The 71,038-nt window shown below is 50.8% G+C and overlaps 1 protein-coding gene across 2 annotated transcripts; it reads left to right on the top strand.

The window, feature by feature from the left end:
• The first annotated feature begins 29,294 nt into the window (after nucleotides 1-29,294).
• On the top strand, nucleotides 29,295-69,516 carry CMKLR1 (chemerin chemokine-like receptor 1). Of its 2 annotated transcripts, none has more exons than XM_027124452.1 (3): nucleotides 29,295-29,505; nucleotides 65,073-65,148; nucleotides 65,856-69,516. In XM_027124452.1, exon 3 carries the CDS (start codon nucleotides 65,859-65,861, stop codon nucleotides 66,954-66,956), a length of 1,098 nt encoding a protein of 365 aa, XP_026980253.1. In that variant the 5' UTR covers nucleotides 29,295-29,505; nucleotides 65,073-65,148; nucleotides 65,856-65,858; the 3' UTR covers nucleotides 66,957-69,516. The 2 variants fall into 2 exon arrangements, with proteins under 2 accessions (XP_026980253.1, XP_026980252.1); XM_027124451.1 differs by having other exon boundaries at nucleotides 29,295-29,556.
• Nucleotides 69,517-71,038: the final 1,522 nt, after the last annotated feature.

Raw genomic sequence — 71,038 nt, 5'->3', positions numbered from 1 at the left:
GCAGACGGGGCGCTAAGCAAAAGGATTCCTTCCGTCCGCAGCGGGAAGGCAGTCCTTTGAACCAGTGCCAGGGATGTCGGATGCCACTGCTGGCAAGGCCCACCCTGGCAGATGGAGTCTACAGACCTCGGTGCCCTGCAAGGGAAGTTAGACCGAGGAGGAAAAAAATCCAGACTGGAGCCTGCACGCTCCTCCAGCCCATCCACCAACGGGTCAAGTGACCTTGAGCAAAGCATCTCAACTCCCCCGGTCTCTGCTTTGCCGTCTTGTAGTACAGGATCATGATACTCTAGTACATTTCTCATGGCATGTTGAGTGGATTCATGTCCAAACAAAGTACCTGTCAACAGGATGAAGGGAAAGAAGCTTGTTTCTGCCCCTACACATTCTCCTGCTCAGAAAAGGGGCCACTGAGGATGTACACCGGCAAGTCCAGTTTGTCTTTAGCACAGAAACGTGATGGGAAAACCACTAACGTGGCCCCCAGTGATCAACGATCAATTAAGTAGGTGCTTAATAAATGCTTGCTAAATGCATGAATACATCAACGCCAGCCCCTTACCCCTCATTCAATCTGATCTAAATTAATATCTGGTAGTCAAAGCTCCTAGGTCTTGCCCCAGCCCCTCCCATTAACCTCCTTTCCCGCTGCCCCCCTATGCAGCTTGCGTCCTACTGATGCCTGTCTTGTCATCCTCCTGCTGGCTTGTGACTTGGCTACATCCCTCTCCAGAAGGCCACGGCTTCTGTTACACAGTCCTCTGAGCTCTATACCGCTTCCCCCATGCCTCCTACTTTTTCTGCCCTTTCCCAGGCCACCTCGGGCCTCTGGACCCCTCTAGCCCATCCTGGCGCCTGACAACTGGGGAGGATTTGGGAACACAGCATAAGCAAGGGCCCAGGGGTGGGAATGAGTAGGGCCTAAACAGAGCAGGGAGGCGATGGACCTGATTACAGGGGTAAGTTACCGAGCACATGCTCTGTGCCAGGCACGGTGCCAAGCTCATTACACACATTCTCAGTTAAGCTGCTTATGACCCCTGCTTAGGTAGCTAAATCCCAGCTCTGGAGTCAGACAGCCTGGGCTCAGAGCACAGCTCCCCGACGCCCTGGTAGAATTGAACTTGTCAGAATGTAACCTTGCTGCCCCTCAGCTTCTCCAGAGGGAGCATTGGGGATCTAGCACCTACTCATGGGGTTCTTATGAGAATTAGGAGTTAATACATGGGAAGTGCTTAGAACAGGGCCTGCCACACGGTCACTGCTCGGTAGATGTTAGTTATCATCAGGGTCTCCAGACTCGTGCTGTCCAATACGGCAGCCACCAGCCACCACATGCAGCTAATTTAAGTGAATTAAAATCCAATAAAATTCAGAACTTAAAAAAAAAAAAAAAAAAAAAAAATTCAGAACTTAGTTCCTCATCCCATTAACCCCAGTTCAAGCGCTCAATAGCCCATGGCTCGGAGAACACAGGTGTGGGACATCTCCATCACTGGGAAGTTCTTGGACGGAGCTGCTTCAGAGGATGCATAAGAAGCTCGTATTAGTGGTTGCATCTGGTGTGGGGAGAACGTGGAGATGGTGGAGACAGGGGTGGAAGAAAGACTTTCCTCTTTTGTACATTTGGAGCTTTTGTTTCATCATGAGCACTTATTACTTAGCAAAACGAAAAAACACCTTATTAAGCAACCCTCTTTGCAGAGGAGAATATGAAGCTCAGAGAATGTCTAAGGCCACAGTGCTGGAAAGTGGAGGGTCCGAGGGTGGAACCTCCTGTCTGACCTAGACCTTGAGCCCTTGACCACCAGGCAGCCGGGCTGCAGATTTGAAGGGAAGTGGGGAAGCCCCAAAGGCAGGCGATGTTTCAAAGGGTCCAGCCCTGGAGACTCCCAGGACCTACTCCCCTCATTTAGTCTTGAACAGGGACCACCTTGTAACACCCCTTAGAAGGATGAGTCAGATTCGTGGAGCCCATATTACAGGGACTGTGCTAAGAGCTCTGGCTCTGGAGTCAGGAGGTTCTGGTTCAAGTCCAACCTCCGCCACTAAATTGCTGTGATCTTGTGCCTTGGTTTTCTCATCTGCAAAATGGGCACTGTAACTGTTCCAAGCTCACAGGGCTGTTGCCAAGATGAAGTGCTTGGCTCACAGCGAGCCCACAATACAGGTGAGTTAATTATTATTTTATTAAACTTTTCAAGCTGGCCTCTGAAGAAGGAATACGTGAAGGGGGAGCCATTTGTGGGCCCCCTGAAGCAGCTTCTCTTCCCACATCCCTGGGAAGGGCAAATGGAAAAGGGAGGAGGGAGCCTGAAATTCTCTTAATTACCAATGGGGCCTATTCCCTGGCATGTTCCCCTCAGCCTTGCAAAGCGTGGACAGAAAAGCACGACCTTCTGATAACAAAGGGTGTGGCAACAGGCAGGAGTGGCCTTGAGGAATATGTATGAGGCTGTCGCACAGGTGTTCTCCAGATTTGCGACAGTTCCAAGGTGAAGCAGCAATTTCGTATCTACCATTAATCTTGCAAATAAATGCATGAAGTGGCCGCAGCTGGGAGTTTTCCTATTAATTGATGGCAGCTTCAGAACCGAGTTCAGAGCTCATTGGGCAGGGCTTTTGCAGGTGGTAGTCGCTACGTGGCATGTGCAGCCCGCCGTGGCCCTGGCTTAGGGGTAGGTGATGCTCGGGGCTCCCCACAGCACCAGGACTGGTATCCAGGAGCCCAAGGGGAGGAAGAAGGGGCTGCGAGGTTGGAGAACAGTGTGGTTTCACGGAGTGATCTTGGGGTTGTGAGAGAGTATGAGGTTTGGGAGACAGGGGTCGAGTCTGGGCGCCCCACTCTCCACTAGTCAGGACTCGGTCACTGCCCGCTCTGAGGCTCAGATTCCATCTTTGAAATGGAGATGATACCAATGCTTCGTACAGAAATTTACTGAGGGTTACGTGAGTGCTACCATTATTGTCGTGAGCAGCATTTACTCTGACCTAGGATGTGACTACTGGGTTCTAGAAGAATCTTTCCTTTAAACCCCAGTCCCATCTGCTATGTTTCAGGACAGCTGAAATACTCCCCTTCATGCTCCATCTCTCAAAGGTATATATTCAAACACACTGAGCTGTGATCCATCACTGACAGCCCAGGGTGAATAAAGGATTGAAGAGCAGGTTGTTCGGGGGAAGGGATGGCGGAAACCAGGAGGCGCTGGGAGCCCGGGGAGGGGGTGGGGGTGGGAGAGGACCCCTGACGCACGTAATGGGCTTTACAGCTTTTATGGAATGTGCATTCGTTGGCTCATCTGCTCACCTCCCAAGCCAAAAAGGCAAACAGGCATCTGTTGATGTCTCTTTGTTACTTTTCCAGCCTTCACTCCGAGTACATATCACTCCCCCCTCCGTGTCGCAGGCCATCTGCTTGGTGCCTCTGCCCTCAAATGTCCACTTCACGTCTCAGAGCCTTCTCCAAAGCACTCCCACGTGAAACCCTCATTTGTTTAACCAGTGAACCAACCAACCATCTAATCAATCAGCTTATCAATGAACTGGCCATCTAACTAGCTAACTAACCACTCAACCCAAATAATGGAACCAACCATCAACCAACTGACTAACCAATCAAGTAATCAACAAACTAGCCAACTGATCAGCGAACGAGCCAACTAGCCAACCAACTACTCAACCATTCAATGAGCAACTAATAAATCATCCAATCCCACAAACCAACCAACCAACCAACCAACCAAGTAACTACTAACCAACAAGTCAACCAAAAGTTACTAGATTCAGGCAAATACAACAAGACTCTGGCCCAGGGCAAGGGCTGTCTGCCTCCCGTCTGGGCTTTCAGCAGCCCTCCTGGTGAAGGGGCCTCACCTGTGCACTAACCTTCCTGGGTAACCCTGGGCCAGGCATTATCCCTGAGCCTGACCAGAACTCTGCCAACTGGGTTCCTTGGGGCCCGGGGTTCTGTGGAAGGGCCCTGGGACTCCCTTGGGAGGCAAGAGGCAGCCATGTAGGCGGGGACCCGGATTGTCATCTCTTTTTTCTCCTTTTATCCATTTTGTGTTGGGATTTTGAGTAAGACTTCATTTGAAGAAAGTCTTAGATGTCTTAAAAACCATTGCGTTGGATCACGTTTTCAACTCTAAGGGGGTAACGAGTGTTTCCTTGTGGTTGTAGGGGGAGGCGCGAAGGAGACCCTGGGCTCCAGACCTGGCGTTTCCAGTGGGAAGAATGTAGCGAAAGCACAGAGGCGGCCGCGTGGGTCTCCCTAGGACGTGGGACTGCCGAGTTCCGGGACAGAGCCATTGGGAACCCGATGTACTTAGAAGCATTCAGAGACCGCATCAGTGAAGGGCCGAGTATAAACAACGGCTAACTGCATTTCCTCACCTGTTTCCAAGCGGAGCTGCTTCCCATGATCCAGGGTCCGCTGCAATTTCCAGACAGCCCGTGGCAGGGCGTGGGATGTCCTTGGACGCACCACCCACCAGGAACCGACTCCAAAGGATCTGGATCCACGGCTGCCCATCTGCCTGTTTCTCGGAGTTGCCACAGTGGGAGGGACGCAGAGCCGGGGGCGTGTAAGAAGATGATGTGCATCACAGCAGCCCACGGCAACCGGCCCCCAGAGGCCCCAGGGTGGGCTGTGCAGCTGGGACTTCCCAGGGGCTTCAGCCCCCAAAAGTGAAAAAACAGCCAAAGAGTTCCCAGGCCTCCCATGGTGGGAGACAGTGCATGGCGTCGGGGGCTCGGGCATTTGCCGGAATCCCGATTTGCTGTGAGACTTCATCTTTCTGAGCCTCTATTTCCTCCTCTGTGTAAAATGGCGCCCGTCAGTGGTTACCACTGAGACGTGCAAGGTCAAGAGTAGTACACGTCTTTGTTTCCTGGGACCCCCAGTTTCTAGATGAACAAACTGGCCAAGCAGGGGATTTTGAGAGGAGCTGGGATTGTAATTGAGGTTTCTAAGTTGATGTCTCTTTCCACAATCCCATGTTGGGCTGCACCCCGTGGGCCCGCGAGCCTTGGCCCAGTCTCGAAACCGAAGAAAGAGCCTGGAGACAGTGACAGAGACGTCAGTGGTTTGTTGGACGGGGGTCTTACACGTCTGAAGCAAGGTCTTGGAGCGACACCCCACCGTGCGCAGCAAACAGCAAGCAAAACATGGCGGCACTCTTTTCACCACGGCGTGGGGGGAGGGAGGCTGCCACTTATATGGGGAACCGCCATCACGTGGGCTCATCAGTTACCCGGGAAACCAGCAGCTTGGACACGCCCCTCCCGGCCCTCAGGTTAATGAGCATCAGGAGGCCAGGTGTTTCCCTTTAATAAACTAGCAGATGGAGCCGCTCTGGGCTAAGGATTAGGACAATCACTTGCTGGGGGGGGGGGGGGGGGGGGGCAGGTACGGTCACGTGAGCAGGTGCAGGTGAAGCAGGGGCTGGTCCAGCAGGGGACGTACAGAGAGCAAGAGAATAGCCCCCTTGAGTGGCCCGACCATACACCCTGGGACATTTTTTCCCTCTCTCTGCGGGATGTTTTTCTTTCAGGCAAGGTAGAGCCAGCCGTGACTGAGAGAGCTTGGGTCTGGTTCCGTCCAAATACCCAGGGATGACTCCAGGGGCCTCTCGATCTGCTCACCACACTCCCTGAGCGCGGGTTGAGCCTCCCAAGGTATGTTAGCCTCCCACCCCAGCAGAGTGCGGGTTGAGCTCTCTCCCAAGGTACGTTGAACAGCCCCCGCTCGCCTGCCCACTGATCAGAGGGGCTATCATTTATTCAAAAGCATCACCGGGAGTTTCTGATTTATTGGTGATGGGTCAGCTATGGTCTTCAGGCAGCTTTTGGTTGTGCCATTAAATTTTCAGAGAATAAGAGCATGACGGGGAAGATAAATTTAGTGATTCTGGGGATCCTGGGAGAGCAGCTCCTAGGAGGCGCCCCACGGCCCTTCATGCTCACTTCATGAGTCCCTTTCTGCCGCCGTCATGATGAAAGGCATCCCATAAGGAGGAGATTTGCTCCCAGAACAGGAGAAGGTCCTTTCCTGGAGTCACAGGCTAATCTCATGCTAGAATCACGAATATTTGAATCGGAGAATCACAGATGGTTAAAGAAAGACAAGCTCTTAAAAATCACACAGTCCAGCCCTCTCATTTTACTGATGAAGTAACTGAGGGCCAGGGTGGGGAAGTGACCTAAGCAGGAGCATTGAGCCGGAAGGCTGCGTCCCGACTCTTTTTCCAGTGCTCCTTTTGTGGCACGAGGATACCCTTCTCCTAGAGGTAGGGATTAGCTGCACAGTGGAGGAAAAGGACTTTTGAGGGGAACTTACATCTTCATCAGCACCCCGACCTTACAGAAAAAGAAGCTGATGTTTAGAGAAGACATCTGACCTCCTGTAAATTTCACCAAGACCCGTCGGTTTTGCACAGCTTCCTTAGCAACCACCTCAGTGCTTAGAATACAGCACGTGCCATAAATATTTGTTGAATGAATGAATGAGTGAGTGAATAAGTGAATGAACGTTTATCAGCAGATCTGGAACTAGAACTATGTGATTTAAAAGCCTGCATTTGCTGCTGGAGAGGGTGTGGCGAAAAGGGAACCCTCCTACACTGTTGGTGGGAATGTAAGTTGGTGCAGCCACTGTGGAAAAACTTAAGCCTCAGAAAACTAAAAACAGAATTACCATATGATCCAGCAATCTCATTCCTTGGCATATATCCAGACAAAACTCTAATTCACAAAGATACATGCGCCCCTGTGTACATAGCAGCACTGTTCACAATAGCCAAGACATGGAAACAACGTAAGCGTCCATCAATAGGTGAATGGATAAAGAAGATGTGGTACATATATGCAATGGAATACCACTCAGCCATAAAAAAGAATGACATTTGCAGCAACAAGGATGCAACTAGAGATCATCATACTAAGTGAAGTAAGTCAGAAAGAGAAAGACAAATACCAAATGATATCACTTATATGTGGAATCTAAAATACGACACAGGGAATTTCCTGGTGGTCCAGTGATTAGGCCTTGGTGCTTTCACTGCCAGGGGCCTGGCTTCGATCCCTCGCTGGGGAACTAAGATCCCGCAAGCTGCACAGTGCAGTCAAAAAAATGAAATAAAATAAAAGATACGGGGCTTCCCTGGTGGCGCAGTGGTTGAGAGTCCGCCTGCCGATGCAGGGGACACGGGTTTGTGCCCCGGTCCGGGAGGATCCCACATGCCGCGGAGCGGCTGGGCCCGTGAGCCATGGCCGCTGAGGCTGCGCGTCCGGAGCCTGTGCTCCGCAACGGGAGAGGCCACAATAGTGAGAGGCCTGCCCACGTACTGCTAAATAAATAAATAAATAAATAAATAAATAAATAAATAAATAAAAGATATGACACAAATGAACCTATCTGTGAAACAGAATCACAGACATAGAGAACAGACTGGTGGTTACCAAGGGGGTGGGAGTTGGGGGAGGGCTGGAGTGGGAGGTTGGGATTAGCAAATGTTAAGCTTTTATATATAGGATGGGTAAACACCAAGGTCCTACCATATAGCACAGGAAACTATATTCCATATCCTATGGTAAATCATAACGGAAAAGAATATATATATATATACACACACACACATATGTATAACTGAATCACTTTGCTGTACAGCAGTAATTAACACAACATTGTAAATCAACTACACTTCAATTAAAAAGGAAAGCCTGCATTTGGGCTCAGTGGCCAATTTCTTCAACAGCAGCTGCATTGCTGTGCAGCCTGTCCTATTTTGTGCGTTTCCCGTACGGTGATGAGCAGCAGGTGGGGAACTGGAATTCCCACGGGTGGACACTTTGCCTTCCAGACAGTGAAAATTTCCATCTGAGGGTTTTAAATGTCCCAAAGGGAACTTTTAAAAGGCTTCAACAGCCCCCACAATGCTTAGCCTTGTGCCGATGACCCCCTCCTCCTCTTTTAGATAAATGCCACGGCCAGAAAAGTGACTCGGAAGGCTCCAGTGCTAAGACGGACTTCTAGGGTTACGTCTGAAATCGATCTGGAAGTTGAAGTCGTAGCCCAGGAGGGAGGCAGAGCCTGAGAGCTGGAGTAGGGTGGCCAGGCTGGAGACAGACTAGAAGCAAGAGGCTGCAGAGTCAGGGGTGGACAGTTGGAGGGGAGGACGGGTATTCCTTGTCTTTACAGACCGTGCCTGGGTGATTTCATACCATCACCTGGGCAAGGACCCCGTCCCAGCAGAATCCACAAACCGGTTCTTGAAATAGGAACACAAAATCGGTCGAAATAATAGCATTGGATTCTAGTACGTCTAATTCCCAGAGGCTCTGTTCAATGCAACAGACATTTTCTGAGCACTTACTGTGTGCTGCGCTCTGCCCAAGGCTCTTTGGGACTCAGGATAGGCAGGGCTGCCTATAGTTAAGAGAATGGATTCTAGAACCAGACTGCCCGGGTCTGAATCCCGGCTCTACCACTTGCTAGCTGTGTGACTTGGGTAAGTCACTTAACGGAACCTCAGTTTCCTTATCTGTAAAGTGGGGCTAATAGTCATACCCACCTCACAGGGAGGTTGTGAGGATTAAATGAGTAAATACACGTAAAGCACTTGGCATGGTGTCAGCACACAGTATGTGCTCAGTAAGTACTGTTGCTAAGACGTACATGGAGCAATGCAAACGGGGTTGCAGGGACCATAACTCTCAAAGTACAAGGGCATTCGGTCCCTACTCGCAGGACCTCACTCTCCCCTCATTGTCTCTCCCAGTGATTTCCGGAGGCCTTCCAGGCACTTCCCTTGTGTTTTGGAAGTCGTCCACCCACGTTCTCCTGCTCTGAGCCCCATGAGGACGTCCACACCCACAGGCCATTTAATTTCCCACGTCATTCCTACAGTCCACTCTCTCAGAGGTTACACATTGGCAGTCTGCACTCCGTACGTGGCTCCAAGACATATTTGGATGGGTGGCAGGATGTTTCAAAACAATTTGAGCCAACTTCTATAAGCCAGGAGATCTCACCTTTAAAGAAAACATATTTTCAAAAACAAAAAGGAAGCCCTAGCACATCTTCCAGAAATGCAGAAATGGGTCTACATTTCTGCTTGGCAGTGGAACTGAGTAGCTGCCACCCTACTGGGTGGTACAGTGTCCACTTGGCCCTAGTCCCCAGGGCGGTCTCTACTAACCCCCCACGCCCCCACCCCTCCAGCCCACTGAGTCCTATGACCAGCCTGGCCTCTGCAAGCATTCCTGTCCCCTGATCCATTCCTTTCTGGCCCTGCTGAATGGGTCAGGGCTGACCCCACTGTCCCCTCCCCACGAATTCACTACCAATGACCTCTGCTCCAGCTCCCACCCCACCTCTCGCCCTTGGAGTACTGCTTGTGAAACAGGCACAATTGATTTGCCAAGGACGGGTGATTAACTAGAAACGAGGGCTCGCAGCAGGAGAGGCTCCAAGGCTGGTTTTTTTTAAAAAAATAAATTTATTTATCTATTTATGGCTGCGTTGGGTCTTCGTTGCTGCACGTGGGCTTTCTCTAGTCGCGGCGAGCGGGGGCTACTCTTCGTTGCAGTGTGCAGGCTTCTCAATGCGGTGGCTTCTCTTGTTGCTGAGCACGGGCTCTAGGCACGCGGGCTTCAGTAGTTGTGTCTCACGGGCTCAGTAGTTGTGGCATGCGTGCTCAGTAGTTGAGGTTCACAGGCTCTAGAGCGCAGGCTCAGTAGTTATGGCGCACGGGCTTAGTTGCTCTGCGTCATGTGAGATCTTCCCGGACCAGGGCTCGAACCCGTGTCCCCTGCATTGGCAGGCGGATTCTTAACTATTGCGCCACCAGGGAAGTCCCTCTGAGGCTGTTTTGCTCTCTGAAGCCTCCTGAATTTCTCTGCCTTTGTTCTGGCCCCAGATGGGGGACTCCACAGGCAGTGGGGGACGGCTGCCGTGCAGATGGTTTACCCTTTATGACAGCCATCGACCCCGTCTCCACCCCCTCCCCTTCTCTTTCTTCCTGAGATCTGCCCCCACGCTCTGGGGACGTGTGTGGGTGACAGCTGGAGGTGGTCACCGGACCTTTGGAGTCTGAGGGACACGTGTCCACACCTGGCAGGTGGCGAGGGTGCATTTTGTTGTTTCCCTACAGTTTGTGATCGCCTCCAGGCAATGCTCAGGGCCATCAGAGTGGTGGAGAAACGGTGGGGAGAAGCTGAGATCTGAGAGGTTCCCTCAGAGACTCGCCACACTCCTGCAGTGAAACGAGAGCTCTTTAGAAATGCAGACTCTTGGGCCCCAACCCAGACGTGCTGAATCAGAATCTGCAGTTTAACGAGATCCGCCAGGCAATTCGTGTGACCAGAGCACTTTTCATCTTTACCTAGGCTCCGTGCTTCCGTAGTGATTCTTTTTTTAAAATTTATTTATTGGGCTTCCCTGGTGGCGCAGTGGTTCAGAGCCCGCCTGCCGATGCAGCGGACACCGGTTCGTGCCCTGGTCTGGGAAGATACCACATGCCGCGGAGCGGCTGGTCCCGTGAGCCATGGCCGCTGAGCCTGCGCGTCCGGAGCCTGTGCTCCGCAACGGGGAAAGGCCATAACAGTGAGAGGCCCGCGTACAGCAAAAAAAAAAAAAAAAAAAAAAAATTATTTATTGGCTGCACTGGGTCTTCGTTGCTGCACGTGGGCTTTCTCTAGTTGCAGCGAGCAGGGGCTACTCTTCATAGCGGTGAATGGACTTCTCATTGCGGTGGCTTCCCTTGCTGCGAAGCATGGGCTCTAGGTGCGTGGGCTTCAGTAGTTGTGGCACGCAGGCTCAGTAGTTGTGGTGTACGGGCTTAGTTGCTCTGCAGCATGTGGGATCTTCCCAGACCAGGGCTTGAAACCGTGTCCCCTGCATTGGCAGGCGGATTCTTAACCACTGTGCCACCAGGGAAGTCCCCGTAGTGATTCTTAAATGACAGGGGATTTGATTCTCACCATCCACCACCCTCCACCCTGCCCCCTGCCCAGCGCCTGGTGTGTGGTAGGTGCTCAGTAAGTTTTTCTAGATTTGAATCCTCCATAAGGCTAGGTTCCCTATGTGGTTCTGAGCCTGGGCCACAAGTTGGACTCCTCTGGGGAGTTTTACACTTTACTGGTCACCAGACCCCACCCCCAGGGAGTCTAACTTAATAGCCTGGGCATGGCTTGCTTGTGCCTGAGCGTGGCCTGGGCTTGCAGACTTGAAAACTTCCCAGAGTTCCTGGCTGAGATCCACCATGTTGTTGCCTACGATAACAGTTCTGAGTGGTCAGAATCACTCTTTCAAATCCCACAGGGAGGCTGGTGTTGGAGACCCACGCACCATCTCTCAGTTTTTCCCCAGTGTTGGGATTGGATAGCCGTTTCCCCACTGAAGAACAGATACACTTGCTGGCTTGCATTTAGGCTCAAGACATGAAATACGTATCTTTGAATCCAAGGATCACGCTTGGGTGATGGCACCAGGGTGAGATACTCACTTTGGGAGGGGCACGTGGGACCTGAAAGGTCATCCACGTACATGGACACACCTGCCCTTTTATCCCTCTCTTCTCCCACCTCCCGTAGTCAACGCCTATTCCTTCTTTAGGTTGCAACTTGATGGTCACTACCTCCAGGAAGCCTTCCCTGACTACCCACAGGGTAGGCAAGTTCCTTTGTTATTTGTTTTCAAACAATGATGCTCTTTTCAGAGCCCACTTGGCAGTCAGGCGCTTAGGTATGTGAAGCTGGGCTTCATGTCTGGCGCCCTCTTCTGGACTGGAGGCTCACTGCAGTCCTTCCTTGTATTTCCAGTGCACATCACAGGGGCTAGGTAAACACTGCAAAGAATGGTTGAATGACTGAATGAGTGAGTGAATGAATAAATGTAATTCCACATACGCAGGTGGTTGAGGGCGCCACAGTTGAGGGGGAGGGTTCTTCCTTTCCACATGGCTTCTATGTAGATGGGGTTTATCCAATTACCATGAGGTATTCGGTCAAACCTGTGGTGTGCGGTGAGGCATAGCTGTGTTTCTTAGGTCTATAATTTTCCAATAATTAGACTTTCAGGCACATAGGTCTAGTGGTTTGAATATAATTCAGTTATATCTCTGTTGCTACAGAAACTGCATACGTAAGCCCTCAAAAATCTGCTTTAATCGTGATGGGCTACTGTGAATTTGTGCTATTTAGGTAACTTGCAATGTACTTTCAGGACAATAAAATTACATGGCTGGGTTATTTTTAATTTCATGGGGCAGAGTTTCTTAAGCCTCAATTGTTCCAGTGCCACCTTTTTTATTTTTGCCCTGCTTGTATACCACCTCTCTGGTGTCATGAATTTAATATTTTTCTTTAAATCTACTCATTAAAAAATGTGAGTAAAGTTATTCATTAAAAAATCAGTAAATGTAGCTCAAAAGGAAAATTTATATGACCACAGCAAATAGAAAACCAGTTAGCACTTTCCTCGAATAGGAGGCAACCATAAAATATCGCCGCCCCCCATAAACAATAAAACAGTATCATTAAATGTTAGCTCTGGATACTGTTGCCTGTGGGCTCTGAGCCTGAAGCCTGCTCTTTCTTTGTTATAGAGGGAAATTGGCAAGTGTTGGAGAAGATGTTGAAGACCTGTTAGCACCAAATGGAGACTTTTTCCTAGGTGTCATTAGAAGGGTTGAAAGAGAATTGGAAAGAATAACTTCCTCATGTTGTGATTCCATATGTATTTTGTGCCTTTTTCATATTATCGGGTACTTTTTTATCATGTAAATTCATTTGTATGAGCTCGTAGCTTGCTCTTATGAAGTCAACAGCAAGTCCGATGCTTCAGCGTCAAGTTTATTGTAACTGATTTTGTTTTTCTCCAGGTCTTTCTTACGACATTACCAAGGTCGAGATCAGGCGGGTCTTAGGGTCTTTTGCTCTGCCTAAACAGTCAAGTTAAGAACCACCGACAGATATAGGACTTGTGGCTGCTAAATTTGGAGAGGCGTTGGAGGAGGGATGGATTGAGAGTTTGGGATTAGCAGATGCAAACTATTATATATAGGATGGATAAACAACAAAGTCCTACTGTATAGCACAGGGAACTACTTTCAATATCCTATGACAAACCGTAATGGAAAAGAATATGAAAAAGAATATATATAACTGAATCACTTGCTGTACAGCAGAAATTAACACACTGTAAATCAACTATACTTCAATTAGAAGAAAAAAAAGAAAAACCACTGATAAATCACAGGTACCTTGGAAGTATAACTGACCAGGGCTGGAACCTTGGTTTTACCATTTGTTTGACCTGTGACCTTGGGCAGAGCACTTCACTTCTCTGGCCTCAATTTTCCTACCTGTACAATGTGAATAATGGGATTATTCCTCCAAGTGTTGATGTGCAAGCTTATAGAAAAAGTATTGGACATGAATCTCCCTATGGAGCAGGAGACAGGGTCTGTAATTGGTAGTTAGGGTTGATCCTATATGCTCCAAGCAAACAGCACAGTGTGTGTCTTACTCACTGGCACAGAACCAGTGCTGGTTGATGCTCAAGAAATATCCTCACGCTTAACCAGGTTCAGGGGTGCAGAGGGTGGGGATGCCATTTGCTCACACTGCCTTCTTTGGAAAGTCTTCTTCAATTAGGTGGATTGAAAAGTGTCACTCAATTTAGAGACTGCCTTTGGGGGCAGAATGGCCCTTGAGATTCCTGGGGCAGGGGCTGTACTGGGCTGTCAGTAAGAAGAGCTTCCAGTTGTTTGTTACATGGATGGTAGAAAGAAAGATGGCAGATGTGAGACCATAGAATCACAAACCATCAGAAGTAGGACCCAGTGGCCTCATTTTAAAGGGGGGGAAACTGAGGCCTGGAGAGAGATGGTGACTTGCTTGACTAAGGTCATCCAGCCTGTTGGAAGCCAAGCAAGAGCTCGAACTCACATCTGTCTCCTGGTGTCCACCCAGTTCAGAGCTCTGTCCCTGACATCTGGTCCAGTCCTTATTTACCTCCTCCAGCTGTTGTCACATAACGATGATCTTGCTTGTCTTTATTCCCAGAACTCTGCAAAGCTTCTGGTCTCATCTCTCCTCTGGAAAGAAGTCCACATTCTCCGCCAGCATCTGCAGATGCTGGGAGCCTCCATGAGGGCACGTGTTATTCCACTCGGCCCAGCTCTGATCCCAGGGGTGTGAGTGTGCTCCCACCAGAGGGAGGGCCAGGCCAAGCAACCCCAGAAAAACATTGCCTGATGTCTTCCCTCCCGGGTGTCATCTGTTGGAATAAAAAAAAATGTCTATTCTTTAATATTATGCAACATCCATTGTGAATATGGAAAAGGAAAAAAGGTGTCAGGAAGGTTTAAAAGATTGCAATTCCACAACCTGGAGATAACCACTGCTAATACGTTGGCATATTTCCTTCTAGTCTTTTTTCTCTCCAGACCTATGCATTTCCGTTTCCCCCACCCCCTCGTGTACTCCCATCCTGTACACAGAGCTTTATATCTGCTTTTATCATGGATTTGGAGAAAATAATTTTTTATATTAAAATTAACATGGCCATATTTTGAAGTGGAAGGCAAAATGTGCTGGAATTTTGTAACTAAAATATGAAGCTTCCGAGAAAACTGTTCCAGTGGCTTAAGCTCTACCCCAGACCCTCAGAGCTGTGCATTCATTCTTCTTTACCATTTGATGGATTGGTCTGAGAAGTTATCAGTCTGCTATTTCAAGACAGTGTTTTTATATAATATTCACCAAGCATCATTTACTTAATATATATTTACACATTACATATATATACTTAACCTATACTTATATATATTTATATTATCAATATACATTTATATGTCATACACTTAATAAGTGATATTCATTGTGTAATAATACAAATAAAATAGGCTTTGTTGAGATATAATTCACACACAATTAGCCCAAAGTGCTTATTTCACTGGTTTTTAGTATGTTCACAAAACATACTATTTTGGTGCAACTATCACCAGAGGCAATTCTAGAACATGTTCATTACCTCAAAAAGAAACATTGTATGCATTTGCTGTCATTCTCGGTTCTCCTCCAACCCCCGACAACCACTCATCTACTTTCTGTCCCTAGATTTGCCTTTTCTTGATATTGCGTATCGATGGAATCCTACACTGTGCGGCTCTTTGTGTCTGGCTTCTTTCACTCAGCCTAATACCTTCAACGTTCATCCTCATTGTAGCAGTTATCAGTACTTCATTTCCTTTTTACGGTTAAACAATAGTCCATTGTATGGAGAGACCATATTTTGTTTGTTCTACTTTTCGGCTATTATGAATAGTGCTGCTATGAACATCTGTGTCTACGTTTTTGTGTGGACATACATTTTCATTTCTCTTGGGTGTATCGCTAGGAGTGGAATTGCTGGGTTCTATGGTTAACTCTGTTTCTCCTTTTTAGGAACTGCTAGACTATTTTCCCAAAGTAGTTGCATCATTTTATGTTCCCATCAGCAGTGTGTGAAGGTTCCTTTTTCTCCACATCCTCTGCAACACTTGTTATTACAGTCATCCTAGTGGGTGTGAAATGGTATCTCACTGTGGTTTTGATTTGCGTTTCCCTAATGACTAACGATATTGAGCATCTTTTCACGTGCTTCTTAGCCATTTGTATATCTTCTTTGGAGACGTGTCTATTTAAATCACTTGCCCATCTTTAATCTGGGTTATTGGGTTATTTGTCTTTTTATATTGAGTTATAAAATCTCTTTTAATATTCTAGATACAAGTCCCTTATCAGGTATGACTTGCAAATATTTTCTTCCATTCTGTGGGTTGTCTTCACTTTCTCGATGATATCCTTTGAAGAACAAAACTTTTTAAATTTTTATGAAGTTTCAAGAGTATTTTCAAGACATGACTTTACTTGATTTAATGTTTCATATTAATATGCTACAATTTGTTTAACACCTGCTGCTGAAGACTTGCGTTGTTTTCAGTTCCTTTGCTGTTCTTAATCATGTTAAGCTGTATGTCTCTGTGAAGAAATCTTTGTCACAATTCTGATGCTCTTCTTAGGACAAAGTCCTGGAAGGGCAACTACTCTGCCTAAGATTGTGAATGCTTTGACGCCTCTTACAAGATTGCTTTCCAAAAAAGTAATGGTCCCGTGTACCTTCCTCTGCCCACCACCCATCCCTATAATGCATACGAGTGCCTAGTCAATGCAGCCTCTGGTACTATTATTTACAAAGGAAGACTTCTTTACTGAATTCACTGAATTTTAAGATGTGTATTTTCTAGCTGGTGTGGGGGAAAAATTTGGGGGTTGATCAGAGGCAAGTCTAGGTAGAAGAGATGGCTAATTAGATCCCGGACCGTCTTCTAAGAGATGAAGTTTCATTACTTTTGCATGCAGACAACCGTCTGGGATGAGAAAGCATCTTCTTTGCAAAGTTCCTTGGGGAACTGCTTCAGTGCTTGGAGCAGGAAATGGCAGCTCTGAGAACACTTTGCTGGCCGGCAGTGGGCACCCTTTAATGTCACTCGATGCTCATTCTTCTTTGCATCATTAATGTACCTCTCCCTTCCTGGGACAGAAAAAGAATCCATTCAAGTGATTCCCAAATTCCAGATTGGAAAATTGGAAAAATCTGATTATCAGACAGTTTGGCAACCCATGGTTTGAAACGGTCATTCAGTGAATGATTCATTCAGCAAACACGTCTCGAGCACCTGTCATGCACTGGCTACAGTACGAGACAGTAGGGACGGAGCTACGCATCAGATTTACGATCTCATATTGACAACCATTTCAGGTTCCAAATATGTTTATTTACATATTTGGAACTCTTTTGAAAATCTGATGAAAATGCTGGACAAGCACACCCCCCCAGAAAAATTTGTGCCCCCACACACGTGATTTTATGTGTTTATGTCCACCTGAGAGACCACCAGTGGATTTCCTAGGGGGGCCATGGATCCCAAGTTCAGAGTCATTGTTATATTCCAGTAAGTGAGAAAAACAAGATGCCGTGTCATGTCTGTGTTATTATAATTATGTAACACCCTGAAGCCTGGCTCCGGATCAAGGATTTCCTTCCTCACACTGCCGGATTTGTAGACTTTGCCATCTGAACGTCGGTTCCTATGTTCTCTGCTGGGGTCGTTCGAGATGCTCCAGCTTTAGCAGAAAGTTGGACAGACACGGTCCCAGCCCTCATGCAGCCTGCAGTCTGTGGGAGGAACTCCTGTCCTTACTTGACCTGGGCTACCCTGGGGACATTTGCCAGCAGGCTGTTTGTCCTCTGGCTCTCACTGACAGCGTGTCAGGAAGAAACAAGGGTGACAGAGCTGAAGAGGGGACATGCAGGTGGCGGTGGTGTCAGGGTGCACCAGGTATGATGACCTCCAGTCAAGGCAGGGGCTGCGGGTTGCTGAGTCCAGCCTGGTGTCTTAGATGGACATCAGAGCCCAGTTAGGGTTTTGGGAACCAACACGCCTCAAATAGTGGAAACCAAATCCAATGCGTTACATCTGTGGGCATGAAACAAAGCCAAGGAGCGTGGCCACCAAGATCCTCCAGATCTGGGAGGTCCACAAATTACTTTGTGTGCGGTTTTCCACACCACGTCACCAAAATCCCGTGAAACCAATGAGGAATGGCAGGTTCTCCCGTCTGCCTCCAAAGGAGCGCATCCAGTCAGACACAGGAAGACATCTTTCTCGGGGGAATAATTCACAGGCTTTCTCTGTCAAATTCCAAATGAGCTCCTGGGCCGCCCTTTCTTTCACCCCAACATCACACAAAAGGAACACGAAGGGTTCTGAACCGGGGGCAGCCAGTTGCTTCAGAACAGGCAATAAAGCAGCCCAGAGAGAAACCTTAGTAATGAAGCCTCGACATCTTGGTGCCCTGGAGCAGGACCGAGAACAGGCAACCCCGGGAAAATAAAGGAGGGTGTTGATTTCGACCCGGGCCAGCTCCTCCAGTGCTCACGATCCTGTGATTGTGTCCTCATGGGTCACAGGCTTTGAGTAGCCAATGAAAGCTAGGGGACCCTCTCTCCATACGTGACTACTGCGAATAACTTGATGAGGTTTTTGGACCACTGGAACCCAACCGTGGGTTGCTATGGGATCCCTGGAAAGCAAATCTTAACATGTATCGTCCCCTGAGGGAGACAAAGTGTATATGTACTGTAATTATTGCTGTTAAAGAAGGTATGAACGATACAAATCAGGCAAACTTTCTGTCAAAGGGCAAGACGGTAAATACTGCAGCTTTGTGAGCCATTCGGTCTCGCTGCAACTGCTCAGCCCTGTGGTTATAGCATCAAAGCAGCCAGAGATGATCCATAAGTGAATGGGTGTGGCTGTGTTCCAATGAATGTTTATTTACAAAAACAGTGTTTTTGTAAATAAACAAAAACAAAAGATGTTTATTTACATAGTTGGCTTATGGGTAATAGTTTTCTGACCCCTGATAATAATAACAGCCAGTGTTTAGGAACACTCATCGTAAGCCAAGATATGAGGATGTCTTATTATATTATAATAATATAATATATCGTGGGCTATTATTATCCCTATCTTACAGATGAGAAATTAGTGTTGCAAGTTGTCCAAGGTCACTCGGCTGGTAATTGATGGAGCTAGATTCTGATTTTATTGCTTTGTTCCTAAGAGATGGTCACAAAAGGATATGAAGGATGGGAGGTAGGAGATGATGATGATGTTGATGATAATAATAGTAAACATTTATTCAGAGTCTGCTCTGTGCCAGGTGCTATGCTAAGTACCTTATTTGGGTTAACATAAGTCATCCCCACCACAACTCACTGTCACTATCATTACCCGTGAGAGGGAACTGAGGCACAGAGAGGTTAAGCCACTTGCCTTAGGTCACACAGCTCATCAGTGGTAGGGCAGGATTCAAACTCACACTGTGCTCTCAACCTCCTTCAGGTGCTGTCTCAAAGTCCTTAGGCTACGGGGTTATCTGCTCTCTCATCTGAGAGGACGTGGGCTCTGACCAATTAGAAGGCAGCCCTGAGTCAAGATTCTGAGCCCGCCGCTTGCCTGTTGTTACCCCTTTAGTTCTTGGATCAGAGGGTGGTCCTAGGAGAGGGTCCTGTGTAGCTGGGGTTTCCCAACTGGCCAGGAAGTATTTTGATATTTACAGAACCAGCTCAAGTCATCCAGCTGTGCTCCTACAAGGTGGGCTGTTCTGAAGACGCATTCCTAGGTGGGAGTTTGTGGATGAACACAGGGAGGGAAGCCCGGGTGCTGGCCAGGAATGTCAGGGGCATCTGGGCGCCTGGAGGACATGCCAGTTGAAGGGAACCTGAGGCTGGGGCTCCTGAGGGTCAGCAGGACCCCCAGCCCTCCCTCAGAGGCAGCAGACTGAGTTCTGGGCTCGCCTCTGACTCAGAGGCCCCAGGAGGAAAATAAACTTTCTGTACTAAGAGGAGGAGGGAACAGCTCACTTTTTAAAAATAGGAGAGGCAGCCCCGTTGCTATGACGAATTTCTCGTGTTGCTCCATGTTTTTAAATTAACAAAAATTTTTTTTATGACCCACATAAAAAGGTACACACAGCCTCTTTGTAAAAATACATGGAAAAATCTTCATCTTATGCCCAATTTGAGTGAGACTCAGGGACTATGGACCAAGAGAGCTTGTTTTAAGGTCTCTGAAGGTTCCGGGACCTCTGACGTTACAGGGACCGCACCCCATACCACGGCAAACCTCAAAATGTCGCTACGGATCCCATTACACATATGCATTTTTGCTAAAGGTACCTGAAAAGGTGTTAAAGTAATTCACATATACGGGGTTTATGAAGAATAAATTATTTTTCGTGTCCTTGTGATTTGTGCTTTTCTATTTCTAAACACAAGTGCCGTTGGATAGCAGGTGACTCACTAACATGTTGTAGACATTTCATCAGACATGTATTAATTTTGAGTCTGCAGTTGCCTTTTGGTGTTCTGGGGTCGATGTGCTAGTGAGTTCAGGTTTCAAATATCTCTGTAGGCCCTTGACAGGTTTGTAGATCTCAAGGTTCTGGGCCTCTAATGTGGGACCATGGAGGTAGGGGCCAGAAGCAACTCCTTGGGTCTCAGTTTTCCCATAAGCAAAATGGGAGTGGTTCACGAAAAGATGTGCACAGAGAGAGAGAGAGGGAGGGAGAGGGAGGGAGAGAAAGGTAAAGCAAATGGGGAAAAATATAAATAATTGGAGAATCTGGGTGGAGGTATAAGGGAGTTCCTTGCACTACTGTTGCTACTTTTCTGCAAGTTTAAAAGGATATCAGAATGATGGTACATATCTGGAAAAGACACAAACCCTAGTCTGAAAAGACACATGCGCCCCAATTGTTCACTGCAGCACTATTTACAGTAGCCAAGACATGGAAGCAACCTAAATGTCCATTGACAGATGAATGCATAAAGAAGATGTCGTATACACAATGGAATATTACTCAGCCATAAAAAGGAATGAAATAATGCCATTTGCAGCAACATGGATGGACCTAGAGATTATCATACTAAGTGAACTAAGTCAACAGAGAAAGATAAATATCATACCATATCACTTATACATGGCATCTAAAAAAATGATACAAATGAACTTATTTATAAAACAGAAATAGATTCATAGACATAGAAAACAAATGTATGGTTACCAAAGGGGAAAGGGCAGGTGGGGATAAATTAGGAGTTTGGGATTAACAGGAACAAACAACTATATATAGAATAGATAAATAACAAGGACCTATTGTATAGCACAGGGAACTATATTCAATATCTTGTAATAACCTATAATGGAAAAAAATCTGAAAAAGAATATATATATATGTATAACTGAATCACTTTGCTATATACCTGAAACTAACACATTCTAAATCAACTATACTTCAATTTGAAAAATGAAACATTATATCAAGATGAAAAATGAAGAAGTCCCCCCACCCAAGGTGGGAGGGGGCAGGGTCAATGGATGAAATGGAAGTTTGGGGCTGTGCTCAGATGGAGCCTGGGGACAACCAGGGAACTGAGGGGGGTGGCTCCCTGTCCCCTGACCCCTCTAGCCAAGCACGTCCATTTTCATGTGCCTTATATTTTGGGGATCCAGATTCTTCTGGAAGAAGAGGGTTCTCTAAAGAAAAAGCCAGATATCAGTGGCCGTGGAAGTGCTTGAGGACGGAGGCAGGTCTAAGGACATGAAGGATCTTGTCCAGCCATCTCGGAGGCCTTGGGTTTTCCTAACAGTGAAGGGAAAAGAGGCCAAGTCATTGGCTGTAGATTGTGGGTGAGGCAGGAGGAGGAGGTGGGCAATGGGAGGAGAAACACGTGGAAGTGGCAGAAGACGATGGTGAGCTTGAGTCTTTACCAGCCAGTGCCCAGTAGGTGCCAGGTGCTAATCTAGGTCCTTTACAAGCACTAACTCCTTTGAATCTCAGGATATCCTGCCAGGCAGGCACTGTTACCAACCCTATGTAACAGAGGAGGAACCTGAGGCTCAGAGAGGTGAAGTCACTTCCTCAAGATCACACAGCCAGGCAGTGGCAGACCCAGTGTGGCTTTACTTCTTTCCTGTTAAGAACACAGCAAGAGGGACTTCCCTGGTGGCGCAGTGGTTAAGAATCCGCCTGCCAATGCAGGGGACACAGGTTCGAGCCCTGGTCTGGGAAGATCCCACATGCCGCGAAGCAACTAAGCCCGTGAGCCATGGCCACTGAGCCTGCGCTCTAGAGCCCGTGAGCCACAACTACTGAGCCCACGTGCCACAACTACTGAAGCCCACACACGTAGAGCCCGTTCTCCGCAACGAGAAGCCACCACAATGAGAAGCCCACACACTGCAATGAAGAGTAGCCCCTGCTCGCCGCAACTAGAGAAAGCCTGGGCAGCAACAAAGACCCAACGCAGCAGAAAAAATAAATAAATGTTCCTTTAAAAAAAAAAAAAAAAAAAAGAACAGGGTCTTTGGTGAATGATGCAAGGCCAGAGCAAGGAGGGAGGATGGGGGGAAATGGGCTTCCAGAAATAACTCACAGAGTTATGGCAACACTATGTATTAATAAGCACTTGCTCTGAGCCCCATGCCATATATACGACATGTATCACCTCGGAGAATTCTCCCAACCAGCCCTATGAGGTGGAGATTATGTTCTCCATTTTACAGAAAGGACACAGGAAGCCCAGAGAGGGCAAGTGCCTTACCCAAGGTCACAGAGCAAGGAAGTAGCAGAGATGGGATTCAAACCCAGATCTTTCTGACCTCAAAAGGCTGTGTTCCTACAACATTGTACATCAACTATACTTCAATTAAAAAAAAATAAATAAAAGGCTGTGTTCCTGAACTGCCCTAATATGCCGTGGCTTTGGTGTATCTGATCCGTTTCTAGTAGCTCACGTAACAGCTGGCCTTGGGGAGGGATGGGCAGGCATGGGGGCTACCTCAATCCATCAAACATTTCCAGTAAGGGTCAGGTCTAGTGTCAGGAACTGGAGCAACAGAAGTCCAGAGGCTGAGACAGGTGCGCACATGGCAGAATGAAAAAGCAGTGTGATTTGAGAAAGGATGGATGTGTTGGCCAAGTACAGACCCACCTGGCAGAAGGAGTAATCAACTTTCCCAGGTAGGTGGGAAGAGAAGGGACAATCCTGGAAGGCTGACTGAAGGAAGGGACAATTGAGCTAGGTTTTGAAAGATGACCAGGTTACCAGGTGGCTGGGCACAGGGCGGTGAGAGAGAGCATTACTGGCAGAAGGGGCAGCTCAGGCAAAGGTGCCAGGATTTGAAACTGCACGATGGGGTCAGAGTTGAAGGAGGGGAAGAAGTGGGCCATGTGGCTGGGGAGATGGGCAGGGGCAAGGTAATAGAAAACCTGTGTGTATGTGTGTGTGTGCGCACGCCATGTGTAGCAGAGGTGAGAGGGTTCTCTGGGAACTGGGAAGCTTGCCTGCTCAGGACTTGCTGTGTGGCTCTGAGCAGCTGCTAACCCTCTCTGGGCCTCTGTTCTACCCCCTGGAAAATGGAAGCTTTCCCAGAATCAAGCGACATGCTGTCAGGCACCACCTGAGAGCTGGGGAACCGCAGGCAAGGGGGCTCCAGGCTTCTCCCATCCCCATCCTGGAGAAATGGGCCGGAACAACCTTGCCGGCTCTCCCAGCCCCCCCAGGCATCCGGGGTGGTACCCCCCCCACCCTCCACTGCCAGAGGCAAACTGTCTCTTCCAGCAGGAGGAGCTGGGCGGGTGGGGTCTCCATGGCTCACGGGGGAGCGGTGGGCCTTATCGACCCCTCACCAGGACAGTCCCCTCCCCTGGTCTCAGAGTTGAGGCTTCCTCATTCCTTATCCTACCCAGGCTCCACTTAGCGCTGTTAACCCTTCCCAGCTTGGATGAAAGCCCAGGGCCTGGATGCTTGCTGAGTGCACAGAAACCTGGGCTGCTAGCATCCTCCCATCTCTTCCTCCTTTTCAACCCCCCTCCAATTCAACATCTCACCTCAGACAATCTCCGACAGCTTGAGGGACCCGCCTTCACCCAAGAAGAATTAACTCTTGCTGTTACTTGAACCCAAATCAAGTTTGCAATACAAATTTTAGCTGAGGGTTTGACAAGTGTCCAGTGATACTTGGCCCAGGGCTCAACTCTCCTGTCTCGATAACTCTGCAGCCCTCTCAGTGGTTAAGAACCAGGACTTGGCTGTCAGGAAAAACTCTGCGTCCTCAGCCCAGCTGGCCTGGGCGGTTGTTGACTGGTCATCCATCTCTTCATTCATTTAACAAATCCTTATCGAGAAGGGACTACATGCCTAGCACCAGTCTCTGCCCCCATGGAGTTTACCTGTAGAGGGGGAGATGGGTGGTATATTCCCAGCACAAATGATCATCACATTATGACTGAGGTTGGTACTGCTGTGGAGGTCAGGATGCTACAAGAATGGACAACAGGGGTGCTGACCTGTCTCAGGGGGTCTGGAGAAAGTGACGTTTCAATTGACATCTGAAGGTTTGTCTCCTCAAACTCTTTTCAGCTTTGCCATCCCTTTGTTTTCTCCTTCCTGGGAGATGAGGCTGGCAGGAGCCCAGTTATGGGGGATTTTGATCAACCAGATTAAAGACATTGTACTGGGGAGCCATGGAATGTTGTTGAGCAGTGGAGGGACACTGAATGAAATGGAGCATCAGGAAGGTGGCTCTAGCAGCATCTCAGGGGAGATTAGAGGGCCTGTATTTGGGAATGTAGGCCTCTTAAGGCCCAACAGAAGGGGGAAAATCCAACATTTATTGAGTGCTGTGTGCCGGACTCTGTTCTAAGCATGTGGTGTGTATCAACTGATTTCATCGTCCCTACAGTCTGAGGTTGGTTCTTTATTACTCTCATGTGCAGAGTAGAAAGCTGAGATTCAGAGACATTAGGAATTGCACAAGGCCACACAGCTAGCAAGTGGAGCAGGGAGTCAAGCCCAGATCTGCCTGCCACCAAGGGCAGTGTTCTGGTCTTCTCTGGAACAGCCCTTGTATTCATTTCCTATTGCCGCTTTACAAATTACCACAAATTTAGGGGTTTAAAACAGTACATATTCTCCCACAGTTCTGGAGGTCAGAAGTTCAAAATGAGTATTAAGGGGTTAGAATCCGGATGTTGGCAGGGCTGGCTCCTCCTGGAGGCTCTAGGGTAGACTCCATTCCTTGTCTCTTCCAGCACACAGGCTGCCTGCATTCCTTGGCTCGTGATCTCAGATCTCTGCTTCTTTCATCACCCTACTGCCTTCTCCTCCCTTTTATCTCCTGCCTTCCTCTTCTGAGGCCCCTAGGATTATACTGGGCCCACCCAGATAATCCAGAATAATCTTCCCATCTCCAGATTCACAATTTAATCACACCCGTAATTTAATCTCACAAGCACTGAAGGAACCAGAGAGGATAAATGACTTGCCCAAGGCCACACAGCCCAAGGCCACACAGCCCAAGGCTGAATGGAGTTCTCATTCGGTGTGGCTTGTTCATGCCTTAAAGAAAGTCCAAAATAGGCACAGTTTGGTTTTACAGACAATCCTGCATGTCACAGAAAGCATCTTTGAAGGCTCGCTTTGGTTTGAGAGCCTCTCTGGTGAATCTGCTTTAGCTGCTGATGATCAGGAAGATAGAGGAATCATTTAGTTTTAACTAGGATATTAGGGATCCATGAACAGTAAAGATCAATCAGAAATAAATACAAAGGAGTGTGGGAATTGAGATACAGATTAGATATACACTAGGATCTGCCAATTGCTGGAACAAATGGGGCAGAGCTGGAAGCAGCCCCTGTGCCTTCTAGTCCAATGGGATGGACTTTTGTTGGAGGACAGAGTGGGATGAGAAAGCCAATACGGCCCCACCCAACTCCCGTCCAGGGCAGGCATTGCTAATCAATCACTGTGCTCTTCCCAGCCAGGCCTGGATGTGGCCTCAGATTCCCTTAAACAGAGAGCTCCAGGACTCCAGAACCAACCAACTGGAGTTGGGCATCAAGATGAAGCCTGATCGGGCTTCCCTGGTGGCGCAGTGGTTGAGAGTCCGCCTGCCGATGCAGGGTACACGGGTTCGTGCCCCGGTTTCGGGAAGATCCCACATGCCGCGGAGCGGCTGGGCCCGTGAGCCATGGCCGCTGAGCCTGTGCTCCGCAACGGGAGGGGCCACAACAGTGAGAGGCCCGCGTACCGCAAAAAGGAAAAAGAAAAAAAAAAAAAGATGAAGCCTGATCTGCATGCACCCCTATGTTCATAGCAGCGCTAGTCACAATAGCCAAGGCATAGAAACAACCTAAATGTCCCTTGACAGATGACTGGATAAAGAAGATGTGGTGTGTATATATACAAGGGAATAGTACTCAGCCATAGAAAAGAATGAAATAATACCATCTGCAGCAACATGGATGGACCTAGAGATTATAGTAAGTGAAGTAAGTCAGAAAGAGAAAGACAAATACCATATATCACTTATATGTCGAATCTAAAATATGACACAAATGAACTTATCTATGAAACAGAAACAGACTCACGGACATAGAGAACAGACTTGTGGTTGCCAGTGGGGAGGGGGTTGGGGGAGGGAAGTATTGGGAGTTTGGGATTAGCAGATACAAACTATTATATATAGAATGGATAAACAACAAGGTCCCACTGTATAGCACAGGGAACTATATTCAATATCCTGTGATAAACCGTAATGGAAAAGAATATGAAAAAGAATATATATGTATGTATAACTGAATCACTTGGCTGTACAGCATAAATTAACACAATATTGTAAATCAACTAGACTTCAATAAAAAAAAAAAAAATGAGGCCTGATCTGCCACCTTGGAACGACACAGTTTCTATGGGAATAAACAGAGGCGTCTTTGCAGGCCCTGAAGAGCACCACGTCTCTCTCAGGCCCAAGTATTCCTATATCAGGCCTTAGATTTCAGAATCCTTTTTTAAAAAAAACTCCAAAAAGTCAAAAAACTCACCGAAAGGCTTTTTACTCCAAGGAAGAAAACGCCAAACTTTGCCGCCATGTTCAGAATGGTGGCCCAAGACTGTGGCTTCTGATTGGTCGGAGCAGCGCGACTCCGCCTGTTCCTCGCCGGGCCGGGTGGGGCTGTGAGCTCCGACCTCCACCTCTGGGTCTCCGGCCTCCAGCCTCGGAGGCCTCGCTGGCTGGGAGCCCAGCGTCCTCCCTCAGCCTGGTGTGGCTCCCAGCTGATAACACCTGAGCCTCATTATTATAGCCTTGGGTTGGCTCGGGAGGCGTGAGGCCTCCGGGGGGCCTGCAGTAGCGGCACCCAAGGAAGGAGGAAAAGGCAATATCCATAAATCCATCCAGAGGCCGGATTCTCCCAGCTCCCCTTTCAGGATCTCCCCTCCCCCACCCCCAGTGTGCTCCATCTTCCTGGAAGGCTGCTTCCTCCCTCTCCTTCCCCCCTCCATCCTCTACTTCCTCCCCCTTCCTTCTCTGACCCCCGTCCCCCCACCCCGTCCCCTGCTCCCTCATCCAGAACAGATGAGGAAACTGAGGCTCGGCGAGGTGAAAGGACTTGTCCACACAGCTTCCAGGGGTGGAAACAGGGATTCAATCAAATCGGGTCTGTCTGATCCCAAGGTCTCTGTTCTTAACTACGATTCTGTGGATTGACAAGGTGACCTGTCCTGGGATCCAGAATGTATTCTTAGTGGCTTTTCCATTAAGAATACAGACAGGGCTTCCCTGGTGGCGCGGTGGTTGAGAGTTCGCCTGCCGATGCGGGGGACACGGGTTCGTGCCCCGGTCCGGGAAGATCCCACATGCCGCAGAGCGGCTGGGCCTGTGAGCCATGGCCGCTGAGCTCTGCGCGTCCGGAGCCTGTGCTCCGCAACGGGAGAGACCACAACAGTGAGAGGCCCAAAACAGAATACAGACGTTTTCTGTATCAGTGGTTTTTAAACTTGAGCCAGCGTCAGAATCCCTTGGTGGCTTGTTAACAGCCTGCCTTTCTAACAAGTTGCCAGGCAAGGCTGCTGCTGCTGGTCCAGAATCCATGCTTTGAGTACCACTGGTCTGTATTAGTAACAAACCTTTAGATGGTGATGTATAGGATCCCCCTTGCATGGTGGAAATGTCCTCTCCTTTGGACCAGGAGACTTGGGGCTGCTGCTCTACTGCTAACTGTTGGGTGACCTTGGGTGAGTCCCTTGCGTTCTCTGGATCCAATGTTCCCATCTGTACAGTAAGGATTTGCGTGGGCAAGGCTGGCAGAGTGGGAAGGAGAGGAGTTTGGAGTCAGGCTGGGTCTGACTTCTGACCCTAGGAAGCTGTGTGACTTTGGGCAAGCGACTTAACCTTTCTGTGTCCCAATTTTCTCATCGCAAAATGGGGGCAGAAACAGTGCCTGCTTCCTTCCTTCATAAGGATTAAGTACCAAGTTTCTAGCACACTGCCTGGCTGTCAGCTATTTAGATAATTCACTGATGATGGTGATGTCGCCAGGCACCGTGCTTAGCGCTGGGGATAGAGCAGGGGACAAAACACAGACCCTTCCCCAAGGAGTTCCTAGTGCAAGGGAAAGAGACACCCTAACAAGCTGGGACAACATTGCATCAGTGCTGTGATGGGGGGAGCCCAGAGCCGTCCCCCAAGGGGCAGGGAAGTCTTACCTGGGAGGTGGCCCCAAGCTGAGACATGAAGAGAGAGTGGGCGACTCTTTGAATAATAAACATGTTCATAGGAAATTTGTATAATAAAGTAATTGGACAAGTGTGCAATGGCGTGCTCACTATAGTCAAAAAGTTGAAAGTAACCTAATCATCCACCCTCAGAGTATTGTATTGATTAAATAAACTACGGTACATTGAGTAAATGAAATAATTAGCAACTTTTAAAATATGGTAAGGTATATATACATATACACATATATTTTATATATGCAATCATTGAATGCAAAAGCAGGTTACAATATGGTACACAGAGCATGACTGAGCCATTTTACATTTATATATAAAATATATATGTGCATGTGCTCAAACCAACATGTTAATGATATTTATCTCTGGGGAGCTGGGTTTAGGATGAAAGCAGAATTTATATTTAAACAACACACGGTCTGGACATAGTTAAAGGTTTGATGTAGTTTGTTAGTTTTCTAGAAGTGGTACATGAATGTATGTATATTCCAATGATGGATAAGAATTTTGCTTCCCTGTAACATTTACTAAAATCAAATATTACAGAACATTTTAATCTTTGTTCATTTGATACTTAAAAAAAAAAAACACATTGCTATTTTAATTTAACCCGCCCCCCCAAAAAAAAAGGAAGCAGGAGGTCATCAGGCCACGAATAGGGGCAGGAAGCAGGAAGGGCATCCAGGTGGAATGAGGCACAAACGCCTGGGGTGAGGAGGTGACCCAAGGTGGTGGGATATCCGGCAGCTAGTCTTGCTTGTACGTAGTCTGTCTGGAGCTCCGGAGGCCCTTGCTGGGAGCAGACGTGCTTCCCACAGCTGCCCGGGGCCCACATGTGCTCCTGGTTTGTGCTCAGACGGTGAGCACAGCTCCCAGCTCCCAGAGGGGCGGGTCGTCCCCAGCAGGCCTCGCCATCAGCCACCACCCACGACAGGCAGGCTCCCCTGACAGCCCCGCTCCACGCAGCTGGCCGCCCCCGCCCTTCGGTCAGCCCGGTTTCCTGCCCCTCCCTCTCTCCTCCCTCCAGCTGTTTCTCTGGCAGAGGCCTGTCCCATTCAGGACAGCAGCCCTGGTGGGCAAAGAGCGCAGGAGCCTCCGGGGGATGAGAATGTTCTAGGGGGGCTGAACTCTGGGCTATTTGAGGGGCCCTTGAATGAATGGATGCACTGCTTTCTGGGCAAACGGCCACAGCCAAAGGACAGTGTGATTTCAAGAAAGAAGTCGGGGAACACGGGTCTCCTGCACAACCTCGAGTGGTCTGAAGTCACCGAACGCTTGGGAACACCTGGGCAGAGGAGACCGGCCACAAGGTATCACGCTCCGCTCTGACATCACCCAGAGGCGCCAGGAAAGGGGAAATGGTAATAGAGAGAGAAGTTCTTTGGTTCTTGGTAAAATGTAATTTTTGTCAAAATGGAAATAGCTTTAACATGATTTTCAGATTTCCAAAGTAATGCATGCTATTTGTAAAAAACCAGCGAGGTCACCATAGTTATAAGAGCAGCGAGCTCAGTGTTTCCCTTCGGTTAATGCTCACAACAACCCTGCAAGGGAGATGCTTTCATTGTCCACATCTTACAGGTGAAGAAACTGAGAGTCAGGTTGGGGGGGTGCGGGGCTGGGCGCTGAGATCCAAATGACATGAGAGTCTGCATAGCCCACCTTCTTAGCTGCTGGACTGTCCTACCGCTCAGCTATGGAGAGGAAAGAAGGGGTTCCTAACCCAGAGGTGAACCTTCGGGTGCCTCTCTGTAGAACTCTCACTCACCCTCTCACTACTTGACCTATGATGTTTGTTGAGTGCTTACAATGTACCAGACACACAGGAGTATCTAGATGTGGACACACCCATGCTTTTCCAACATCTCGTTTCATACCTTACCTTGTCCTTAACCACGGATCATGAACCTGCCTCTGTATTTTCTATGTTCCTCCAATATACATTTTAATGGCTGCACAGAGAGGGCGAGTTGGGATTTATTAATCATTCCTCCATGTGGTTGCTGCTTCTTCCTCTTTTTTTTTTTTTCATTATTATAAACAGCACTGCAAAGGCTGCTCCTAGTACATCATCTCTGCGTGTTTGGGCCTATGGATACGTTTCCTAAGGTGAATTCGCTGGCTCACATGTTGGCGTGTTTTTAAGTCTTTTGAGGCTATCGCCCTGGAAGGTTGTGCCGGCTTGCACTCCCCCGGCACAGTATTGGGGTGTGATGTTCTCACAGCCTCACCCACACTGGTTGCTACCCATCTCCTAAAACTTCCCTGATGGGAAAGGTGAGAATAACATCTGGCTGCTTGACTTTGCACTCCTTCATTCATGCTGAATAACCTTTATAATCTTATTGTTCATTTTATGACTATCCTGCTCAAGTCTATTCCCATGTGTTCCTTGCTGGCATGTTTGTCTCCTTTCTTATTGGTATTTAAGCGTTCTTTGTATATGAAGGATATGAACCCTTTGCCAGTGGTATCTGTTGAAAATATTCCACTCCCCTCTCTGCTTTCAAATTAGCACATTATAAATGGGTGAGCCATTTGGACCAGCGTTTGGCAAAGTTATGAGCAAACAGCACATCATTATACTCAAGTAACTGTTACTTGATGTCAGTCTGATCATTCAGACCTATGTGGTTCAGAGAGGCCAGCGAGCAAGTGGCTGAGCCGTGGGTCTACCTTCTCTCTCTATGCAAGGGCCCAGCCCCCAGCTTCCTTTTTGTCATCCTTGACCTCCTTTTCAAGACCAATCTTCCCTGTAGTTCTTGCTGTCGAATTACACTGAGTCGAATTAGACTCAGGACTTCTCAAAGGGCAATCCTGGGACCACGAGCATCAGTTTTTTGAGTCAGAATCTCTGAGGATGGGGTATAGGAGTCTGCATTTTGAATCAGCACCCCCAGTGATTTCGACACACCCTAAAATCTGAGAACAACTGAGCTAAGTGTCTTTTCTTTTTGTCCTTTGTCCAAGTTTCTGGGTTCTTTGTTGCACACTGAGGCTTCTCTTTTTCCTTTCTAAGCAAATATCTATGCTCTTCTGCGAGTCTGCATGCCCTGTGTCAGCAGCTGAGGCCAGGAGACAATGGTGGAGAAGAAGCAAAACTTGGTCTTGTACCACAGAAAGTCAGACCACATCATCCAGCATTCGGGCTATGATTTAGTTTAAGCCACAGAGCCCTTTCTTCTGATGAAAATATATGGAGAAGTGCAATTTGAAGACAGATAAAAGTGATGTTTTTCTAGTAGAAACAGAAGTGGAGGACTCCAGACGGCAGCTCACTGAACCTCACTCTCACTGCCGAAGGGCCTCTCGGAATCCTCATGGCTCTTGGGGGCAGGTTGAAAACTGCAAAATCTACTCCAAATTGTTCAGACACCAAAGTTCTTAACCATTGCTGAATTTGCTGTGTGACCTCAGGCAAGGTACTCTCATTCTCTGGCCCTAATCGTCTCATTTGTAAATAAGGAGGTTGAATGTTGTATTAGGGCAGTAGGTGCAGGAACAAATAGACCCAAGCACGTATAATGGCTCAAACAAAACAGACGTTTGTTGTAAGGCAGGTATTTGTGAGTGGAGGGTTGTCCTCTTCCACACGGTGATTCAGTGAGCCATCTCACATTCCGACTAGCCCTTGGACATCATCGCCAAGGAAGGAAAGCATGGAGGGGGCATGTTTGCTTCTTAACTGTTTTCTGCCACACACGAGAACTAGTCATGTGACCAATCTAGTTGCAAAGGAGGCTGTGAAATGCAGCTCTTGGCAAGGGTGGCTCTTTCCCATCTATGGCTGTGTACTGTGGAAGGGAGAACGAATTTTTGTGGACAGCTAGCTGTCTCTGCCACAAATACGGTGACCTCTTGGGTCTCTTCCAGTCTCTGATTCTAAATTTTCATTCGTTAATCTTAAAGTTAACATGGTGATGTTGGACCCACAAATACTTTCCTATCCTCAAAATAATCCCCATCAAATAGACTGAGTAAATTCCCACATTCCAGGCCCCCTAAACATGGATTTCCTTGAAACCTAGGCAACTGCCATTCTCTTTCCCTCCTGGAGAAAGGAAACAAAAATAACAATGTTGTTGAGCAAATCACATTGATGAACCAAAGGTTTTTGTATCCACTATCTCATTGAATCTCCCTATAACACTACATGGAAAGGGTTCATGATTAGCATTCCCATTTTATAAAGGAAGAAAATGAGTCTCAGAGAGGTAAAGGGACTTGCCCAAAGTCACACAGCTCATAAGCAAAAGAACTGGGATTTGAACTCAGAAAATCCAACTTCTGTCCTAGGGTCCTGCTGCACATTGGAGTGCATGTGTGCAAGGCTGCGTGTGTGTGTGCCAGTGCATGTGTGGGGTTAGGGTAGGGGTTTTCCTTGGGCTGTATTTCCCCAGGGCTGGGTATAAGGAAGTGGAAGTGAAGGAATCATTGTCCAAGTGCCCAGAATGGGCCAAGCTTGCAGTTTAGAAGGCAGCCGGGTCGTTGTCTTGGGCCGAGGAAGCCCACTGTGACTAAGTATTATAGTCACTGGCCAGAAAAAAGAGAAGGGGGTGGCGTGTGAGGACACAGCTGAGGCTGTGTGTGGGTCCTGGATGCCACCGAGGCCTTAACTGGGCCAGGCGCATAGTAGGTGCTTGTGGACGATTTCCTGCGTGAATAAACCCACCGAGGAGCGAAAGCTGTACCTGTGCGAGAACCTAAGATGGGTCAGCCCAGTCCCTGTTTTTAAGGCCTTTGGGGGAGGGGAGGCAAACTTGTCACATAGACTTTTATTCAGTCACTCAACAAACATTTATTACCCCCTGCTCTGTGTCTGGCACTCCACAAGGCAGGGTGATGAAAAAGACAGGATTCCTGCCCTCGTGGGACTGTGGAGGGGCTGTGAGGGTAGTTACATTGGCCCCCGTATTAGATCTGAGGGAAGTGAGGCCCTGATTGGTTGAGCGACATTCCCAAGGTCACTTGGTAGGATTAAGACCCGGGGCTCTGGTTCCCAGGTCAGGACTCCTTATGTGCCCCTGGCTGAGGGCGAGGCCCTAGCTTCGGGCCTGGGATGCAGGGTTGGTTTCTGGCTCCCAGGACGTGCTGTTTTCAGGCAAAATTAGGACACCAGTTAATTTACAATACTTCTCTTTTGGAACCTCTATATTTTTGCAGCGTTGGGCACAAGCATGATAGAGGAAGAGTAGAATTTCTTGCCCTGCTGGGTAGAAGCCAGAGGCCATGTTAATTCTACACGGTGCTGTCAAAGAAAGAAACATTAATGTCAGGCTGCCATCGGCTGACAGCATGACATGGCATGAACTCCACAGCCACCTGCTCTAGGGTTCAGACCCCGTCTCTGCCCTCTAACCTCCCTCCCCCTCTGAGTCCTCATCTCTAAGGGGGGGATACTCTCAGGGTCTACCACTTCACAGGGTTGGTGGAGGTTGAACGAGTTAATATACGTAAAAATATACACGAGCACAGCACATGGCCAGCTCACTGAAGGCGCTTCTATTTTAATTCCCGGGGAAGTGGGCACTGATATTCACGTTTGTACACAGGGGGTGATGTGGGCATCTTGTGCCCTGTGACCTCGGGTTCCCAGGACAGGAAAGGTCATTTCAGTCAGTCTCCTGGCTTCATGCCTTGCCCCATGGGGGAGTCCTGGGCTCCGTGGGCAGTGGGAGGGTGTCCCACCCACCACAGACACACTCTGGCAACCTTGGAAGTATCAGCAGCTGACTCAGCAGAAGGGTCAGCTGCTATCCAGGCAGAATGTCAGAATCGGTTCTGCTTTCTTGGGGTATGTGACTCAGGTCCTCTGATCTTGGCCCTGGGATCCGACTGAGAGCAGCTCTTGTGCAAGGAGGTGGGTTGGGTGGGTGGGGCGTGGGGCATCTGGTGCAAGAAACAGTGGCTAGCGTGCTCAGTATTTCCTCCTGGAGCTCAGGGGTCAGAGACACAGGAGGCCTGGTGGGGTGTAGCCAGGCAGACCTGGGTTCTGGTCTCTGAGCCTCAGTTTCCTCTTGTTTCAGAGTTGTTGAGTTCTTCAGTGTTCAGTCAGTGATCTGGGGGTGGTGATTAGGGCCAGGGGACATTAAAAATATGCCCATCCCTTGTTATCAGAATTTGTTTGAACAGTTTCCAGAATCTATGAATTCCGGGGTGTGGGATGAACGAATTGCTCAGATAGTCAGTGTATGAGCCTGTTGCTGCTATAACAACCACTGCAAACTTTGTGGCTTAAAACCATACACATTTATGATCATACCTTTCTGGAGGTCAGAAGTCTCAAATGAGTTTCACCTGGGCCTTTCTGACCAAGGCCTTTTCGATTGTTGAAGACACTCCCATCAGTGCCTGCCTGGTGCATTCAGCGCCCGAACTACCACGGGAGCAAAGAGGGGGTAGCTTTGATCGGGGCAGTCAGGAAATAGTGTCTGGAGAAGGGAGCATGCACCTGGGCTGGTTCCAAGGATGACTGGCCTCGAGCGCCTGGAGGAAAACTTGGCCAGAAATAAAAGATATTTCTGGCTGGGAGAGCAACGTGAGCAGCTTGACGAGCGAGGAATATCTGATGTGGCGAATGGAAGCAGGGAACGGCCGGAGGGAGCCTGGATGTTCTGCAGGGCCTTGAAGGTCCCATGCAACTTGCTGCGTGGTCCAGTACGCCCCATTTCACCGGAACAGCATCTTGTTGTCCCCAGACCTTGCCCTCTCCAAACTTGCTGCTTGAACTTGAACATTTGGACGAGTGAAGATTCCAGACAATCTCAAGTGAATTGAGTTTGAAATTCCAACTTGGCAGAAGGGCATGTTGGTTAGTGGCTTCATCTCCTGGGTTGTCTGGTCCAGAAACCAGATCGGAGGAGAGAATATTTCTTTGCATTGGTGGCTTTCTCGGCTGAATGTTGGGTCTCTTCTCCCAGCACAGCCAGGACCTGCTGACAGCTGTAGGCACGGAACTTGGGAGAAACGAGGTGTTTCCTTCAGGGTTAAAGAGAGTTGACTTAGGGTGGCACCTGTGGCCAGCCCGGGATATGTTTCCTGCGGGGAGAAGGACTGGGCCACTGCCCGCTGGAGCCAGATGAACCGGGCTGGGCATCGAAGGGTCTGCTGGCCCCTGCCATCACCGGGGGGTAGAGCTGACTGACGTCAAGAGCAGGTCTTCGGGGAGTTCGGGCAATTTTCAGTCTCTTTTATGACAGATGCGACTCACAGGGGGCTTTCTTCAATGGTCAGGGATCTGGGTCAGGAAGAAAAACGACATCCCTTGAGTAAGAAAGAAACGGCCACCCAGGGTAGAAGCAGGACTCTGCCAGCTCACGGACCTGTTTTGAAGCCCACCTCTGCCCTCGCTGGCTGTGAGACCTCGGAGAGGACACTTAACTTCTCTGAGCCTCAGTTTGCTCCACTGTAAATTGGGGGTGATTAAAGGGTTTTCCTCACGGGGTGGAGGGTGTTGGCTGGCTTACGTGAGATGCAGAGTGGCACAGAGCTGGGGCTGAAGACCAACTGTGGCCTGAGCATGAGGGGCTGCCTCAGGTGGTGGGCGGAGCAGCGGGGGTCCTGAGCTGTGAGAGGCTAGAAATGCCAGGTGTGGACGGTGCCAGGGTCGGAGCTTCACCCCAAGCTTCCCCTCCGCTTCCCGGCTTGGCCTGAAAACACGGCGGGGTCTGGGTAGAGACCCCACATCACAGGTCTTTCTTTTCCTGGGACCAGTGGGGCCTGACTGGCTTAAATGGGCCTTTCTTTTTCTGTGTTTCCCTGCCCTCCTGTGAAAAACCTCAGACACGAGGGAAATCAGAACCAGGACTCTGAGGAAGGGTAGGGCAGCTTCCCTGAGCCTGGCTGGGCGATGCTGCTCATCTGCCCTGTCCCACTGGGCTGGCCCTGGCTCCACGCATCCTGTCTGCTCCATAATCTCGGCCCTCTCCCAGCTCTGGCAGCTCACGCTTTCCAGGGGGCTGGGAAGCCAGCAGAGCCCCCGAATTCCTCCTTCCAAGAGCTTTTTGTATTGTTTCCACTGTCTGAAGGGACAGGTAGCTTTCATTCGCCGAGACCACGCTGGACTTCTGCCCAACCCTGCTTCCCACCACCAAGATCCTCTTCGGGGGCCAGTCATTCCTCTGCTGGTGTCACACAGACCCATCAGAAATGTGGGAGATGGGGCAAACTGTCCCATTTTACAGCCGAGGAAGCTGAGGCCTGGAGAAAACATGTGCTCACCCCTCCTCCATTCCCTAATTCACAGCCTCCCTCTCTGCCTTGGGAACACGTCCCACCTCCAGTGGCCCTGGCTTTTTGTGCTTTGATGGGGCCCTCAAAGTAATGATTCAGTTTGGAGTAAGGCAGACCTGGGTTCGAATCCTGAGTTGCTTGATGACCAGCTGGGTGATCTCGGGTCGGTTCCTCTCTCTCAGCCTCGGTTTCCCCACTTGTAAATGAGAGTGTTGGCAGGTTCTGCCCTGAGTTGTGTGGTGAGAATTAAAGGAGATAATCCATGTAAAGGGCTTAGCCCTGGGTCCCGCACTTAGTGGGTCCCTGCAAAGACTTCTGGGCCCTGAAAATGGGGTACGTGGCAGGTCCTTGGTAAATACTTCCTGAAATGAGATTGAATTCTTTAATCACCCCCTTCTGCTCCAACCCCCAGACTGTTGGCAGTCATTTTTTTCCTGTGAAGGATGAGGCTCAGAGATTGAGGATCAGAGAGGTTAATTGGCTCCCTAAGGCCACACAGCTGACAGCAAAAGGAGTCAGGCTCCTGAGCCTTGCCCTTCGTTTACCTGGACACCACAAGGGCTGTTCCTATTCTCCTGGTCCCTTCTCCAGAGCTCACCTACCCTCCTCCTCTGTGATTTCCAGGCCTTTCCACTGATGCCACAGACTCTCCCTACACCAGTCAGGGTTATCTCATTCATCTTTGATAGCTCGATCAACACTTATCAGTCTCATGCCCCATCCCTCAGAAGACTCTTCTCCTCCAGATGTTCCACTGAAAACCAAAGGGATCAACTCCTTCACCCTGAGGCGTTTGCAGCTGGTGACAGCTCGCAGGAGGGGGTTTGTGAGCCTGGTGCCTAAGCCAGCACAGCGTGTCCACAGTGGTGGACCCTCAGGCTTTTGGACACGGGGGAGGGGAGCCTTTGGCCCGGGATCTTCCTGGAGGTCAGTAAGCAGCAGCCTCCCCTGCTTCAGGAACCTGAGGACAGGCAGTGACTCAGTCAGTTCCATAGACGTCTGTGTTACCACTTCCTCATACCTCCACTGGGACCTCTCTGTTCCTCCCTTTTCTTGTAGAAGTGTGTTGACTTTTTTTTTTTTTTTTTAATGTGACAAAGCTGCATATCAGCGGAGCTCAGAGAAACCGAACAGGCCTGGGCGGCCGTGAGGGTGAGTGTTGCAATCTTGGCACACCCACGTCTACACTGCCTGCCTGCCTGCCTGCGGCCTTCTGCCAGAGCCCACAGGCCACGGTGACTGAGGGTGGTTAAGGCTGTGTCCTGTGACCTGGATGAAGAGGCTGGGGTCCCTCTCACCTTCTGCTGAACTGGTAAAACTGTTCCCTCACTCGGGCATCCTTCCTTCCCTGTGTGGGCACTGGAGCCGGTGCCGGGAGACCAGGGGGAGAAGCATGGCTCGTCAAGGTGTGTTTGGAGAGGCAGGATGGCACGATGGTCAGAGCTTCTGGAATCTGACTGCTTGGCTTCAAATTCCTCGCCTTCCTAGTTCTGCAGCCTTGGTTTCCTCATCTGTGAAATGGGAACGACACTGCCTCACAGGGCCTTTGGTGGGGGGGACGTGGATCTAGGGGAGGGCATATTTTATTTTATTTATTTATTTATTTATTTTTTTGCGGTACACGGGCCTCTCACTGTTGTGGCCTCTCCCGCTGCGGAGCACAGGCTCTGGACGCGCAGGCTCAGCGGCCATGGCTCACGGGCCCAGCCGCTCCGCGGCATGTGGGATCTTCCCGGACCGGGGCACGAACCCGTGTCCCCTGCATCGGCAGGCGGACTCTCAACCACTGCGCCACCAGGGAAGCCCTATTTTATTTTTTATCTTTGTTATTTTGGTATTTGCCGTGCCATTTGTTTAAAGGAAAGAACCTGGGGTTGGGGAACTTGGAATTGGGTGTTCACGTGGGGGACGCACTTAGCTGGGGTCCCAGAGCTCGGTAAGCGTGTGGCGTTCACGACTTTGTCTCTAGGTGTCCGTGTCCCCGGCGATGGGGCAGATTTAGTGAGAAGCTCTGCCCCTTTCTGCTTTCTCGCTGTGGCGCTTTGGCAAGTTGCTGTGCCTCGCTGAGAGCCGTGTTCTTGAAAACTGGGGCTGCGTCAGCTCCATCTCTGGTGGTGGTAAGGATGCAGGGCTGACATCAAAGGCGGCCCTGGCCCTGGGGCAGCCATCAGTTCTGGAAGCGCCTGAAAGGCCTCTTTGGGCGTCATCTGGCTCCCCCGGGGCGGGGGTGGCAGTGGTGTCCGGCTGGTTTCTCCCCTAGGATGTCATATGGAAATGCTGGGGGCACCCCAGACACTCAAGTTCCTTAGGGGGCTCTGAAGCTCATGGGGTGTGGAGCAGGGCCACCGTGGGGAGCTGAGTAGAAGGCCGGCTGCCTGACCCCTGCCTTCTCAATGCACCTCCTGCTCCCGGAACCCCTCCACCCCTTCTGGCGCTCCCTCCACTCCTCTCCCCTTCCCCCTCCTTTTTTCGGCAGCCAGTGCTCTGAGCCAACCGACATCTTCCAGAGCTGGAGTGGATGGAGCACCTTTGGTCAAAACCAAGCACTTACCTGCACCCTGAATCATGGGCCCTCGTTAACCCTTAGTGAGGGGATGAACACATGAGCCGCAACAGCAGAGGGCCAACCCCTGATATTTTGGGGGACAGCATCTGGGGCATCACTTGAAGTCCCCTCTTTCCCTTACGCAAAACCAACCCTCACTAAAGTTATTTTGAGGTCATGTGCCTTATTTTTAAAACACACATAATTCCTTTGAGGGCATACGCTTTGTAAAAAAGAAAGCATGGGACTTTTGTGTTCAACACCGTAATATTCCCGTCCATTTAAAGACCAAAATTGTGTCCCTTGGAAATCTTTGGCTCAGCTCCAGGGAGAGGCCCCTCACCTGATTCCTATCTCTGTGGTTCATTTGGAGAAACTTGGGGTAGAGAATGCATGGATCGTCAGGTCTGACGGGGGACACTCACAGACAATTGAGTCCTCTTCCCTTGCTTCTCTGCTGTGTAGGTGAGGAAACAGAGGCACAGAGAGGTTAAGTGACTTGCCCAAGGTCACACAGCTGGTAAAGGCAGAGCCAGAGTTTGAACCCAGATAGCATTAACCACAACACTTGCATTCCCAGAAGAGGAAACTGAGGCCCAAACGTGATGTCAGAGAAAGAAGCCTGGGTGTCCAGACCATTTCTTCAGCCGTGCTGGCTCCTGAGCTCAGGCAGGGTCTGAGCCCCATGTCCTCAATGCTGGACCAGAGGGCATCTTCAGGGTCATCTGAAATATCTACAGGTTCGAGGCTCAGAGAGGGGAAGAGATTTGTGCAGATTCTTTGAAAATTAGGAGCAGAGTTGGGCCTGGAACTCAGGCCTCCTACCTCAGCGTGGTTTCCCTCCGGGGAAGATTCAAGGATGTGGGTTTGGATGGGAAGACAGAGCTGCTCTGTGGGTCTCAGTTTCCCCTGATGTCAAAAGGGGGGTTGAGAACCCCGGCCCACTGGAACCTGTCTGTGGCCAAGTTTTTAACAGCCTGCAGAGAAACGAAAAGAGAGAACACAGACAATCGAGTGATTGTTTTATTCATAAAGTGAAGTATTTTCAGCTGAGAAGGATGAGTCCATGTCTCATTGATTTTTGTCAGTGTTAACATACTGTTTGTTTTCTGAAATGGTGAAGATGGTCAAAGACAGTTTTAATTCTGCCATGCCCTTACTTGGCAAACCTAGAAAAGTGGTAAGTCTAGGACAGTCTCAGAAGCGTTTGGGAAATGTTACTGGTTCAGGAGTTCGCTTGAGCTCAGAGGGTCTCTTGGGCTCCTCTGAGGTGAGGGAGGGCACGGGTGCAGCTGAGGTGGGGCGCCCAGAAAGAACTGAGAAATTGGGCGTGGAGATGAAGGCTCTGGCTGCCAGCGCCAGGGCTGGACTTCAAGAGAGGAGGACGTACCTGGCACACCATGGTTTCCCCACAGGGGCAACAGGATGCAATGGTTGCCATGTGAGGCCTCCGTCACAACTCAGAGTCCAGGCAGTGGGCGGGGAGGGAGAGGACTGGGGGAGAGAGAATGAAAGGGGGAGATGCTGATCGTGGGTCAGAAGGACACAGGAGGGGGCTGGGAAGGGGCGCAGGGAGCCTGCTCTGGCTGGGACAGAGGGCGAGATTTTGGTGGGAAGGGGGTTGAGTGGGGAGGAGTTGAGAGGGGGTCGTAGGGCCTCTGTCGAGGTGGTGGATACACGGGAGAGGAATGAGTAAAAGACAGTCCCAAGAGGCCTGTTGTGGCTTCTGAGCTGGATATCTGTCTTAGGCAGGGGCTCCCCAGAAGCAGAGCCTGAGGTGAGGATTTGGTGAATGGGAGGTGGTGAGGGTGTGTCTCAGGCAGGGCTGGGATTTGGTGAGGGAAGGGAGGCAGGGTCATGCCATTGCAGGGTTGGATCTCATCTTTATTGAACATTTTGATATTTTGCTCATCGTGCCTTTTGTGCATTCGCTTCGATTTTTCAATGCTGCATGAAAGTATTATTTATCCTGATTAGTGGGTTTTGGGGGGCACACCCTTAAATTTGCATTCAAGGATCGGGCACAGGGAGGATGACAGCAAGAATATGGTCTCAGGTGGAGACTAGCCTCAGCCTGATCCCGGGGGGTGGGTGGACTCTGGAGCCTGAATTGTACCCCACGGCAGTCGGGGAGAAGCAGCTCCTGCTGGGCTGAGGGCAGTTCTCAGGAGAAGGGGGCAGCAGTGAGCTGTGATGTCTAGCATTCTCTACAGCTGTGGGATGGGTGCCCCCCTCTGGTAAAGGGGATCTGGGCCACCAACACCTACTACAATATTCTTTGTGGTTCTTTGAGAGATGGCAGTACAATTTGAATTATTTATAAGTGCTTATGGCTGCTGGACTGTTTCTTTGAATGTGACTGTGCTAGAGCTTCCAGGGCACAGCTTCTATTCCTGTTATAGAATGGATGAATGAATGAGTGCTTGCAGCAGGGAGGGTGTCCGGGCTTGGGGAGAGGGGAGCAGGATGGTGGGTGGAGCTAGTGTGGCTGTGACCCTCACCTGAGGGGTGGACTCATTTCAAGTTGCTCGTTCATTTCCTTAGAAGGTGGGAGCTGGGGAGAGGAAGGCCAGAGTGGAGTAAGTATCTATGATTCTGGCCATGGAAAGAGGAGCGGAGGGAGGAGGAACCTGGCTTTGGGTTTCTTAGGACTTGGAATTACATCTGTGTATTCCGAGCTGCTTGCCTGCTACCTGGCAGATAATATGGGCTCCGTGAGGTTTCCTGAATGTATGAATGAGAAATATGTAATCTGTGAGCAGGTATTTACACCTCAGTGTGAAAGAAGCTCTGAGAGGAGGTCTTGTACACTCACACTCCCTTATGGCTGTACCACATTCATGTCTGGGGCAATGCCAGGCAATTGTACGAATCATAATCATACCTGACGACACTAATAATAGAAACTGATAGATTCTTTACTGAGAACTTAACGTGGACCAGGCATTGTTCTGGATGCTCTGTATTCCTTCTCTTATTTAATTCTAACACCAACTCTGTGAGGTATGTACTATCACTGTTCAATCTTGCAGATCGGGAAAGTGAGGCACAGAGAATTTAAGCGACAAAGAAGTCTCACAAGTCGTCAGTGGCAGAACTGGGATTTGAACTTGGATGGCCCAGCTCCAGAGCCTGCCCTCTTCGCTATCACGCTGAGCATGGCTTTGGGTTCAAGTCCTGGTTCCTCCGTTTTTTAACTGTGTGACCTTGGGCAAGTTGCTTGACCCCCTCTGAGCTTTAGTTTCCTCAGTTGTGAAGGGAGGGTAGTGTCAGGGCTCTTGGGAGGCTAGAGCAACGTGAGGGATGGGAAGGATCCTGAGGGCTCACGGTGATGGTTCCCACGGCTCAGCAACACGGTGGTTTCAAGGGTCCCCACATGTGGCTACAAACTGCGGGGGCCCTTGGCAACCTACACCAGTGAGACGTTGCCAGGATTCTTGGCAGGAGGGTGAGGAAGAGGGACGAGGGAGACAAAGGCTCTTCTGTCAGCCACTTGGGGCCCGTCCCAAGTTGGGAAGATGTGAGTCCTATAAGGGAGAGATGAGGAGTGCCTGGGCGTGGGGTGGGCGCTCTGTTGCCCGCCAAGGTTTGTTCTTCATCAGAAATGGGTGGAAAATTATTTTGGATCCTTTCCTGAGGGGCGGGGATGGCCAGGGCCCATGCATGGAGGGGAGAGGTTTCTCCACACCCCGGGAATGCGATCACGGCCTTATCTTAAAACAGAATGAAAGCAGAAAACAGCTTCAAGTCGGCATCTGCTGTGGGCTGCCCAAGGTGGCCAAGCCAGCTCCAGAAAATGGCTTCCCATGGGCTCAGGCTCCAGGCTCTGAGCTCGGGGTCGACCCCAGAAATCTGCTGACTGGTCCGTCACTACCCTGTTCTGTGCCTCCTCCAGCCTGAGTGCCTTCTTCTCTGGGAACCTACAAGCTCCAGATCTACCCTTTGGGGTTGTTGAGGGCGCCTCAGGCCTAAATCTGTCTCCCACACTCTGCAGATAGTTTCATACACTGCAGCATTCATTTCTGATCCCAGTCTACGTGGCTCTGAAGCTTTTTTTTTTTTTTTTTTGATGGATTAAATCACAGCACAGCCAGTGAAAAGGAAGGGCTTAAGACTTGTTTTCTCATCATAAAAGAAAGGGTTTGAGAGCCCCAGACACTATTAAGAGTAAGTGGGGAATCACACACACACACACTGATTTCATGTAATACTGTAACACATACATGATGATGAACTCTAACAGTAAGAGACTGGAAACAAGCCAAGTGCGCGTGCCCAGGAGACTGGATAAGTAAATGAAGGCAAATCCAATAATGGAATACTATGCAGCCATCAAAAAGGATGGGTGCTTTTTACACACTGATAGGAAATCATCTCCAAGGTATATTGTTGGGTAAGAAAGACAAGTTGCAAAATAGTGTGTGTAATAGACCAACTTTCATGTAAAACAGGGAAGAACTTGGAATATATATTTGTATTTGTTTAAAGACACTCTGGAAGGAGACATAAGAAACAAAAGGATTTGGGTGCAGTGGGGACTGGGTGTATGGTGGCAGGATAGGATGAGGATTTGCATTCTAACCTTTTTATAATTTTAGATAGTTTTGAACATCACCAATTCGATGGAGTTGTGTAGCCTAGTCAAAAATTTAAATTAAAAAAGCCAACTTAGAATTGTGAATGGATGCCCATTAGGCTAAAGCCAGTGTCACTGTGAAGAGATATTATAAACGCTAATGTCCGTGGCTTTCATCGCCGTTACCTCTTTGGCCACCACAGGAACATATTTGGGATTTTAAGTCTACTCTACCTGACTCCAGCTTCCTCAGTGTCACAAGGAGAAAGTTCCTTCTGGTCTCCTTGAACCTGGCTTGAGAGGGTCCTGTTTGAGGTTTATGTAGGACCCACTCTTTCTTCAGCATCCATGTCATCCTGGTGGCTGACATGTGCTCCCAGTGGCCCCCTGTGGCCACGGCCGGTCCAGCCGATGTCTCACTGTGGATTTGCCATCTCATTCCAAGAGAATGCTTGACCCCTCGATGAAGTATCTGTAGGAAAGAAATATGTCCTCATGGGCTAATATTCAGTGGACACAGAGATCCTCTGGAGAGGGTAATGACTGAAAATCCATGCCTGTAGGAGTCGTGAGTGTCCTTGTCAGCATCCTTTTACCATAGAACAGGGTAACAGACAAGCAAGCCCAGGGCAGTGAGCGTCACGACACCCCAGGCCCGTCTCCGGCTGGTGGAGAGCGTGGCTGGGTTCTAGCATTTGTCACAGAGAATAATGTCCTGCTCTCTGCTGCCTATAGTATCAAGACATCAGTTCAGAGAAACGGCATCAGCGAGAATGCCTTGAGGGCCACACACTTCAGGCCCTTTCCCAGACATTCTAGAAATTTCTTCCCATTAAGCCAGCAATGCATAACCCTGGATGTCTAGACCAAAGTAAATAGTCACTCCTTCCCTGGCACGTCTGGGGAAAGCAGCTCCTACTGAATGGCCTTTTGGGGCAGAGCTGCCAGCTTACAGGAGAGGGTATTGTATTCAGGCAGCCAGTGTTTGGAAGCCTCTCCTGAAACATCTGGAACCTCAAGCCTGCATCTACCGTCAGCACATCTCTGAGGATGCTGGCCTGCACGTCATGCTGTGTCCTCTCTACACGGAACTCTGGACAAGGTCCTTCTGTTCCTGGTCCCCGAAGGTTTTGCCTTCCCCGAAGTAGGTTTGTTTTGAGCCAAGGGGCACGTGACTCCTGTAACTGGTTTTTCTTTTCCAGACTAGCAGTCTGTGAGTCCACTGTGTGGCCCACCCAGGCTAAGTATTTAGGACATTACTTATTGTCTGCATTTTTCCCCTCAGCCCTGGCTCCGTTTTCTGTCTCCACCCGTTTCCTTTCCTCCTTTCACTCTCACTTTTAATTTACGTTCCCTCGGATACCTGAGCCTCTTCGGAGCTTTACCCCACCCTTGGGACCAAGCCGGTACCTAAGCAAACAAAAAATTTGACAAACCTGCAAGCAAAAGCAGCCTGTGAACACCCCTCCCCCTGCCCGGGGAAAGAGCAGTCCCAGCTGTAGGGACCAGCAGGTAAGGGGTTAAGAATGATGCAGAGGAAGTGCTGGCCAAGGTTAAAGTGAGGAAGTGGCCGCTGCCAGGGGAAGGAGGTGGCCGGCTTATCCTGTGTGACTCCAAGGGGCTGACCCAGGCTGAGGGGAATGTGGCAGGTTGCTGGAGTTCAGTTTAGTAAAAAAAGGAAGAGCTTTCTAATGACTTGATGGGTTTTTCTAGAAGTTCTGTGGGGATGGGGGAAGAGAGAGAAGGGCAACCTTCTCTGGAAAATGGCAGAACCCAGGGAGAGTTTTTTTTCTGATGATTTTATTTCTGAGTGATGACTCGAGGGCCTAGGGGATGCCCAAGAGGAGGTTCTAATTGGATGGTCCCCCATTTTGAGGTGAAACCAAGCCTCAGAAACCAAGCAACTTACCAGGAGGGCTCCCCTTCCTGCTGCCTGTGTGATGATGTCTTGTGTCTTTCTAAGCTCTACCAGGCACCGGTTTTTGCCCACTCTGCTCTCTATAGCATCCCCACGCCTAGCACAGTGCCTGGCAGAGATCTGTCAAATTTAACTGAATGAAAAAATAAAAGTTTTTTTTTTTTAAATGATGACAGAGCTAGAATAACAAAGTCGATGTTATCCGACTCCAGAAGTAGCTTCCTTTAAACATCACAGCCACGGGGTGTGTTTGTGGGATTTTCATATAGGCAGGGCCACCTGCCTGTCCTGATTTGCCTGGAACGTTCTGGTTTTAGCACCAAAAGTCCTATTTCTCAGGACACCCCCAAACTGGGATGACTGGTCAACCTATATACCCTGCATTTGTGATCTCATGTAAGCTTTACACTGGCCCGCTTTGCAGATGAAGAGACTGAGTCATGGCCTGAGATCTCAGGGGTCAGGCTGGCCTCGGCACCTGGCTTTGCTGCAGCTGTGTGAGGCTTAAGGCCTCCGCTGCCCTGAGCCAGTTTCCTTTTTCTGTAGCATGGGGGTGGCAGACCCCTCGAGCCTATAGCCTCTCCAGCAGTGGCTTTTAAGGATTCTGACATTTCCTCTGGGCTTCAACTGTCTGTTTTTTCCACTGAGGGTGGGGGGCAGTTTTCCCAGTGAGACCCTTTCTCGGGCAAGGCTGAGTTTCTCCTTGGGAAAAGGTGACAGCACGGTTATAGGGTCAAGGGGGAGGGCAGCCTGTCCCTCCTCCCCCCAAGCCTGGGAACAGGGTGGGATCTCCTACATACTCCACCAATGCCAGCCCTTCCGTCAGCTGCCTGGGCTGGAGCCAGGCAATTCCAGGGGGCCAGAGCCTGCCTGAGTGCCCCGGGGGCCCTGTGCCTGGTGTTGGCAGCCTGGGCGGGGCGCGGCTGGGGCGGCTCAGGCCTGCAGGACCTCCCAGGGGTCCTCCCGGCTGGACGTGCCTCTGCAGCCCCCTGCCTGCTCTGGAGCCTGGCGTGTGGCGACTGCACTGGCCAGAGGTGGGTAAGTCGGGTCACTGAAGGCTCTCTGAGGTGGGGTTGTGGGTATGTGAGACACGGCTCCCCTGCCTGCCCTGTGCATGGGGGAGTCAGCGGGTGCAAGAACAGACGGCCTTGCACACAGTGGAGCCCCCAGCCAGCAAGTCGCAGAACGTCAAGGGCAGTCACGGTGATTGAAGGTGTGGGCCCCCGTGTCAGAACAGCCCAGGTTCAAATCTTACCTCTGCCTCTTCCTAGGTGTGGCATCTTGGGCTAGTGGCTTTGCTTTTCTGTGCCTCCGTTTGCACATCTGCAAAATGGGAATGAAAATACCCACCTTAAAGGTTTGTTCTGAGTAGAGGCACTGGGTACACAGTTGGCGCCTGACAAGTAAGGGCCACTGTTATCACCACCTCCCACCCCCAGCCTCTCAGTGGTTTAGATTCCTCCCCTACCAGGGCTGCACCTGGGAACCCGGGGAAGAAGGAGGGAGAGGAAGGAATGCGGCCTGAAGGCTTGTCACAGCCTAGCAGTGGAAGAGGCCAGCAGCCCACCCAGGACGCTTAGAAGCGCTGTGATAAGGGCAGGAGAACATTTTCAACAGCTGTGTGGACTGCAGCTGGGGTGCCCTGGAGCACGGGCTCTGGAGACCACAGATCCAAGTTCAAGTCCTGGCTCCACCAGGGCTGTCTGGTGATCCTGACCAGGTTCCTTTCAGAGCCTCAGTTTCAACACCTGTTAAGTGGGGATAATAACCATCCCCGTCTTTGGGTGGGGAGCTGGTCAGGCTACGGGGAGATAAGGAAGGCAAAGCATCCAGCCAGACGTCTGGCACATGCCAGCAGGATCATTCTCCGTCTTCTTACCATTTGCTCTCCGTTCTGCCTGTCTTTTTGTCCAGTGCGTAGCGAGGCTGGGGGGAGCAGGACAGGAAAAGGTTCCTCTGACCCCCAGCACAGCAACCTGTAAGAGCAAATGCCCAGAGGCCTTGACCGCCACGCATTCAAGGGGCACTGGGCTCCTGGGGGCACAAGTGAGTGGGTCGTCTTGGAAGGACTTGGGGTCCAAGGTTCCCCCTGTGGCCCCTCCCTGAACCCAGCCGGCGGTTTCCCACGAACCCTGCCGCCCTGTCCTGGGTGGGTGCGTGCATGTCGCTGACCTCCCTCGGGCTGGCGAAGGGGAACAGAGCTCAGTGCTCACAGCCAGGGGCCCTCCCTTCCTCTTTTTTGCAGCTTATCTCCACCCAGCCTCCTGATCTGGGCTGCCTTTTCCCCTTAACATCCCTTCCCTGAAACTTAGTAACGTCAGGGTCAGGCACGCGCGCACGCGCACATGCCCCCACGTAGATGCTTTTAGCCTTGTTTCATCAATAGTGAGATAACAAGAAACAGGATCTATGCTATGCGCTCTACGTATGTCAAGTTATTTAATCCCAGAATAGTTCAGTGCAAGAGGTATTACAATTTTCCCCACTTTGCAAATAGGAAGACTGAGGCAGAGGGCAGGTAAGTGATCCTCCACTGCTGAGATTAACCCCGGGCAGCCTGGCTCCCCAGCTGGGCACTCAGCCCCTCCACCATCCGGCCTCAGTGAGAGCCTGAGCTTGATGAGCTGGATGTCTAACCTTCCCCCACATCCTATTTCAAGGAATAGCTAATGATTACATAATAGCAACATTTCTGCCTTTTGTCTTTCAAAGCTCTGCAACCCCCATAATTCCTCCACACTGCACCTCAACTTTCTTTGCTTTCCTACTCTCTCTTTCCTCCACTCCAAAGTCTTCCTCTCTCAGTCCAACCTGTCCATTTTAGAGATGTGGAAACTGAGGCCTGATCAGAGAGGGAAAGTGCTTGCCTAAAGTCACACAGCAAACCAGGGACATGATGGGAGGTTCTGTCAGTTTGTTCTCTAAGCTCAGCCCTCGATGCACTCCTCAGGTTTGCTGGAGTGGAAGACAGGGAGGGGGGGATCAGGTTGCATCCCTGAGATGTCCCGCCACCCCCATCATTTAGCATAAACTATTCTCTCCCTTGCTTCTCTCCACACCCACAGCTGCTCCAGCCTTGCCCCCAACCAGCCTGAGCCAGTGAATGGTGGTGGTGGTGGGAGTGTTGGCCCCCAGGCCATTATTACTTTTACTGCAGTTAATTTGGGGGGAGTTAAAAGTAATACTCTAATGGTGGAATTCAAGGCCTAGCAACAGGGTTTACCAGGCATCAATTTTTGGGTAGGGGATGCCTTTCTGAATCCAAAAATCAGACCCCAGAGGCTGCTCTTTCATCTGCACCCGTGTTCTTCACTTACCTGCCTCTCACACCCATCCTAGGATTAGCGTACCTTGTAAGCTACTGATCTGGCTGCCCCTTGGCCTTTCCTCCCTCCTATCTCTCCCCATCCCCAGTGACACCCAAGGATGGGGAATCAGTGTTGCCATGGTGACTAGATTTCGTCTGTGGCATCAGGGATTCTCGGGCTGGGGTTGGGTCTCAGCCCCTGGGACTGGCCAGTGTGACCTGGCTTCTTCCATGGAGACTCATTTTGGTGTATCCTGTCTCTACGCCTCTGCTCATCCAACATTTTTCTTGGAGCATTGGCAGTTGCCATGGAAACGGCTCTTGAAGCAAACGTGCCCATGCCGGCTGAGGAAGAATTCCCTCAAGAAAATGGGGAGATTGCCAGACTCCCCGGCTCTGTGATGGGGCCCTTGATTTCTGAAGCCTCCAAAAACTGCCACTTTTGAGTGGACCTGGAGCTGGTGGGGGATTCTCACTCAGTTCATCAGGTCTTTTGCTAGCCTCTTGCCTCCAGTCTCCCCTCTTCCAATGCAGTCTCCGTATGAGCCACCTGGGCTAGAGCTGGGGTTGTTTAGAAAAATGGACACCCCTCTGCTTAAAAACCACCCATGGCTCCCTATTGCCCACAGGATAAATTTGGTACCTTGCAGGAGGTCTCACAATCTGAACCCCTCTTCTTTTCTCAGCCACGTCTCCTGCCATCCCCCCAAAATTCCCGCCACACACACACAGACACACATGCACAGACACCCACACACAATCTAACCTCACGTTACCCAGCCTCTGTACCTTTGCACACAGTTTCCTCTGCGGAGATGCCTCCTCCCTCCACTGCTCCATTAAGCAAAGGCGTCGTACCCCTCAAGCCTCAGCTCAAATGTCACTTCCTCCTAGAAGCCTCCCCTGATTTCCCTGGCTTTGCCTTCCCTTTGCTTTGTACAGAGCCAGGGCCACAAACTCAGCCAGCAACAAGGTCAGGCAGGAGACACGATTGACTAACATCGGAACATTCTCCACTTCCACAAAGAAATCCACACTCTCCCATTAAAGCTGAAAGTGAGAATGACTGTTCATCTTTCTCTTATCTTGCTCTTGTTTCGACAACAGTAGAGAGCCAGGGCAGGCTCCATGGTGAATCACAGCAGACTCATTGCCCCAGAATCAAGGGGTTGAACATAGGGAGGCTGCCAAGAACCCCATCCTGTCTGTGATGCAGGCCCAATAGGGCTGGTTTGCTGGAAGTCTGGATTTTAGGTGACATCTCAGAGCACTGACTATGCCATGTTCCTGCACCCACCTCCCCTACTTGGGGGCATAGACTCCCACAGTCTCCAGCAAGGAGTGTGACACTTAGAAGGTATTCACTAGCTGCTTATTGAATGGATGTTTGAATGAATGGATTCATGCTGTTTCTTGAACCTGCTAAACCTGCTCCTGCCTCAGGGCCTTTGCACTTACCCTTCCCACTGCCTGAAGTGCTCTTCCATCAGATAGTGATATGTCTCCCTCTCCCTGTATTCAAGTCTGCTCAAAGGTCTCCGTATCAGAGAGGGCTTCTCGGAACACTCTGCCTAAAATAGCACCCCGCCCCCATCTCTATGCCCCACTCCTCTTTACATTTTAGTTCATAGCGTATATCATCATCTGTTATATTCGTTTCATTTTTCCAGCACTTACATACTGCTTCCAATGAACCAGGCATGCTTCTAAACATTACCAACGTAAACTCATTTAATCCTCATAACAACCCTATGAGGAAAGAGCTATCAACCCCATTTTTCAGATGAGGAAACTGAGGCACAGAGAGGTGTGGTGACTTGCCCACAGTAACGCAGCTGGTGAATGGCAGGGCAGGGGTTCAAACCCAGGCAGTTTGGCTCTAGAGGTGTTTGTCCTTTTTATTACAAATGTGTTTATCTGTTAGTTACCCAATCCTCACCCTCGAGAATGCCAGCCCCTCCAGGGAAGCAATGTGTCCCTTTTGTTCCCTGCTGTAGCCCCTGGATCTGGATCTGGGCTTGGCACGCAATAGGTGTTTAATAAATATTTCTTGGAAGGATGGAGGAAGGGAGAGAGGAGGATCAGAGAATTGGAGGGAAGAATCCTTGGCCTTCTGAGCTTTCCGTTAGCCCAATGTCAAGGCCATCTTGGAAGTTTCTCAGCCTCCTGGAGGGTTTGAGTCAGCCTGTCTGGAAGGGACCCCACCTCGCCCTCCCTTCCCCTCCCTCACCCTCCAAGAGGGCTTCTGTTTTCTGACCTCTCCCAGGCAAAGGTGCCAAACCGCACTCCTGGAACCCCAGGCCCATGCTGCGCACACTTCCTCCCGTGACAGGGCCATGGAGGAGAACGTTCCAGGCCAGAGGCAGGAAGTCTCCGAAACAAAGTGGCCTGGAGTGAACAGGGCTGTTGGGCCTGGGCGGGGCTGCTCTCGTCTAGATGTGCTGGGGCCTCAGGGCTGCTCAGGCGACGAGCAGATGGGACATGGGAGAAGGCTGGAAAGGGGTCTGTGACCTGACGCTGCAGCCTCCTGGTGTCTCCAATTTACCCAATGTTCCCTGACATTCTGGGAATTCTAGAAAAGGCTGTGTCCTGCCAAGTTCTCCTTGGATCCTAAAATAAAGGACCCCACCAAGAGGGTGGAAACATATTTTCCAGTTTTACCGCTGTGAGATAAATCCCCCCCCTTTCCTGTAATATTACTAATCACTGGTATTAATAGTATTGGTAACTGTGATCATGGCAGGCACAAGGCCAAGCACTTTACCAGCCTTGTTTTATTGTATCCTCACAACTCCTAGAGAAAGATGCTATGGATGAGGCGCCTGAGGCTCAGAGAGGTGAAGCAACCTATACAAGGTCACACAGCCTCTAAGTGCTGGAGGTGGAATTGAAATCTAGTTCTAAGTCATATGGAAAATGATTCCAGGGAAAACCAGGAAAGTCCAGCCTAGAGCTCCTGGTCATACCCATTGCTCAGTTTCTGGGTAACTTTGGTAAAGATCATGAAACTTGTTTGAATCTCAGTTTTCTTATCTGTTAAATGGGCATAAGGGGGAATTGGCATCGTCTGAGGCCCTATGAGCGGCTGGCTGTTTTGCTAGGTGCTTCATATAATCATTTTCCTTCATCTTCACAGTATGTTGGGCCATCTGTATGTGCCAGGTTGGAAACGGAAGGTTGGAGATGTGGAGAATGGGCCCGAGGCCACATAGCCTGGGCACCTCCTTGTTATGCTTTAATGCCCTGTGCAGCCGGAAGTGGGACAATGCTTGTTTTAACTGAGGGACTATAGTCAAGTTGAAAAATGCTTTGCAGAAGCTCTGGCAGAGGATGTGGGGATGCCAGGAAAGGAGAAGGGGCCGAGACGGGGGAGGGAATGGCAGTAGCCACCGTTTCCTCATCCGGCCCCGGGCGGCATCTGGTCTGGAAGGAGGAGGCTGAGAGCAACCGCTGGCTGGCTCCCAGCCCTCCTCTACTTCCAGACACCATCCAGGCTCATCTTTGAGCTCTGTGAGTTTCCTGGTAACACAGCCCTTTGCTTTGGTTCAGAATCTGCAAACTGGATATTCGGCCTGGCTTTCTCCCCTCCCTCCATGAGACAGGGATGCTACCAGATCTCACAGGCACGTCACCATCTGATTTTTCTATACAAACGTTTGCTGAGCACCTGCTGCGCACCAGATACCACATTCACCTCATCATTTTGTGATATGCTCATGGTAACCCTAGGAGGGAGGTAATAATATCAGTCCCATTTTACCAATGAGCACACTGAGGCTTGGAGAAGAGAGGTAATATGTCCACAGTCACTGAATGAGGAAGGGCCTTTAAACCTGGTCTGGCTGACTTTCAAGTATGGGCTTTTAGCCACTGTGCAGCTGGGAAGGGGGAGGGGGGCGAGTCTGAGACAACACTGTCACAGTCAGTAAGGACCCCAGACTTGGGGTCTTGGTGGTGGGGAGGCTTGTAAATTACCTTGAACTTCCATCCCAGAGACCTTAATCCTGCAAGGGGTCCCAAGAGCTCGCTTCATCCAGATCCCTGGATTTTCTGAAAGGAAGGTTTTATTATTGCCATTTTATAGGCAACCCTACTATAGCTCAGAGAGGTAAAGCAACTTGTCTGGGGTCACACAGCGTGGAGCTGAGCCACGCTGTCTTTTTATGGGCACAAGGCTAGGAATAGACAGACACTTGGCCCATTCAATTATGGCATATTTTAAAGCTGGAAGAGAGCCTTTGATGCCATCAACTCCAACCTCCTTTGTTTTATAGTTGGGGAAACCAAGGCCCCAGATGGTCAGGGATTTATCTAAAGACATTTGCCAAGTAGATCCTGTAAGGTATAAAAGAAAGAGCACTGTATTCTTAATCTGGGTTCAAATCCTACCTCTGCCTCTCACTAGCCACGTGACTTTGGGTAAGACTCTTAACCTCTCTGGCCTTGGCTTCCTCAACTCTAAAATGGCCATAATGATCCCCCTGGGTTTGTGTGAGATGATACACATAAGGTGCTTCTCAATGTCCTGGCATATATAGTAGGTACTCAATAAAATATTGATATTTTGGTGATTATTATAATATTTAACCCTGGCATTCTAGGGTCAAAAGCTCTTTACCAGAATGTCCAGGAGTGACTTTCAGGGGCCTGGTAAGGTTCTCAGAGTAACAGAGAGAGAGGGAGGGGCTGCAAAGAAGGGCTGCAGAAGCAGATGAGGCCGGTCTTCAGCTTCCTCGCCCTTCTCTCCCACAGCAGGTTGGGGCACTAAAGATGGGGACAGTTCCTTTGGCTGCTCCCTTCCACGCATCTCAAGGTACCCAGAGGAGAAGCCATGCTCTGGGGCGGTATCAGATGCAGCCTGGCCCTCAGGGCTGAAGGTGGGCTGTGCTGGCCTGGATTTAGGGGGACAGGGGCTGGAACTATGACAACTCGCAGGGCACCCAGGAGCCACTCAGAGTCTGGGCTCCAAGCCCACGCCATGAGCAGAACACTGAGGGCATTGCCAGCACTGGGGAGACGGCGACCACCACTGGCAGCCTCCTCCGACCACATCCTGAGCGGCTCACGTAAAACCCCTGTGCCTGCTGCCTTCCAGATACTCTGTGTACACAGCTTGGGGACTATTTACGTGAGTAGACTCAAGGCTGACTTCAGGGGATTAAGCGAACGGGATGCCGGGCCTCCCAGTCCAGTGGGTTATAAGCATGGGAGAAAATCTGTTTACAGGCCGCCTCCAGGGGCTGGGGCACTGTTTACGGGGGAGAGACCCAGGCTATTTCCCTGACCGCTTTGGATGTAAGCTGAGTGGCCGGGAGAATTCGTAGTGTTTGTGCATTGGACCCACGGTGGGGGCCAGAGTAGCCTTTTGGCCTGGAAAGAGAGACATACGTCCAAACAAAGAGAGACATACGTCCAAACAACATACGTCCAAACAATCTTGGACATATGTCCAAAGAGACACATACATCCAAACAATCTTGGGGGTCTTTTGTGGCTGGAATAGCTGCTGGGTCTGCAGTAAAATAGTGGGGCTGGGTTTGCAAGGAAGAGTCCGCCCTCTACCTGGGCCAGGAATCTGCTTCCGAGTCAGGATTCTCTCTGGGGCTGGGGTCCAGCCTCCGCTCAGTCCTCGGGTAGGCAGGGGCCAGACTGCTTGGGCCTCCGGGACATCGGTAAGGAGTTAGCATTGTTCTAAGAACAAAGGGGAGCTGCCAGGGGCTTTTAAGCGGGGAGAGCTGTGATGCGGTTTGCATTTTGACATGGTCTCTCCAGCTACTAGGTGGAAAATGAAATTATACTGGAAGTGACATGCTGGTTAGGGATCTCTAGCACTCACCCAGGCGGGCAGAAATGATGGACAGATTTGTGAGCTGTTTAGGAAACAGACGTGTGGGTGTCGGAGGGGGAGACACGGAGAGTCTGGATTCTGGGTCAGGGTCTCAGCGGGAAACAGATGACCCTCTCAAAGGAGGACTTGATGAGTTCTTAGGCAAGGGAGGACTTAGAAAGTGTGGACAGCCTAAATGATGCATCCTTGTATCTTAGACCCCAGGTCCCTTCCTGCCCTTAGGTCGAGGGGTCAGGGAGGGACTGCTTACTGGGACCCAGGTTGTGTAGCTGTGACCGACTCATGGAGACCCTGCAGGGAGGGCACTGGGACAATAAACACCCGACCTGCTTTCTTCCTGTCCTGCAGCCCCTGCTGGGCCTTCATGGATGGAGTCAACTGGAGGTCAGAGGGCAGGGAGTTAATAATATGATTCCTACAGCTCAGCCTGCAGGGCACAGAGCAGGGAGCAGTGAATTTGAGGACAGCACATTGGGGAGAAAGCATGGATCATCCTAATGGGGGGGCATCCAGGCAGCGGAGTGGATGTTTGGCGGTGGGGGTGGGGTGGGGCAGTCTTCCTGCTTCAGTGCTGCCATCAGGCACTGGAGGTTTACTGGGGCCTCTGGGCAAGCAGGTTGCCCACGTCGAAGGGCATAAGCTCCTTGCTTTTTCCCACCGCTGCAGAGTCCTAAGCCCAAACCCAAAGAAAATGGGGCAGGTTGTTAGGCAGCCAGCACCTTCGATCCCCACTACGGTGACTCAGCCAGAGCTCCCGGGTGTGGGCGTGGGACCAGGGAGGAAATTTTCTCGCAACACAGAGCTAATTCTGTCCCAGCGCTGGCAGCCAGGGCTGTGGCTGGAACAGCTGCTGCTGTGTGGTTTCGAGATTCCTGAGTCTCTCAGGGCTGGGGATCCAGGGATGGTAACCCCTGGATCTCTCTTGGAGGCGGCTGTGGGGCTCGAGGCCCCCTCTGTCTGCCCTGAAGGATGAGGGACTGGTGGATGGGACCAGACAGAGGACTGTGGCAGAGGCCAAGGCATCAGGACCTAAGCTGGCTGGCAGGGCCTGGGGGAGGTGGGGACGCTGCCGAGGAGGGACATTTGTGACCGGGAGAGTGGTGCCTGGAAGGCCCCATTATGTTTCACCTGCTGGCTGAGGCTGTGATCTTGGGCAAGTAGAAAGAGCCAAGGTTTGGGGGTCAGAGGGTCCTTGGTTCAAACCCTGGGCTGATGCTTAAAGGCTGTGTGAGCTGGGGTGAGTCACTTCACCTCTCTGAGTGAGGCTTCATTCGCAAATCTGTGTCACAAGCTGAGGGCCTGAGGGCGGAGTGGTGAGGCATAAGGTGTGTCAAGCACCAGGCTGGCTTCTAGGCTCTGGGATACATCACGGGCAAGACAGGCTAAGGCCCTCTTCTCTAAGGCTTAGGGAGGGTCAGTCCCTCTCCTGGACCTCCGTTTCCCCGGCTACAAAACAGAATGCCCTCTGAGGGGCCTCCCGGCTCCTGAGAGCCTGTTGTAGGCTCTGAAAGCTGGAGGAGAGGCATCCGGGGCCGCCCGGCCCGGACTGTCAGGGTGGGCCATGGGGGAGGTGGGAGACGCGGACAGGAGCCAGGGCAAACATGGGGGGAAGAGTTTCCAGTTTCCCCGATGGGCTCCCACGCCCACGGGCCCTGATAAAGCCCCTGCACTCGGCCTGGGGCCTGCAGCCAGGAGACGGTTAGCCATAGGCTGGAGACGCAGCGGCCGGAAGGCAGTGGGCTGGGAGACAGGGTGGCAGCCTGCGGTGTAGCCCGCTAGGCACATAGGTGAGTGATGCCGGAAGGTGAAGGGTGGCTTCGGCTCTCAGGCGGGAGGGTGGGGAGAGAGGGAGGGAACAGGGAGACAAAGAGAAGACAGGGAGACTGCACAGAGAAGTGAGAGGCAGGGCGAGACACAGAGACAGGGACAGACAGAGAATACAAGATGAGACAAAGGGAGAGAGACCAAGACAGAGGCTGGCGACGGAGAAGCAAGCAGGGAGAGGCCAGACTCGGACAGAAAGGGAGCAAGTCCTTCGCAGAGCCTGGCAGAGGGGCGTGGCAACGACACGGAGAGGAAGCTGAAGGCCACATCTGCCACCCAGATGGCTCTCAGCCCTGCTGCCCCCTGAGCCCAGGGGACACAGGCTAGCAGGTGGCAGCTGGAGGAGGTGGGGCCCTGGATTCCTAAGGACCTGTGTTCAAATCCCTGCACTGCCACTAACCAGGTGTGTGACTGCAGGCAGATGACCCTTCCCCCACTGCTGCCTGGCCTCAGACATCCCCTCGGTAAATCAGGACTGATGACAGTGACCTTGCAGGATTAGGGGGAGGTCCAGGTGGGAAGAGCTGTGCCCATGGCACCCTGGCCTCCTCTCCAGGGCCAGGGGGCAGCAGGCTCCACGTATCCTTGAAGAATGGATGAATGAATGCGCCCCCTCCAAAGGGCTTTTCCTGCAGCACCTGGGATGTGACATGCTCCCCTTAGGGCCATTACCTAGAGGCACGGGGGCTTGGGGGAAACCCAGGAGAGCCTCGTCTTGCCCCACCTGGAAAATGCACACCCTCACCTCGTGGGGACTCTTGGGAGGTTCCACTGGGGCAATGACTAGAGGATTCTGGAATGTCCCGAGGAGGCGAGGCAGTGGACAAGGAAGGAGAGTGGGTTTGGCAGTTCATTGGGCTCTGAGCTTCCTCCTGTCTGGAATGACGAATTTGGCCTATCTTGCTTACCTGAGCTATCTGTGTGACCCTGGGCACTTAACCTCTCTGGCACAATTTCCTCTTCTGTAATAGTGCTTAGAACTGTGCCTGGAATTTGGTGAGGGCTCTATACACGTTTGCTTAATAAAAACTAAGCAAAGAACATCTGTCTGAGGTTTCTGCTCTCTGTGGTGGGAGGAACCAGATGTGGCCTTGAGCTCTCCCACCCCTTCCCCAGCAAAGGTCTGTCTGCCCTGGCCAGGTGGGCAGGGCAGGACCATCTGTGCAGGGTCTTCTGCTTGGTCTCTGGTCTCCGGCAGGAGGAATCAGCCACCTCTGACTGGGTTGATGCTGTTCCCTTTGTGGGCTCATCCAAGTTCATTCCCAGCCTGATGGAGAAGGCTGGCAGGGCGGGGCTCTCAAGGCCCCGGGCAGGGACAAGGCTGCTTGTTTGGTCCTTCCCCTGCCCAATGTGGCTTTATGAAGGATTCAGTGACCCAGGCACGGGCTGGTCACTGCCCAAGCCTGAACCCCGGGGGCAGGAATTTGGGGTGTGTGTTTGTTTGCTTTGGGTTTTTCTGGACCTCAGGAGGGGAGGGAAGGCTGACATAATGACACCCCTCCACCCATCCCCATCTGCCTCAGAGGCCTCTGAAGCCCCCGCCCTTGTCTTATTTTCATTCTTCTCTGCATTCATTTCCTTTTTCCCCTTTTCCTTCTCCCTCTCCCTCCCACCCCCGCTCCCAAGGAGCTATTCTAATCTGTTCAGCGTGTATCTCGTTATTTGGCCCTGTTCTTGAAGAACGTGTGTTACTGCTTTTGGAGGCTTGTTTTCAGTGTACTTACGTGCTATTTGGGTAGGTGGTTTTAAATAGCTGTGCTCTTTCGCTGTGTGTACACTTGCTAATCTGTTGCTTCTAACAGCTGCGTAGCTTTTTGCCCCTCCCACACCGGACGTAAGCAGCTTCCAGCTTCCAGCCGTCAGCAGACGCCCCTGCGCTGCCCGAGACGCCTGGATCTTTGACCGTTTTGGGGCACACAGCCTCCCCGTGGGCTCTCGCTACTGACAGCCCGCACCTGTGGCTCTTTGTCGGAGGACTGCCCTCGGGCGCTGGGAGGGCCTGGGACTGCGCCCCTCCTAGGACAGGATGGAGGGATATATATAGCCTCCTGGAATTCAACCTCCATTGTTCCCTGACCCCGGCATGAACCAAGCCACCTTCCCCAGGGATTTTGCCTGGCGTTGCCCCCTTGTCGGACCTCCTCCCTTTCCTAATCCTACTTCTCCACTCCCTTACTGGGTTTTCCTGGAACACTTCCTTAATAATCACCTTTGCAGGAAGGCTTACGTGAGGTTTGCTTCCGGAGAACCAATGCTAAGGCATGCCCCTCCAAACACCGCACATGAGCTGGGGGGCACGCAGGGGTTCACGGGTACCCGCAGCAAGGCATGAAGCCTGTGCCAGCCCCAGGGGGTCTCCATCCCAGCTTTCTAGAACCTTTCCACAGTTCTCATTCGCATGTCTTTGATGATCAGTTTGTCTAATACCTCGGTTTGGAGGTTTCCCTCCTGTAAATTACCTGTTTATATCATTAGCCCATTTTTCTGCTGGGGTTGCTGTGTTTTCGGATTTGCAGGAAGGCGTTCCCTGTACATTCCAGGTGGCAATCCCAGCACAGAGGGAGCGATCTGGAGGAACAGCAAATAGCAGTGTTAAGTTCTAACAATAATGACAACTATGTAGGTGTTATGGGCTGAATTGTGTCCCCTCCCCCAAATTCAAATGCTGACGTCCTCAATCCCAGTACTTTGGGAATGTGACTGTATTTGGAACAGGGTTTTTAAGTGGTGATTAGGGAAAAGTGAGGTCATTAGGGTGGGCCCTAACCCAATCTGCCTGATGTCCTTATATGAAGAGGTGATTAGGACACGCACAGGCACACAGGGAAGACCACGTGAGGACACAGCAATATCCCGAGGACCCACTTGGTGCCCGCATCCTGCTCTGACCTGAGATACGGAGCCTGAATAAGACCCAGTCCTCCCCCTCAGGTAGCTTGCAATCTAGTCAGATGTGTGAAGCCAGTAATAATCATGTAAATACCGCGTGCCCCGCTGTGGGGAGCAGGGTGCCAGCGGAGCCAGAACGGAGGGTGTACTAGTGTCCTAGGGCTGCTGTAACAAATGACTGCACACCGGGGGGCTTAAAACGATAGAAATGTATATTCTCTCGTGGTTCTGAAGGCCAGAAGTCTGAAAACAAGCCATCGCAGGCTGTGCTCCCTCTGAAGGCTCTAGGGGAGGCCCCTTCCTTGTGTCTTCCAGCTTCCGGGGCTCTGGGTGTTCTTTGGCCCGTGGCTGCATCCCTCCAGGCCCCACCTCCCTCTTCACATGGCCTTCTCTGTTTCTGTGTCAAACCTCCTTCTGTCATTTCCTCTTATAGGGACACTTGTCATTGGATTTGAGTCCACCTTAATCCAAGATGATCTCGAGATCCTTATGTTAATTACATCTGCAAAGACCCTTTTTTCCAAATAAGGTCGCATTTGCAGGTTCTGGTGAACGTATCTTTTTTTTTTTTTTTTTTGAGGGAAGACATTTAACCCACTGCAGGGGGTGGGAGGAGGGATGCCAAGGGAAAACCGGCTGGAGAGGAGCCTGGTTTTCAGAGATGAGTTTGAACTTGTAGAGGAAATTTAAAAGGGAATAGAAACTCTTAAACACTCTGAAAAAATGAGTGATTTTGATTGTTGGCAGACGCCACGTAGCAAATGTGTTACTTCGCTTCGGGAAGCTTTGTCTCTCCACAAAGTGGAGCTCTCAGACCTCCCAGGGCCTTGACTCACATTGGGTCTTTCTCCATCATCCTCATCAAGCCTGGGACAAGCTGAAGGGCCTTAATGCGTGCTCCCAGCGGCCCTGAGAAGTAAGCAGGGCAGGGGTTATCATTCCCATTTTGCAGATGGCACAACCGAGGCTCAGAGATGGGGAAGAAACTTGCTCCGGTGTCATAGCGGGTCTCCTGCCTCCCCTACCACCTCTTCCCTGGCATCCCCTTCTGGGGACCTATGGGAACTGTCCCAAAGAAAGGACTGCCAAGACGGGCTTGGGGAGTCTGTCTCAGGAGCCTCAGAGCAGATCAGCTCTAGGTCCTGGTTCCAAATGGGTGTGAGTTTGGGATCACACGAAGAATCTGGGAGCCGCGCCAGGACAGCTCATCTGTCCCCTGGGCTCCCTGGGGAGCCGAGGGCAGAAAGAAGGACAGTCTGGCTACAGGCTCGCTTGCCCGCCTGGGCTGTGATGGACAGTGTCAGCTTTGGCAAACGATTCCCATCTGTGCCCCAGACCTCAGCCAGATTGTCCTGAAAACTGGGGAACATGGGTTCCTTGAGGGGCTAAGAAAGGGGAGCAAAGAGGAGGTTTCCCGGGAGGGTGGAGCTGGGGACCCTGGGGCATCAGCAAGGGTGTGAACAGACATGGAAAGATGTGCTCCACTTTCTGGAAAGCAAGATGGTTAAGAGCAGGGCACAGAGTCCCAGCAACCTGGGTGTGAACTGGCTGCTAGCTGACTGTGCCTTAGCCTCACTTCCTTACCTTTACCCTGGGAGTAACAGCAGTACTACTGCTGGGGTTTGTTGGGGACGTATGAGCGAATGCCACTAAAAAGCTTGGTACAATGTTTGGGCTAGAGTGTGCCCCAATTTATCTATCACAAGGAACTAAAACCAACATAAAGTATAGCTAGATGCAGACATCAGAGCCAACCCAAACCAACGCAGGAACTGCAGACCAGCAGGACGAATGGGCTTGCTGCCTCTGACCTGCAGATGTGACTCTGAGCTTCCTTATGGCCACATCAAAAAGGGAAACGTGATCCTTTGTAGAACTTTGTTTATTAAGATTGAGGAAGCAGCCTAGTTCCTCAGAGGAAATAATGTTTTTCCTTACCTTGAATTCTCCAGGGCATTTCTCACTGGGCAGGGAACTTCATAAAGGGCACCTTGAGAGAGGCAGTGGGTAGCATCACTGTCCAGGACTAATACAGCATGACAGATGTGATTTCCCTGTGGTAGCTGCTTGTAGGGACCTTGAAGGCAAGGCAAAGGGAAACTGGGGAAGGCAGCTCCATGGGAGGATCAAGAATGTGATGAAGGTCTGGGTTCTCAGGGTTCAAAGCTAAGGCTTAGAGAGCTCAGAGAGGTGGGATTGGGACTCCTAATCTCTCAGGGAAGCAGGGGGAACCCAAGAGACTTTTCACTTGGGATCCTTGGAAGTCAGGCTCTGGAGTCAGATTTCCCAGCTGTGTGTCTTCGGGCAAGTTGCTTCACCTCTCTGAACCTCAGTTTTCTTAACTGCAAGCTAATGTATCCTTGTAAGGCTATGGCAGAGCACAATAGCATATAGGGAGTGCTCAAATAAATGTTAGCCATATACATATTATGTATACAATGTTAGTATACACAGATTATGTATGTATACTTATACCCTTTTTTCCTAAGCTTCCTGGTTATAGAGGGTTTAAGGAATCTGAATAATGAGAATTTTACAGCTCTTTACAATTGGCAAAGGAGTCATTGTCATTTCTTTTGACCCTTCCAACAGCAATGAGGGAAGGGTTCTTACCCCTCTGGAGAGGTGAGGAGACTGGAGCTTAGAGAAGCAAATTCTTGCCTGTATCGCCCTTGACCTGCCCTTGAACCCAGAGCTGGGGAGACAAGCGGGCAAGATGCCCAGGTCCTCTGGCCTTCCTGGCCCCTCTCGCCATTTTAGAATGGCAAAGGCCATTTTAGAATGGCAAAGGACATTTTAGAAGGGAGTTAAGAGTAGAAGACTGAGGGTGAAAAATGATGATAATAATAATAACAGTAATAATGACAGTAAAAACATAGTGCTTACCCCATAAGAGACCCTGTTCTCAGTACTTTGCATGTGACATTTAATCCTCTCAACCATTTGAACTATTACGATTATACCCATTTTATAGATAAGACAACTGAGGCACAGAGAAGATACCTGAGTGGCTCAAGGTCACAGGGAGTTCATGAAGGAGGAGGATTTGGACGCTGGTAGCTAGGCTGGGCCCCAGGGTCTGTGTCCTTGACTGCTCTGCTCTACTGCCCAGGCTGGGGGCAGTACAGGACAGGAGGGATGTACGTCGGGATAGAGCAGAGGCCGAGGCTGAGGGCAAACCTGTGACTGGTGCCCCCGTGCAGGGAGATCCCAGGGGCTCAGGCAGGGGGGAGTGGAGGGGAAGGGCACACACCTATGGGGGACACTGACATTCCTGGGGGGATGAGGGGTGAGGAGTAGTCGGACAGACATGCCGGGGGATGTCAGCACCACCCTGTGCAGGCCCAGCCTGGCCTCCACCCTGCTCAAAGATGAAAAGACCTGTGATCTCCGACCCCGAGCTGCTTCCAGCCCAGCGGGAGAGCCAGACGTGATGTCGCATTTCTGCAGCTGCTTCAGTGCCATTTGCTGGGTCCTGAGACCTTGCTACTCTTCGCCCTCCTCTGGGGGCTCAGACACCGCCCCCCCCCCCGCCCGCTAATGAGGGGGGGATGCGAGGGCGGGGGAGACGGCCTGGCATGCCCTCCCTCCTCCCTCCTTCCCGTCTTAACTCACAACTGCCCTTTAAAACTCAGCCCCATACGGGCTTCCCTGGTGGCGCAGTGGTTGAGAGTCCGCCTGCCGATGCAGGGGACACGGGTTCGTGCCCCGGTCCGGGAAGATCCCACGTGCCGCGGAGTGGCTGGGCCCGTGAGCCATGGCCGCTGAGCCTGCGTGTCTGGAGCCTGTACGCCGCAACGGGAGAGGCCACAACAGTGAGAGGCCCGCGTACTGCAAAACAAACAAACAAACAAAAAAACAAACCTCAGCCCATAGCCCACCTGCCACAGGAAGCCTCCGATGCCCAGGTTAGGGGATGCCCCTCTGCGGGGCTCCCTGGGGGCAGCCTGGCCTTGCTCAGGACACAGCACCACCTCTGTCTTGTCCCTTGTGACTGACCATGAGCCCCTGTGGAAAAGCAACCTGGGAAGCCACGGCCTCGTCCCTGGATCCTGCACAGCCCGGAACAGGGAACGCGGACATGCTCATTCCTTCCTCAAGGACACACTCGGTGGCTGTCATGAGATCACGATTTCGCAGCGTGGAGTGGCAGGCAAGATCCCACATTCTGCAGACCTGGTTCAAATCCGGGCTCTCCCACCCCCTGCCCAGATGTCTTGGGCAAGGGTCTTCATCTCCTTCAGCCTCGCTGTGGCCCCACCTGGGTCAAAGTGAGACCATCTGAATCACATGCTCAGCACATACATTATTATCGTGAACACCTGTCACGTTTCCCCCAGTTGTGGGAGTCGGGGGAGGGGGCAGCTGCTGCCTCCCCGTCTTCTCTCCACGTCCCACAGGAAGTCCTTGGGGACCCCTGGTTGGACACTTCTGGATTCTTCTCCCAGGCTGCAGAGTGGGATGATGCCCGCTCCTTTGAGCCCAGAGTCCTCAATGGAAATTTCCAAGTGGCTTTTATTAAATAAAAAGCGAAAGATGACTTTTATGCAATAAAATACCACCTCGAGCCCATCAAGCAGCAATGATGAATTTATATGGAGAAGGGCTGGACTTATTGATAATGAAGTGTCGATTGCCAGTGTCGCCAGGCTGAAACATCTTGTTTAGAGCCCATTTGTCAGATGGGGAGAACATGGGTGGTGGAAAGTGCATGGGCTCTGGGTTGTCAGCGCCCTGGGTTCAGATTCCAGCTCAGAATTCAGCTGTTTACCCTTGGGTTGCAATGTAATCGCTAATATTGAGTGTGCCAGCACTGGGCCAAACGCTCCACATTCCTGATCGCCTGTGATTCTTACATCCTTTCTGTGAAGTAGTGAGTATTCCCATCTTACTGATGAGGAAACCGAGGCTCAGAGAGGAGAAGTCGTGTGTCCAAAGCCACGGAGCTGGCAGGTGGCCAAGGCTGGGTGTGAACGATGCCTGAGACCACCTCCTCTAAGACCTCCCAAGCTTGCGAACTCTCCAATCTTTGTTCCTTCTTCCATAAATTGGGAAAATACCCAACAAGGTTGTTATGGGGATTGTATGAAGTACCAGTTCAGCTGTCTGGCATATAGTAGATGCTCAGGGAATGTATTTGTGTCTGTCTCATCGGACCGTTGTGACACCAGGGCCCAATTCTTGGTAACAGAGGGCCCAGAAGATGCCCGGTGAGAAGGATGCTTCTCTCTGAGCCTCAGTTTCCACAGCTCCAAACCAAGAGTAGTATCACCTGCCTGGAAGAACCTCTGGGAGGATTTAATGTGATGAGGAAATTATAGTTCTTGGCACAGAGTAGGTGCTCTGGGCAGTTCCTCTTCTTGTCTCCTGTGTCCCCAACACCGCCTGAAATGGTGTTTTCTGGGTCCTGCCCTGGCAGTGGATTCGTATCGAGCCATCCATACTCTCTCCCCTGCACCCATCCCTGAATCGGGCTCTCGTCTCTGGATGTGCTGGGATGGGGGGGTCGGTGGAGATGGGGGTTGGGATGAAGGGTTCAGCTGTTGACCTGGGTTCAGGGGGCTCCACCACTTCCCAGCTGGGTAACCTCAGGCACATCATTTAGCTTCTCTGAGCCTCTGCTTCCTCCTCTGGAAAGTGGGAGTAACAGCGATACATTCAACCTCTGGCTCTGGGTCCACCCAAACCTCTGGTTCTTAGATCCAGAGCCAACTGCTGTTCCTCATTCTTCCCTGCAGGTGTTTCCAGCTGTGTTTGGGAACTGATTGGCTAAGGACCCACATTGGAGAGCTTTGGGCATCGTAACAGTGAACGGTAAGGGACACGGGATCTGAACTCATCTCTCCAAAGGGCATCAGTGTGGGACGAGGATGAGGTGGGTGCACTGTCAGTGCAGCTGTCCCTGGGTTTTGGAAATATGGTCGGAACCAAGTTCACAGCACTACGCACCTCTCCTTTATTGCGCTTAGCATTGTTGCGATTTTTCCATGATTTGAGCAGTTTTTTGATGAATAGTTGTCTCCCACTAGACTGTCAGGGAAAGGGGAGGGTCCCAGAGAGGCAGCAAAAACATGGTGGTCCAGAGGGACCGTAGACTCTGAAGCTGGGGCCTGACTCCTGGCTCTGCCTCTTCCCAGCTGTATGACTTTGGGCACATGACTCAAGCTCTCTGTGCCTCAGTTTCCTCATCTGTAAAATGGGGTTTGTAACAACCTTCATTGAGTTATTATGAGGATGAAAAGAGTTTACATACCTCAACCCTTTAGAATAGTACCCGATATATAGGAGGTGCCTGAGAGGTGTTAGTCCAGTAAATAAAATAGCAAAGCCACCCGACTGGCCCTGCTCACAGCCAGGGAGGACACGGTCAGTCACACTGGCTTTAAGGTCAACCTCTTAAAGCCAGTTCTCATCAAAGTTCCCCTAATGACCCCTGCCTAATGACCCCTAATGACCCCTGCCTAATGACCCCTAATGACCCCTGCCTAATGACCCCTAATGACCCCTGCCTCCGCTTGCAGAGAATGGAGGATGAGAATAACATCACCTCCCTCACCTATGAGTACGTGTACTCTGATGACTTCGACCCCATCGTGGTTTTGGAGGAGTTCTCTCCCCTGGAAGGCAGGGTGGTCAGGATCTTCCTGGTGGTGGTCTACAGCATCATCTGTTTCCTCGGGATCCTGGGCAACGGCTTGGTGATCATCATCGCCACCTGCAAGATGAAGAAGACGGTGAACACCGTCTGGTTCCTCAATCTGGCCGTCGCGGATTTCCTGTTCAACGTCTTCCTCCCCATCCACATCACCTACGCCGCCATGGACTACCACTGGGTGTTCGGCACAGCCATGTGCAAGATCAGCAACTTCCTGCTCATCCACAACATGTACACCAGCGTCTTCCTGCTCACTGTCATCAGCTCCGACCGCTGCATCTCCGTGCTCCTCCCCGTCTGGTCCCAGAACCACCGCAGCGTCCGGCTGGCTTACATGGCCTGCATGGTCATCTGGGTCCTGGCTTTCTTCTTGAGTTCCCCATCCCTCGTCTTCCGGGACACAGCCCACGTGCACGGGAAAATATCCTGCTTTAACAACTTCAGCCTGTCTGCCACCAGCTCTTCCTCGTGGCCCACTCATCCCCAAGTGGACGCTGTGGGCTTTGGCCGGCACGTGGCGGTGACCATCACCCGCTTCCTCTGTGGCTTCCTGACCCCGATGCTCATCATCACCGCCTGCTACGTCACCATCGTCTGCAAGCTGCGGCGCAACCGCCTGGCCAAGACTAAGAAGCCCTTCAAGGTCATCGTGACCATCATTATCACCTTCTTCCTCTGCTGGTGCCCCTACCACACGCTGTACCTTCTGGAGCTCCATCACAGCGCCATGCCTGGCTCCGTCTTCAGCCTGGGTGTGCCCCTGGCCACTGCCATCGCCATTGCCAACAGCTGCATGAATCCCATTCTCTACGTCTTCGTGGGTCAGGACTTCAAGAAGTTCAAGGTGGCCCTCTTCTCCCGTCTGGTTCATGCTCTGAGTGAGGACACAGGCCACTCCTCCTATCCCAGCCACAGAAGTTTCACCAAGATGTCATCCATGAACGAGAGGGAGACCAGCATGCTCTGAGCCTCGCCTGGAACACCCCCGCCCCCCGTGGATACTCCCAACCTTGGAGGCTGAAAGCTACGCCTTCTTGAGACCACGGCAAGAACATCTTGGGCACCCACAGATGCCTGCTGTATTTTGCATGGGGCTGAACTGTGTTTTGAACTGGGAATCCAGGGCTCAGAACTCCTTTCTTCCAGGGGCACGGCGGACAGAGCATGCTACGGTGCTCAGCCTTGGAAGAGCCTCCCGTGCATCCTGGGAGACCAGCCTCGACTGATGCAAAGCAAAAGAGGGAGAATTCTCAAAAGCACTGCTATGAACTGGGATGCGCATAAGACAGAGGGATCAGTTACCTACCTGAGTGCTTCCCAGGAATGACAGAAACGCTTTTCAAGGTCCATTCCTGGTGTGAGCAGAGGCGGTCAGAGCAAACCCAGTGTGATGTAGGTCACGCCTCGCTCATATCCCTCTGTCAATAGCTGGCCAGAAATCCTGCCGCTCAAGCCATTCCTCTGGGTTAGGGTGTGTGGAAATGCACACACCTTCTCCAGGTTCCCTGGGAAGAGAAGGTGACATGTGAGCACAGGAACTCCCGGGACCATGCATTTGACTTTCAGGTCAGCTGAAAAGACAGGCAACAGGTCCTGAGGAGCCATGGGGCTCTTTGTGAGGGCAAGAGAGGCAGGGCTGTGATGAGGACTCAGGGGTTTGGGGGAAGGAATGAAGAAAGAAGAGACCTTTCAAAGGGTGCATGACATGTATCAACTCACCCTCGAACCTCCCAGGGCGATGGTGCTTTGGGCCGTAGCTATTTTGGGGGTGGGGGTGATGCCAGCCCCTTGCCCCAAGCCCTGTTCTCACTTTGCATTTGTTACCCTGGGCTGGTTCGAGGTGGGCAGCTTCACCAGCAGCCTCCACCCCATCACGGGGATTCCTCCCTCTTCCCTGATCCACTGGTTCTTGCTGGAGATGCTCAGAAGAAAACACTCCAGGGCAGGAGGCAGATGGGAGGATGGTGGGGGACATCTACTCCTTCCCAGCTTCCTCAAAGCCTGGCTGGAGGCTAGTCCAAAATCAGCTGCAGGAAGCAACCTCGGAGCATCTCACGGGCTGAAGCTGAGTCCGAGGGCTCAGTCCCCGAGCTTGAAGCAGAATCTGGAGCCTGGCTCACTGGACCGTGCTCCTGAGATGCAGGGCCGAGGGGGGCCCACAGGCCTAGGGCCCCTCCTATGTGCAGTCACATTGTCTTTTCTGGGGCCCACACCTCCCTGTGCTGCAGTGTCATCGTCCCATTTACAAACGACACAGCTGAGGCTCAGAGAAGGGAAGTTACACACCCAACGTCACACAGCTAGCCAGGGGCACAGTTACCCGTCTGAACCCAGCTCCGTCTGGTCCCAGAAACTCTGTTCTTTTATGGAGAATGTATCTACTGAGAATATTCTAGACTATCCTGGTAACCTACATTTATTTAGCACTTCTATGTTAAGCACTTTACATGTGTATCTCATTTATCCCTCACAGCAGCCCTGAGTTAAGTACAATCATCCCTTCCCTTTTACGGATGAGGCGTCTGGGGCTCAGAGTTTGAGTAACTTGCCCAAGGGCACCCAGCAGGTCTCTGTTAGAGTCTGGCTAGGTTTGAACCTAGGTCTGTCTGGCTCAAATAAGTCGGCAGAGGCTTGGGGTTTTGACCGTAAATATATATGCATCCCTCAGCAGATTAATGTAAACATCTTAAGGGCTTTAAAGGCAGCTTTGCAAATAGTTTTCAAAAACGATCCAACGTGGCAAAGAAAATGTACTTGGCTCCCAGCTCCCTGGGCATCCGTTCACAGCCACCCACCCTGGCTCCCACCTCCTGTGTCCCCCCCCAGCTCTCCGGGGGAGGGCAGTGGGGAGAGAGGCCTGACGGGAGGGCCCTTTGGCCTCCAAGTGTCCATATTCTGCTCTCTTCCAAGTTTCTTTGGTGCGAAGCCACTTCAACAAGATACAGTGAACAGATGTAACGTCAACACAGCACGGGCCACGAGTTCCCGAGGCCATGGGCTGTTTGGAATCACACCTCATTAAGAGACAAACTGTTCCTTCCCTTGTTGGGTCAGTGTGTTGGTGAGGCAGCTCTGAACTGACCCCGCTGGGGCCTCCGATGGTTTTGAGCAATCTGAACTTAGCTTGAGCTAAGGGAGCTTTAAATATTGCCCAGCGCCCCCTGTCACCCCCTTTCCCAACTTCACAGGGGAAGCATCCAGGGCGCAGGATGGAGTGGGACGTGTTCCAGGCCCCAGAGACAGTCACCAGCCACTCGGGGAGGACCGTGCTGTTCCCTGGGGCTCAGTGTCTCGTTCCTTCCGGGCTGCGTGCAGGTCAGGCCAGGCTGGGGAAGCCAGGAAATCATTTTGTCATTGGAAAAGCTGATGAACAGGAACAAAATGAAAGCCAGCTGTTTTCCTCCTCAGAGCCAGGCTTCGCTCTTTCTGGCTGCCCCACCAAGTCTTCCTGTTCTGATTGTAGTTCCTCATCAAATGCTTAAGTGCAACCATAACACCCTTTTCAACCTTGTCCCTACAGCTTCTGATGACCCCACAGGTCACACATACAAAGGCCCTGCAGTTCACAAAGCACGTGCATCTGAATTACTCCACGGGCAGCCAACACGCTTTGTGCCCGAGAGCCCTCCCTCCAGGGCCAGGACCTGCCAGTGGAGCCTCCGTGCTGCTTCCTGGGTTTGGTGGGTGGGTGGAGGGGGCACGGGGCTGTGGGCAGAGGGACAAGCTGAGAAGATGCTGTTTGAGGGTGGGGGAGAGGGAGGGAGGAGGGAAGCACAAAGGAAACAGAGAAGGACAATGAAGAAAAGAGATCTGGCATTTATCAAGCATCTACCATGTGTCAGGCACAAAATCTCATCAAACCCTCAAAAACGGTCCTGTGAGAAGAGAACCATCAGACCCGCCTTGGGGGGTGCAGAAAGGGAGGGTCAGATTGTGGACCTCACTTGTTCAGGGTCATACAGTAGTAAACGGAACTGGGTCTGCTGCCTGAATTCCCAGCTTCTTCAGCCCTTGGGAGGATGGAGAGGGAGGGGGGAGGGGAAGGGAGAGAAGAAGTAGGAGCAAGACAAGAGGGAGGGGCTCAGAAGGGGGGACCCACCTAGGCGCTGTCTGAGGGAGGAGTTTGCCTTAAGCCCTTAAGCTTGGAGGGCTTAGGGGCCAGGATGGGTGGGAGAAGAGAGCATCCAATCATGAGAGCCACAGGGCCATTCAAACTCAAACCACCCAGGTATTTCCCATTTTACAGATGAGGGAACTGAGGTCCTAAGAGCTGCCCTTCGAGAAATCTGCAAAATTAGGTGGTGCTGGCTTGGATGGAGTGGTCATTTATTCCCCAACTCCTGCCTCTGGCCTCCGTCTCCCGTTCCTCCCTGACATGCTGTGATGCTCTGGCTTTGGAAAATTGCTACTGGGGCTGGTATCCAAGACCAGGGGAACCAGGAAGCTGCTCGTCAGACCTTGAGGTAGGGGGCTCGCTTGCTTCCCCTCTCCGAGGACAACATTTCTCTTAAATAAAGAGACTGAAGCAAGCCTGGGGCTCCATGCTGGGGGGTTCTGACCCTTGCCTTCCCCGCGCAACTCGTGGAATACCACCTGAGGCTCAGAGAGGTGACATGTCCTGGCCAAAGTCACACAGCTATGTTGTGAGACAGCAGGAGAAGCCCTGAAATTCCCGACCTCCCATTCCCCAAATTTTGAACTTCAAGAAATCCACATCTCGAAAAATATTCCCTCCAACTCATGTAATTTTCCTAGAAACCAAGGATATGAGACAGGTAGTGACTTACCCAAGACAAAATGGCAAGCCATGGCAGAGAAGGGACTGAAACGCAGGACTCCTTACTCCTAAGTCCATGCATCGGGCCACCCAAGGACAGATGCTGCCATTTACACATTCATCTAGCCATCCTTTCATGCACCCATCCATTTCCATAACCACCTGTTTATAAACCCACCCATTCATCCAGTCCACAAGCATCTATGTAATACGTCCCCTTTGCGAGGCCCTGCGGCCCTGGGAATGCGCGGGATGATCAGTACATACACCAT

The sequence above is a fragment of the Aethalodelphis obliquidens genome, unplaced genomic scaffold, assembly GCF_003676395.1.
Source record: "Aethalodelphis obliquidens isolate GAN/ISIS:26980383/991018 unplaced genomic scaffold, ASM367639v1 scaffold28, whole genome shotgun sequence".
In the NCBI taxonomy this organism is placed as follows: Eukaryota; Metazoa; Chordata; class Mammalia; order Artiodactyla; family Delphinidae; genus Aethalodelphis; species Aethalodelphis obliquidens.
This window is presented reverse-complemented; position numbering and strand designations above follow the sequence as displayed.

Excerpts from the sequence above, each read along its gene's own strand:
- CMKLR1 (XM_027124452.1), top strand. The coding sequence starts at position 65,859 with ATGGAGGATGAGAATAACATCACCTCCCTCACCTATGAGTACGTGTAC.